Here is a 71,114-nt window from a genome sequence, read left to right on the forward strand (position 1 = left end):
CCCCTTATGAAATGTTTGGAAGTAAGTGAAACTAACTGATGGTGATTCTCGTGATTCCACTGCATTTCAGCTCCAGTTAACACTCTGGTATTTAAAATAAAATATGTACCAGTTGGGAAAAACATTTAAGATATTTTAACTCATCATTTTCACTTTTGGAAATTTATCTTAATGAAATAAATGTTCAATGATGTGCACAAATATTTATTAAAAAACTGTTTTAATGTTTATTTAATTTGGGGGGGGTGGTAAGGGACAGACAGAGAGGGAGACACAGAATCTGAAGCAGGCTGCAGACTGCAGGCTGCAGGCTCTTAGCTGTCAGCACAGAGCCTGACACGGGGCTCAAACTCATGAACCGTGAGATCATGACCTGAGCCTAAGTTGGATGCTTAACAACTGGGCCACCCAGGCGCCCCGATGTGCACAAATATTTAGTTGCAAGAATGTTCACTGAAGGACTGTTGTTATGGACTGAATGTTTGGGTCTCTCCCAAATTCATATGCTGAAACCCTAATCCCCAGGGTGATCGTGTTTGGAGGTGAGGCCTTTAGGAGGTAAATAGTTCAGGAGGGTGGAGCTCTCACAAACAGGATCAGTGCCCTTATAAGGGGCTAGAGAGCTAGCTTGCTCCTTTTCTACCATGTGAGGACAAAATGAGCAGACAGCTATATGCAAACTAGGAAGCAGGCTCTCATCAGACACCAGGTCTGCCAGCACCTTGATCTTGGGCTTTCCAGCCTCCAGAACTGTAAGAAGCAAATGCTTGTTGTTTAAGCCCCCCAGTCTATAATGATTTGTTACAGCAGACAAATGGACTAAGATAATTGCTTATCATACTGAAAAAGAAGGAATAACTTACATGTCTAAAGATAAGGAATTTTTTTTTTAAGTTTATTTTTTTGAGAGAGAGAGAGAGAGCATGTGCATGAAGGTGGGGGTGGGGCAGAGAGAGAATCCCAAGCAGGCTCTGCACTGACAGTGTGAGGCTCGAACCCCCAAACAGTGAGATAATGACCTGAGCCAAAACCAAGAGTCAGACGCTTAACTGACTGAGCCACCCAGGTGCCCCAGGAATTGGTTATATATACATATATATTATATGATAACATATGTATAAATAAACATGTGCCAGTATACATACACCAGTATATCAATATATGTGCCAGATATATATCATATGTATATATAATAGGTAATATAAATAACATGTAAATATATTTATATTCTACAAATATATATTTATTTAACATATGTCAGTGTATCAATGCTATATAGTCATTTAAAATATTGGAGAGGCGCCTGAGTGGTTCAGTCGGTTGAGTGTCCGACTTCGGCTCAGGTCATGATCTCACAGCTCATAAGTTCGAGCCCCAAATCGGGCTCTGTACTGACAGCTTAGAACCTGGAGCTTGCTTCAGATTCTGTGTCTCCCTCTCTCTCTCTCTACCCTTCCCCAACTCGTGCCATGTCTCTCTCTGTCCCTCAAAAATAAATAAACATTAAAATTTTTTTTTTAGGGGCACCGAGGTGGCTCAGTCAGTTGAGTGTCCCGCTTCGGCTCAAGTCATGATCTCACAGCTTGTGAGTTCGAGCCCCATGTCGGGCTCTATGCTGACAGCTCGGAACCTGGAGCCTGCTTCGGATTCTGTGTCTCCCTCTCTCTCTGCCCCTTCCCCACTCGCATTCTGTCTCCGTCTCTCTCTGAAAAATAAATAAACATTAAAAAAATTAATAAAAATAAATTTTTTTTAAATACTGGAGAAGAGTATTTAATCACTTAATAATAGTAACTAACATACGCTGGGCCCTAATTAAGTATTCCACATGTATTATCTTATTCAATCCTCACAATATAACTCCCTGTGATAAAATACTAGTATTTTTTAATTTTATAGCCGAGAGCACTGAAGCATGGGGGTTAAGTAACTTGTTCAAGACCACCTAGTTAGTAAGTGGCAAGCCCAGACACACATCCATTAATTTAAGTGAAAAATAAGGTATGCAACTGTATGTATAGTATTATTTCATTTTTATTGCTGTAGGTTTTGTTTTCATTTTTTCAAAATGTGTCTATACAGATATATAAAACATAGCAACATATACAACACACACATAACCTCAACAAAATGTCATCACTGGTGGGATTATGAGAAATTACAATTTTCTTCATTTTTGTTTATATATGTTGAGTGGGTGTGCCTATGACTCAAAGTCCTAGTTCTGGGCACAGTATCTTATCAATTACCAACACATGCGGCCTGCCCTATCCTAGGGAGGGTAAACACATCATACTGGTATTGACATATTGGGGTTGCCTATTTGCATATTCATAAGACCTACAGGAGAGGCAAATGTGCACCAGTCGTACCTGGAAACAACATGCTAGGGTTTGCTCATTTGCACATAGCCCAGCAGATCACACTATAGGAGGCAATGGGCAATGATTCCCCATCAATCAATTGGGAAATTGGGAAATCAATCTCAGAAATCCACTCCCCACTCCAAAGTTCAAAAACCTGAGCTGGCAGGACTTGTCATGCGTTGCACTGCAGGAGGGTGGCATGCTGTTCTCCCACCTTCCAACTCTTGAAGGTGGAGTGAGTCTCTGGCTGAAAGCTCTGGTCCCCCCTCTGATGAGGAAGCCTTTGTCCTGGATCCCACCCACAGTGAGCAAGTGTCTAGCAGCTGTGAGGAGGGGGTGTCCCTAACATGACATCCACCTATAAGTTAAGAAACTCGCCTGGGTGTGCTGTTGCCTAACAGGGAGCTGGGGTAGATTACATACTCTTATATTGGACAATCTTCTGTTATGTTTAAAAATTTTATAATAAATATAAGTAATTTTAAAAGACTGCCTAAGCTTCCTCTTCATTCTATCAAAGCCAGGCAGACTCGATTCATTAAGCAGCTTTGACAACGTCTGTCTTCTGAAGTTTCTTTAATGAACGGGTGAAATTTTTTGCTATGAGTGTTTTTTAATAAAAGTAATTTACACGAAATTTTGAAAATTAAAAAAAAATATTTTGGAAGCATTTCATTCATTTAAGTATTGGGAGCTGATCCTGTGCCAGACATAAGGGGGAAGAATGAGACAAGATTTTAAGCCATGAGTTTACAGAATGCACACGGAAACCCATTTTCCTCCACTCCACTCCTCCACCATCACCAACAAGGAAGACTCTAGATTCTCTTGTGTCTTGTGCCTTTGGGGTGTGCTTCCTGGCAGATTCACCCCCTAAGCCACTTTCACAAAGTCTTATGGCTGTTCCAGGCCTGTGTGAGTGCTAACCTGTTTCCCTGGGCTAACCTGTTATGTTCTTACAGCCATTAACAGTTCACATTTATTGGGGCGCCTGGGTGGCGCAGTCGGTTAAGCGTCCGACTTCAGCCAGGTCACGATCTCGCGGTCTGTGAGTTCGAGCCCCGCGTCAGGCTCTGGGCTGATGGCTCGGAGCCTGGAGCCTGTTTCCGATTCTGTGTCTCCCTCTCTCTCTGCCCCTCCCCCGTTCATGCTCTGTCTCTCTCTGTCCCAAAAAAAAAAAAAAAAAAAAAAGAAAAAAAAAAAAAAAAAAACAAAAAAAACAGTTCACATTTATTGAATGCTTATTGTGTGCAAAGCATTTTACGTCCCTTAACTCTTACTCTCCCCGACAACACAATGAGATAGGTACTCTCACCTTAAAGCTGAAAACAATGGCTGCCTAGAGAGGGCATAGTGAGGACACTCACTCTTCAGGATTTGAACTCAGGCACACCAGCCCCAGAGCCTGCATACACCCTTAGTCACTTATTTTGCTTTGTCATATCCACCCCGATGCCCACGCCCCACCTGTCTGGCTTGTCAAGTTCTGAAGGGGGAAATCAACCCAGGGTGTTCTTGAATAGCAGCAGACACTACAGCAGCCAAGACTTATTGTTTCAAAGTACAATTTCTCTCTGGAATCCAAATTTTTCCTTGACTTTTGTCCCAGCTGTCTCTGCTGGACCCTGACTCTGTCATCAGCCTGCACACGATATAAGCCCCTCTATCGGCTCCATGCTAACCATAGGATGAAGTCTAGTCTCCTGCGTGGCAAGCAAGTTTCTTGGTGACCCAGCCCCAGCCAACCTTAGCAGCTCCACCCTCCCCTCACACGGATCCCACCACGTGGGCCCCTGACCATGCTCAGCCTGCGAAGGTACTTGCTGCCCTTCTGATAGACCCCAAGTGGGCAGAGGAGCCAGGGTCGCTCAGGGAGACTGACATAAATGACAGACTAAAATACAGTGTAGTGAATGGCAAGACCATCCCGAGAAAGAGAAGGCATTCACTGGGCTGAGAAAAGCAGAAAGGGAGTCCTAGTGTAAAAAGATGTAAAAGGGCTTTTGTAAACCGTGATGGGCTCTGTGCTGTACAAATGTTACTTTATTCACAGATAGAGCGTGAAGACCAGGCTTTGGAGTCAGATTCAGGGTTGCGATCCAATCCTGGCTGTACCCACTTGGCTCTGAGCTTGTTTACTCGGCGGTAAAAAGGAGATGGGGGTGGGAGAGATAGTACAGTCAAACGAGATCTGGGAAAGCCTAGAGCAAGTAGCATTAAGTGTCTCTTTCTTTTCCACCACAAACCAGACAGCAGTGAGCTCCAGGCACTTTTGGGGTTGATGTGTCGTCCCTTGAACCTGTAAGTCTCTTATTAGCCCTGTTTTACACTCAACTATGAAATCATTAATGATTGGGGCACCTGGGTGGCTCAGTCGGTTGAGGGTCCGACTTCAGCTCAGGTCATAATCTCCAGGCTCTTGGGTTAGAGCCCCATGTCCTCCCCCACTGCCCCTCCCCCACTCACACTCTGTCTCTCTCTCCCTCAAAAATAAACATTACAAAAAACTTAATGAAAGCATTAATGATGTTGTGCTGGCTTTTCTTGAGATTACTGATATATTTTTAAAATTACATGATAAGGGGCACCTGGGTGGCTCAGTCAGTTAAGTGTCAGACTCTTGATTTCTGCTCAGGTCACAATATTACAGTTTTAAAATCAAGCCCCAGTAGGGCTCTGTGCTGGGTGTGGAGGCTGCTTAAAATTCTCTCCCTCTCCCTCTGCCTCTACCTGGGTGCCTGGGTGACTCAGTCGATTGAGCCTCCAAATCTTGATTTCAGCTCAGGTCATGATCTCATGGTTCAGTTCATGAGATTGAGCCCCACGTCGGGCTCTGCGCTGACAGCAAGGATCCTGCTTGGGGATTCTATCTCTCTCTGCCCCTCTCCAGCTCATGCTCTCTTTCTCTCTCTCTCTCAAAATAAATAAGCATTAAAAAAAAAAATAAATGTACATGGCATATTCAAAACCTAGGGTTATTCCTGAGAAATTATTGAAACTAATTAATTGAATAAGTAGAAAAGGGCATGAGCACAAAGATGTTTCAATAAAAACTGAAAAACTGGGGTGCCTCACTGACTCAGTCAGAAGAGCATGCAACTCTTGATCTTGGGGTTGTGAGTTTGAGCCCCACGTTAGGTGTAGAGATTACTTAAAAAAATAAATTAAAAAATGAAAAATCAAAACAACTTATGTATCCAAGAGAAGAATAAGTTTAATTAATTTATGGATCATCCCTGGCTGGGATATTATGCAGCCACCAACAATTATAATTGTGAGGGCTGTAACAAATGAGAAATACTTACATCTTGAGTGAAGAAAAAGAACACAAAAGCATATATGCATTATGCTCATCAGGGAATCCCGAAGCTATAAAAACAAAGATATTCATATTTGGCCACTTAAAATATTTTAAGTTTTACGACAAAAAACACTATTGAAAAGTCAGAGGACAATGAACACAGCGGGAAAAAACTGTAATATGTACAACAAAGGTTGACATCCTTAGTAAACATTAAGTTTACTTAGTAAAATTAAAATCCAAAAGGAAAATGGGTAAATGATACATACGGACAATTTATAAGAAGAAATCCCAGAAACACAAGCTCTACAGTTAGGGCAATGCAAATTCAGGCAACAATGAGGTACTAACATTCCTTTGTGAGACTGGCAAAACCCAGAAAGCATGAAGAACATCCAGTCCTTGTAAAAATTAGGGAAAAAGACATTCTTGCTTATTGCTGGTAGAAGCGTGACCTACGATAACCTTTTTTTTGGGAAAATAATGAGGTATTCTCAAAATTCTACTCAGCAATGGGGCGCCTGGGTGGCTCCATCGGTTAAGCATCGACTTCAGCTCAGGTCATGATCTCACGGTTCGTGGGTTCGAGCCCTACATTAGGCTCTGTGCTGTCAGCTTGGAGCCTGCTTCGGATACTGTGCCTCCCTCTCTCTCTGTCCTTTCCCCGCTCGTACTCTCTCTCTCAAAAATAAATAAAACACTAAAAAAAAAATTAAAATTCTACTCAGCAGCAAAAAAGGAGGAACTACTGATATGAACAAGATGGACGAATCTCAAAAGCACTGTGAGTGCCAAGTAAAAAAAGCCAGACGTAAGTGTCCATGCATCGATGATGTCATTTATATGGAATCCCAGGAAACTGAAACCTATATGGGCAGTGGGAGCAGGGCTCTTCAGTGAAGGAGCAGAAGGGGCCCTGTGGGGTGATGGAAAGTTTCGTACCTGGATTGTGTCAGTAGTTACCTTGTTGAATACATTTGTCAAAACTCATTGAATGAGACACTTAAAATGGGAGCATTGTACTGTATGTATGTTATATCTCAATAGAGTTGGTTTCTTGTGATTTTTTTTTTTTAAGTTTCATTTATTTAAGTAATCTTTAACACCCAATGTGTGTCTGGAACTCACAACCCCGAGGTCAAGAGTTGCATGCTCTTCTGAGCTAGCCAGGCACCCCAATGCCTGTTTCAAAGTTAAGAATACAAATATATGTGTTTGTTGATCTTGTAAATCCCATTTCAGAAAATCAGGCCAGCAGAAATAAAAGTACGGAAGAATACATATGGAAGAATATATGTAAATGGTGTTTTATTACAGCACTGTTTTTAGAGGCAAAAAACTGGAAATGATAGGAATATTTATCATTAGGAAAATAGCTGAATACATTAAGGTAGGTCCTTCCTGTAGAATATTATGAACCCATTTAAAAGAATAAGTTAAATTGGAAGGGCACCTGGCTGGCTCAGTTGGTGAAGCATGCAACTCTTGACCTCGGGGTTGTGGACTCGAGCCCCACATTGGGTGTAGAAATTACTTAAAAATTAAATCTTTAAAAATAAACAGGAGCACCTGAGTGGCTCAGTCAGTTAAGCGTCTGACTTCGGCTCAGGTCATGATTTCACGGTTTGTGAGTTTGAGCCCCCCGTCGGGCTCTGGGCTGACAGTGCAGACCCTATTTGGGATTCTCTCCCTCTCTGTCTCTCTCTGTCCTCCCCCCACTTGTGCACATGCTCTCTCTCTCTCTCAAAATAAATAAATAAATAAACTTAAAAAAAGAGAAAAAATAATAAAAGTAAATAAAAGAGTAAGTTAAATTGGTATCTATTGATCGGGAGAAACAGGCATGCCATGATTTAAAAAAAAAAAAACTGATTTGTCAAGAAATGTGCATAATATCATGTTCTGTTAAAAAAAAGAAGTATATATTGTATATATTGTTTATATCTGAAAGATAGAAAAATATGCATTGAGCACTTCAGGCTGTTAGTATTTATTACTTCGGGGGATGAAATTAGAGTAGGGTGTAGAGCAGACATAATTTTTCTTTCACAAAATTCTATATTATTTCCCTTGTGATAAATGAGTATGAATTGTCTTTGTAATTCTTTCAAGTCTTTTTTTTTTTTTAATTATTTATTTATTTTTATTTTTGAGAGAGAGAGAGACAGAGTGTGAGCGGTGGTGGGGAGGGGCAGAGAGAGGGGGAGAAACAGAATCAGAAGCAGACCCAGGTTCTGAGCTGTCAGCACGGAGCCCGATGTGGGGCTCAAACCCATGAACCATGAAAGCATGACCTAAGGTGAAGTCAGACCAACTGGGCCACCCAGGTGCCCCTAATTCTTTTAATTCTTAAAGAAAACTTAAGAATGACAAAGGGGCACCGGGGTGGCTCAGTCCATTGGGCGTCTGACTTTGGCTCAGGTCACGATCTCCCCGTTTGCGTGTTTGAGTCCCACATGAGGCTCTGTGCTGACAGCTCAGAGGCTGGAGCCTGCTTGGGATTCTGTCTCCCTCTCTCTTTGCCCCTCCCCCGCTCACGCTTTGTCTCTCTCTCTCTCTCTCTCTCTCTCTCTCTCTCTCTCTCTCTCAAAAATAAACATTAAAAAAAAATTTAAAAAAAGAATGACAAAGACTATAAGAAAACTGTAAATATCTTGGAATATATGATAACATAATTAAAACATTAAATTAAATTCATGCTTTGGTTACAACTGTAAAAATGAAATATGCATGTGGATAAGGGCTGGTAAGGAGAACTCAAACAGGTTTTTAGAGTTTTTTAGAGTGTAGACATATGCATTCTTTTTTTTAAACCTGTGAATGCTTGTGGGCAATAACCAGAATAGTTTCATTATGTAAAATATGCAAAATATGGATGCAGTGAACCAAGTATAGATAGAAATGCGAAAATTAAAATTGTTTAGTAACGATGGCAGGCTTGTGAATAAATTTTTTTCAATTTCCCCAAACTTTACGTAATATTACACCATCTTAGAATAAAAAGTAACCCCTCCCCTCTAGATAGCTAAGTTCTTCATTTTTGGAATTAATGACGTTAGAACACAAATTTGTACAGTGATACAACTACGGCTTTGTCACAATATGCCCCTATTTGGATAAGGGCTGGACAGGAAAAATGTGGAGATTGTTGAGGGCTTTCCAATTTTTATTGCCTATATTATTACATTGCAAAAAAATACAAATCAAAAATAGAGGAAAAAGACTTAATGTGTGCTTCCCCAAGACCCAGAAGCTCAATCTTATTTTTTGTTCTTAGTGTTTATTTCTGAGAGAGAGTGTGCACAAGAGCAAGTGGGAGAAGGGCAGAGAGAGAGGGCGACAGAGAATCTGAAGTGAGCTCTGCACTGACAGCAGTGAGCCCAATGTGGGGCTCGAACTCATGAACCATGAGATCATGGCTGAGCTGAAGTCAGAGGCTCAACGGACGTAGCCACCCAGGCACCACACAATCTTCTTTTTCAAGTTAGAAAAGGTCTTTCTTAAATACAAGCTGATTGGGTCATCCTTGGGACACATTAACTCAAGCTGCTGACCTTTGGAAAGCAAATCAGAGACTATATCCAGAAAGAATTGTAATCAGGCTTGGCCACAGTGAGAGGTATTTAGGACGCAGGCTCATGCTCAGTTACAGCCACAACCCCAGGCCAGAGGTTGTCACTAGGACATGTGACAGCCTGTGTAAGGGACACAGTGGTGAGGATCTGAAACGGCTGGTGAGAGAGAGAGAGAGAGAGAGAGAGAGAGAGAGAGAGGCAGAGGATTCCCTTGTCAGTCTCTGCCAAGTGAGGGGATGTGATTGGCCAGCAAGTGTTTTTGCCATATCTGAACATGGGATGCAAACTAAACTACTCCAAGCAGGTCACTTTTTCCTGAAACTTAAAACACAAAGTAATCCTACATTTGATATGGTTCAAATTAGCTGGAGCAGAGGGCCCCTTAAGGGGTTGAGAGAGGCTTGGGCCACTTCTCATTTGCTTTTCCAATATGAAGAAATATCAAATCAGGTTTAAAAATTGTGGTATATTTAAATGTTACTTTAACACTTTCAACACAGAAGCATTGCATTTATAATAGTGCTAAAGATAACTACAGAGTTTTGTATGAATGTCTGGAGATACATATATTTCTTTTTTGGAACGTATAGGTATTTTTGAAAGTCAAGACATGGGATAAGTTTGTTTTTAAATAGTATATTAGTTATCTTTTCAAATTATATGTTCAATATTTGTTTCTTCTTTTTAATTTTTTTTCACATGTATTTATTTTTGAGAGATAGAGCGAGACACAGTGTGAGCGGGGTGAGGCAAAGAGAGGGAGGGTGGGGACACAGAATCTGAAGCAGGCTCCAAGCTCGGAGAGGTCAGCACAGAGCCCGACTCAGGGCTCGAACTCACGGACAGTGAGATCATGACCTGAGCCGAAGTTGGACACTTAACCAACTGAGCCACCCAGGCGCCCCACAGTATTTGTTTCTTTAATCTCTAGCCACTTTTTCAGGCACAAAACATCTAAAATTAAAGCAACAGATCCAATTGTTCATTTGAAAAAATACAGTAAATAAACAGGGAAATTTTTACACATATATGAATTATCTATCTATCTATCTATCTATCTATTTATCTATCTACTCATAGTGTACTCCCGGTGTTCTGATTTGATAAAGGAAGACAAATTCAAGGTAATATGGTAAGTGTCTTCTTTAAATCCTGCCAGGGTGTCTCTGACTCATGCACATCCTTATATAGAGATGAGGCTCTTGGAGAATGCGCAACCTGGCCACCTGCCCATGCCAGGCCCTGCTATGAGACAGCAAGAGTTGCAGGGAGTAGACAAACCTATGGCAGGAAATCAAAGGACTCACGTTGGAATTGCAGTTCTGCCATTCCTTGTGTTGACTCTGAACCTAAGTCCTCCACAGCAAGATGGAGACAGTAATAAAACCTTCACAGGGTTGTGGGGAAGAATAACTGAGATAATACATAGGTTGGTGCCTAGCACAGGGCTTTAGCACCAAGGTTGCTCAAATGTTTGCTTCCTTAGACTGCCTCTCCCTGCTGGATGTGAGGATTACATTGGATGATGTATGTGAAAACAAATGTTGGTTATAATTAGAAATGGGTAACAGGGGCCCTGTGTCTTGAATCTATGTCAAGACAGTATATCTGTTTGCATCGTAGATGATAGTGGTGGGGGTCTTTGTGTTGCCTCCCCAACTTCCAGGACAGGGACGTCAGGCCTCAAATGTGATCTATTTTAACTTCCTTCTGAGCCCCTCCCCTTTGGGCAGTTGCCCCATCTAGCAAGCTTCTCAGAAAGGTTCTGGAAATGCTCAAGGCCATGCTTGTAGGCAAGGAATTATGGGTCACAGCTCCTGACATTCAATAAATACTTCAAGGCTGCCTCCAAAGGTCTAGCAGGGCACCTGCGTGCTTCCTTGGACCTTAGCTCCCATTGTCTCCAATCTCTTCTTACACGCTAGCCACTCTGGCACCTCTTTGTGTCCCTAAAATACGTCGAGTTTTAGTCAAGGTGTATTCCTGCCTCCTTCCTTCGCCCTTGTTTCCTCTTCCCAGAACATTCTTCCTCAGATCTCCACATGGCCAGCTTCCTCTCATCATTGAGGTCTCCGAGCAGCTACCCCTCCAAGGAAGGGCTCTCCTGACCTCCTTAGCTAAAGTAGCCGTCCCTCAACCTCTACTCACTTTTTACCCTATTATACTGTTTTACTTTCTTCTTAGCACTTACCATCACCTGAGATGGTCTCATGTGCGTATGTACTTGTTATTTGATACCTCCCAGAGGCAAGAGCACATCTGTCTTGTCCATACTGAATCCCCGGCACTCCCACACGCAAGAAATGCTTGTTGCACGAATGAATGAGTGAAAGGCTCTATGATATCTTCATAGCAGGATAGCCTCCTCCGGGGCGAGCCATGGCAGTATATTTACTCCTGTATGCAGTGCTTATTTCAGTCGTGCTAGATTGGTACATTGGTGGACTCCAATGAAACACAGCATCCAATATCCATGCTCTTTTGTAGTCCCTCACATATCAACTCCAGGCATGGTCATGTGACTTGCTTTCTCCAATAGGATGCTAGCAAGTGTGATGTAAGCAGAGGCTTGATAAGTCCTTCAATGCTTGTTTGTCCTCTTGGGACACTGTCTCGAGGTCCTGAGTTACCTTGTAAAGAGTTACCTTAATGAAGGGACCACATGGAGAGACAGATGAGCCCCGCCAGCCCCCACAATTCCAGCCGTTCCTGTTGAAGTGCTGGAAATGTGAGTGAAGAAGTTCCCTGGGACATTCCTCCCCAGCACATACCAGGTAGGGCCACCTAGCTGGATCCAGCCCAGATGGCAGAACCCTGAGAAATAACAAATCATTATTTTTTATAAGTTTGGCATGGCTTGTGACACAGCAACAGGTAGCTGAAACACCAGTGTCTCTCTCATTACAAGTGGTTGTGTATGCGTCTACACCCTTCCTCTACTAGACTGTGAGCCCGAGGCAAAGGGATGCAATATAATTATCTTTGTTTTTCCCACTTTGCCGGGCATCTTGCACAAGTTAAGTCAATCCAAGAGTCTTCATTCAGAGATTTGTTGAGCCCCTCTACACGCTAGTCTCTGTGCCACCTGTGTGCAGACAGTTGTGTATGTGTGTATGTGTGTGTGCCAATGATGCAGAAGGTGCACAAAGAGGTAGTGAAGATTCACTTCCCAAACACTTCACACGGCTGTTCCCTGAGGTCAACTCCCAGCACAGCAGCCCAAGTGCAGGAGGTTGAACACCAGTGTCCATAGAGGCCAAAGAAAGGCCTGTGGGGGCCCAGAGAGGGCATGGCTAACTCTGCCACCGGAGACTTGGGGGAAGACTCTACCCACCTAGGGAGCAGCTTTCAAGCTGAGCATCAGTGTTCAGGCTGCTGTCTTAAAGCAGGGAAGTTGGCAAGGTGATTGTAGTCCCTTGCTCATATGATCTTCAAGGCCATCAAGTGTAATAGGGTCATTTTACAGCTCACGAAGCACTGACATCAAGCCACTCTCTCCTCTCTCTCTGACTCCTGAGGTTTGGGGGACACATCTTCCCCTCCCTAGGCCCCCGGTAGACACACACCCATCCTATGTTCCCCGTTTCCACAGCACTGGTTATTCTTTGAGAGAGAGAGAGAGAGAGGGAGAGAGAGAATGGGGCGGGTCTACCTAACCCTGAAGCCATTCATGTCTTTAAAACCCAAACCAAATCAAGACAAGACAAGACAAGCCAAGCCAAACCAGGGGGCATCTGGGTGGCTCAGTCAGTTAAGCATCCGACTTTAGCTCAGGTTGTGATCTCATAGTTTGTGAGTTCAAGCCCTGCATCAGGTTCTCTGTTGTCAGCACAGAGCCCACTTCGGATCCTCTGTTCCCCTCTCTCTTTGCCCTTCCCCTGGTCATTCTCTCTCTTTCTCTCTGTCTCAAAATAAATAAATAAACTTAAGAAAAAAGTTTAAAAACAAAACAAAAACCACCAAACCAAATCCTACTCTATACTGCCTCCAAACCTAAGTTTAAATATTTCTTTTTCCTCTTTTTTTGCCCTCTTGGATGCAATTAAATAAATTCAAAGTGGTGACACAATTCAACTCAAGGAGATTAGAAATGATTGGTTGGGGCACCTGGGTGGCTCAGTCGGTTAAGAAATGATGATTGGTTATCTGAGAGTAAAAAAATAATTAACTTTACAGTTACAAATAAATATGTAAAAAAAATTTTGAAGGAGAGGAAGTAGGGATTATTTTGCTGCTAAAATTTGTATTACAAAAAGGTCAAATATACAGAAGAGTTAAAAGATCCAACAATTAATATGTTGCCATATTCAGGGGTGCCTGGGTGGCTCAGTCTTTCGAGCATCTGACTTCAGCTCAGGTTGTGATCTCACGGTTTGTGAGTTCGAGCCCCACGTGGGGGCTCTGTGCTGACAGCTTGGAGCCGGGAGCCTGCTCCAGATTCTGTCTCCCTCTCTCTCTGCCCCTGCCCCCCGCTCATATTCTGTCTCTCTCAAAAATAAAACAAACATTAAAAAAAATAAGTTTCCATATTCACTGTGTGTGTGCACACGTGTACATGTGTTTTCCTCAAAGATTTGGAGGTAAGTCCGATTCTTCTACATAAGCACCAAACCATTGTCGCACCTGAGAAAATTAACTATAATTAGCCAGAATCTTCGAACAAAGGGCTTGGAGGAAGGAGATAAGGTTTTTATCTCCAAGTCTTATCCAGGAGCACAGGAAAGTCGGCCAGCGTGCTGAGCCAAATGTGGGGGATGTGCACGAGAGGGCTTTCTGATCTTGAGACCCGGACAAACGTGTGAAGTTAGCATCATTCAAGGGTTTGTTTCAAACTATTTGTGGGAGCTCCTTGGCCTCTGGATTCTGAGCCTGTGTAATCAGCTGCCTGTGTACTAGCAAGCCCCAGGCTGAGCTCACCTATCAGCAGCGTGAGAGTGACAGGAACCAACAGAAGTGAGTAAGTCTTTGAGGAGAAACAAAACCTGTAGCCACGAGTCATCTTTGCAGCCGTGAGAGAGAACAAGAAAGACTGAAGAGATTCAGTGCAAACGATTTCTGCTGTGCATGAACCCAGGTCTTCACTGGGGAGACCCGGGTCAGGCAATTTGACTGAGGAAGGAAATTCCTTACTGGGTTAAATTAATAAAGAAGGTGCTGGGGCGCCTGGGTGGCTCAGTCGTTTGAGCGTCTGACTTCGGCTCAGGTCACGATCTCGTGGTCTGTGAGTTCCAGCCCGGCGTCGGGCTCTGTGCTGACAGCTCAGAGCCTGGAGCCTGTTTCAGATTCTGTGTCTCCCTCTCTCTCTGACCCTTCCCTATTCATGCTCTGTCTCTCTCTGTCTCAAAAATAAATAAATGTTAAGAAAAAAAATTAAAAAGAACGTGTTGAACTAATACCTCACTCTTCCCACCTCCGTCAGCTCTGGCTACAGCGGATACTTCCTGACTTGGAAGGTTTTTGGAAAAACTTTGTGTGCATTGATGATGGGATAAAGCCTGCAGTCCTGCCTCCTTTCTCCCACTCCAATTGCTCCCTCTCTACCCCCCCACAGACTATTTTTCTTCATCTGAGTCCCTAAATGTCCTCATCCGTATAATGGAGCCGTGATATCTCCTTGCAGGGCAGTTCTCAGGCAGGCTACGTAGGTGGTGTGGGCGAACATGTCTGGCGGTGTCATAATACAACAGGCCCTAAGTAAGCGGTGTCTGAGTCATCTCCTGGAAAGCCCCCACCCTTGTGAAAACTACATTTCCCAAGCTCCCTTATCAGTAAGCTCATGGCTGGGTTCAGCCAATAGGAGATGCAAGTGGGAGATTAACAGATGGGAGGAAGGGAGAAGCCAGGGTATATCTCCCTATCTCCCACTGCTTGGGGGTGGGATAGGAGCTGATTCTTCCTCTATAGTTCTGGCTCCCTACAGGATAGCCCCTCCCTCTGTGGTCCCAGCATCCCCCAGATGTCCCCACCCATCTGTTCCCACAGATGACCCCAGCCTTTGGGCTCTGGTATCACCTCTAGTCCTAGGGGCAGGAGAGGCTTCCTGTTGTTGCTGCCGATTTCCGGGTTCCCTCATTGTCTCCTGCCTAGCTTCTCACCTCCTCCATCACCTATGTAACCAACACCTTTTACTAAATTCTGTTTTATTTATTTTTTTTATTTTTTTAATGTTTATTTTTGAGAGAGAGAGAGACAGAGACAGAGAGAGACAGAGCGCGAGCAGGAGAGGGGCAGAGAGAGAGGGACACACAGAATCTACAGCAGGCTCCGGCTCTGAGCTGTCAGCACAGAGCCCGACATGGGGCTTGAACTAATGAACTGCGAGATCGTGACCTGAGCCAAAGCCGGACGCTTAACTGTGCCATCCAGGCATTTCGATTCTGTTTTAAATAACTACAGTGGTTTCGATTTTCCTGCCTGGAGTCTGGCTGATACACACAATATTTTTTATTATTTTTTTTTTTAATGTTTGTTTATTTTTGAGCAAGAAAGAGAGACAGAGCACGAGCAGGAGAGGGGCAGAAAGAGTGGAAGACACAGAATCCGAAGCAGGCTCCAGGCTCTCAGCTGTCAGCACAGAGCCTGAGGCAGGGCTCAAACCCACAAACTGCGAGATCATGACCTGAGCCAAAATTGGATGCTCAACCGACTGAGCTACCCAGGTGCTCCTTGCACGGTAATTTTTTAAACTAACTATGCAGTAAAGGATTAAATCAGCAGGAATGGAGTCCTCAAACTCTGCACAGTCCAAAGAAAGGACTGGCCTTTGGTTGGCTCTGGGAGATAACCTATAAACCCTTGGAATATCCTGCCTGATAAGACCGTCTTTCTATACTCAGGGCCTTGGGTCACACCAGATAGCTTATGCTAACAATGTGACTTGGGATGAATGCCTGTTTTCATTTGGCTGGGGCCTTGGCCACGCTATTTTAGTCTGACTGATTGGGGTGGGGGAGTGGTAGCGAAGACTACATACCTGTGGCCAGTCATGTGGGTGCTCCACGCCTATACAACTGACCCTCAATAAAGACCCTGGACACCAAGGCTCAGATGGTTAGCAACATTTGTGTGCACTGTCATACATCATCCCTGGGAGAGTCAAGCTCTGTCTGTAGGACTCCCCTGGGTGAGGACAACTAGAACCACACATCTGGTCTCTGCTGGACTCTGCCTGATGCACTTTTTTCCTTTGCTGATTTTAAGCATTATTCTTTTGCTGTAATAAACTGTAACCACAAGTGTAACAGCTTTTCTGAGGTGCCTAAGTCTTTCTAGCAAATCATGAACCTGAGGGCGGTCCTGGGGGCCTAACATACCAATTACAAAGGAGATTCTTTTTTTCACAAAGAAAATGTCTAGAGTCCCCAGAATTTAAGTAACTTACCTGAACTGAATGCAGGTTCTACTTGATTCCAAAGGCCTACCTCTGTCACGATGCCACACTGCCCCTCATAAGGACAGAGCAGTGGAGGAGAAATCTGGAAGCAGAAAGACTACTTGACTGAATATTTGAAGTAGATGGTGTTAAGGCCCCTTTTGGCTCCAATAGCTTATAAACCTATAAGTTAACAGACACCTATTGAACTCTTACATGAAGCAATTATTTGCTTGCCAGGGAGTGACTAGAGAAAGTTTGTGTGGACGAGGCCTCCTGAGCTGCACAGTGAAGGAGGGCTGGACACCAGTGAAACAGGATGGAAGCTACTGCAGAAGTCAGGGAGACAGGCAGGCGGCCAGGACTACGGGGTGATAGGGGAGAGGGAGGGACAGGGTGGATTCAAGTGACCATGCAGGAAACAGTCTATTGGAGCTCTCCGCTGGGAGCCCTGTTTTCCACCCCTCCCCTACACTGGTGGTGTGCTAGACAATCCCCTTTCCAAAAATGATATTGGAAAATGAAAGCCAGACATGGACATCCTCTCTGATTGCTCCCTTTCCCTTGCCTCACCCACCCACAGCAGACCATGTCGATTCTGCTTCTGAAACATTCCTGTGTAGGTCCCATTCTCTCTCTCCACCTCTTCTACCTCAGCCCAGCCCAGAACTTTCTCTAACAACAAGCAGTTGTTGAGCATACTTATTATGTGCCAGTTAAGTCCTATTTTACATTAATTTTCAAGCTGAAGAAATAAGTTTTAAACTATTGTCTCAGCTAGAGTGTGGGCTTTGAGAGAGCAGAGATCTTTCCTGTCCTGTTTGTTGCTGATCCCCAAAGCCAAGCGCACAGCCTGGTCCATAAGAAGGAACTTTGCATGTATTTGCCGAAGAGACAGGGAAGAATGTAGACAGATTGGATGTGACAAATGAGGGGAAAGAAGACGTCAGGATGGTTCCAGGTTTCTGGGTTAGGCAACTGGGGTGGTGTCATTGACCAGGTGAGGAGCCAAGAAGGGGCAGCCAATGGGTTAGGCTGGAGACAGGGGGATGGACTGGATTAGGGAATGTGGCACTGAGAAGACACTTATTATGTTGCCCTGGTTCTGGAGCTGTTTTAGGTGGAAGATGTGGATTTAGGAGTGGTTGCCACATAAGTAGTAAATGGAGTCTGGGGGTAACTGAGATAACCCACGGAAGTATGTTGAGTTCTCGCTTGAGAAGACGTAGGGCAGAGCCTTAAGCAACGTCAATGTCTGATGTTGTGAGAAGAAAGCATCTAGCAAAACAGCAGCTGAAAAATTAAGTGGGAAACCAGGGCAGTGTGACCCCTCCCCCACAGAAGCCAAGGAAAAAGAGAAGGGGGTGCAATGTGGTATCTACAGGCATCATTGGGCTGGAGCATATATGTTTTTTTTGGTCCGTCTTCTTGGCCTGCACAATATTTTAAAACATTTTGAATTAGTTGCTAAAATTTCAACTATGTATTTCTTTTTTTTTTTTCCAATGCTTTTAAAAAAAGGTTTATTTTTATTTATTTTTAGAGACAGAGAGAGAGTGTGAGCAGGGGAGGGGCACAGAGAGAGGGAGAGAAGGAGAATCCCACGCAGGCTCCACGCTGTCTGCATAGAGCCACACGCGGGACTGGAACTAACAAAACAGGAGATCATGACCTGAGCTGAAATGAAGAGTTGGATGCTTAACCAAATGAACCACCCAGGTGCCCCTTAAACTTTTTTTTAAGTTTACTTATTTACTTTTGAGGGGTGGGAGGGGCGGAGAGAGGGGGGGGAGAGAGAGAGAGAGAGAGAGAGAGAGAGAGAATCCCAAGCAGGCTCCACTGTCAGCCCAGAGCTGGGCTCAATCTCCCATGAGATCATGACCTGAGCTAAAATCAAGAGTCAGACACCTAACCCGACTGAGCCACCCAGATGGCCCCAAAATAAGAGTATTTCTTTTGAAATCTCTATTCTAGTTTCCCTGGAAAAAAAATGGAATGTGGGCCGTTCTGGGCCTGAATTCCTGTATGCCAAGAGCCAGGTGCCATAAGTCATAAATGGCTGTCCCTATTAGCTGAGGTGTGAGGCCTGGCAGGTGTCATTCACCCTCTGTCCTGGTCAGCCTGAGCTGCTATAACAAAATATCATAGACTGGGTGGCTTACACTGTAGACATTTATTTCTCACAGTTCTGGAGGCTGTGAACTAGTTCCTAGTGGAAGCCTGCTTCCTGGCCTGCAAATAGCCACACCTTCTTGCTGGGTGCTCACGTGGCGTTTCCTTGGTTCTTATCCTCTTCCTTTCTTCCTTTCTTCCTTTCTTCCTTTCTTCCTTTCTTCCTCTTCCTATAGGGCACTAATCCCATCATGAGGCTCCCAGCCTCATGACCTGATCTAAACCTCTTAATACCATCACATTTGGGATTAAGGTTCCCATATATGAATTTGGGGGAGACACAAACATTCAGCCTATGACACCATCTCAATTGCATTACTGCTTTTCTTCTAGTAGGGTTAAAAGAAAGGAGAGGTTTTCTTTTTTATTTTAAGATTTTATTTTTAAGTAATCTCTACACCCAACATTGGGTTCAAACCTACAACTGCAAGATCGAGAGCTCATGCCCTACTGACTGAGCCAGCCAGGCACCCTGAAAGGAGAGGATACCTTAAATGTATGTTTCTACTGAAAGTAGGAAAACAAAATATAGACTAAGACAGTCAAGCATTTCTTGAAAAATGGGAGGGAACCTACTTCTAATTGGACATGCCTTCTCTGCCTATGAGATTTATTTTTTTGTTTTTAATTCTTAAAAAAAATTTTTAATGTTTGTTTTTGAGAGAGAGAGAGAGACAGAGTGTGAGCAGAGGAGGTGCACAGAGAGAGGGAGACACAGAATGTGAAGCAGGCTCCAGGCTCTAAGCTGTCAGCACAGGGCCCTACGCGGGGCTCAAACTCACAAACTGTGAGATCATGACCTGAGCCGAAGTTGGATGCTTAACCGACTGAGCCACCCAGGCGCCCCAAGATTTCTAAGATAGTCCCCAGGGATCCTTGCCTGCTGGCGCTCATGCCCTTGTCTAATCTCCTCCCTATGAATGTGTGTGTGTGTGTATATATATATGTATATATATATATATATGATATATATCTTTATATATATCTCTTATACATACACCTTTATTAAGGTGTAAAGGTATATGTATAGTATATGTATATATTATACATATTTAAAGTGTGAGATAATATATATAAAATATACATACATATATATGTATATATATATATAAAGTATGAGATAATAAAGATATATATGTATAATTGTGATAAAAGCACATTACATAGACTTTATCATCTTAACCATTTTTATTTTTATTTTTATTTTTTTTCATCTTAACCATTTTTAAGCGTACAGTTCAGTAGCATTGGCTATATTCACATTGTTGTATGACAGATCTCTAGAACTTCTTCGTTTTGTAAACTGAAGCTCTATATCCACGGAACAACGTCATTTCTCCTTCATCTCAGACCCTGGTAACCACCATTCTACCTTCTGTCCTTACGATAATTTTGACTACTTTAGATGACTTATGGAAGAGGAATCATACAGCATTTGTCTTTTTGTGACTGGCTTACTTCACTTAGCATAATGTCCTCAAGGTTCATCCCTGCTGCAGCATGTGTCAGCATTTCCTTCCTCTTTTAGGCTTAATCATATTCCATTGTACGTACAGACCACGTTTTGTCTACCCATTCATCCATCAATGGATACTTGGATTGCTTCCACCTTTTGGCTGTTATGACTAGTGCTGCGATAAACATTGTGTACAAATATCTCTTTTAGATCCTATATTCTGTTCTTTCGAATATATCCCCAGAAGTAGAATTACTGGATCATATGGTAATTCTGTTTAATTTTTTTGAGGAATCACCATACCGTTTTCTACAGCAATGGCACCATTTTATATTCCAGCTAGCAGTACCTAAGCGTTTCAATTCCTCCACATCTGTGCCAACACTGGTTTTACTGGGGGATTGTTTGTTTTGGGTTTTTTGTTTGTTTGTTTTTTCTATAGTGGCCACCCCAAAGCACATGAGGTAGTATCTTACTAAACGTGTGTTGTTTTCGGCAGCTGAGTTTTGGGGTGATTTTTACGTAGCAAGAAATAAGTAATATACCATTTCATTCTGTGAGTTCCAAGAAGGGAGTTTGGTTTCCAAAGCAGCTGAAAGGTTGAGGAAGAGAACTGAAACAAAAGCTCCCGCAGTCATCACATAACAAAGGTGGGGACCTTGGGCAGAGCAGACTCTACTCACTCCAAGGGTGGGGGTGGGGTGGGCAGGGCTGGGCAGCAGCAAGCCTGAAGGCAAAGAAGAATAAGGACAACTTTTTAAGTCATGGTCTGTAAAATTTTTATGGCTTGTCTATGTTCTTTCCAGACAGGGTGAGATAAAGGGAAGATGGTAGTAGTCAGGAGGGTTTTATCCTTTTTTCCTTTTTAAAATAGGAAAGAATTGATCATGTTTAAATGCCTATGGCACTTCTGGTGCGACTAGAACTGGAACCCAGCCTGAGTGGCTCTCGAGCTTGCACATTTACCAAAAGGTTTTGCTTGCTTGCCTAATTCTGAAGCAAAATAAAAAACAAGACAATGTAAACCAGTAATGTTCTAATTTTATTTCCCTTGACTGGCTATTTTGAGTGTTTTTTGGGTGGTAAATATTAAAGATTTGATTATTTCGAGGATTCTCCCTCTCTCTTTCCTCTTGGTGCCCCTGTTTGGCTGGGTTGCAAATACATGTTCAATCTGTCTCTTGGGCAATCCAGCTCCCTACCCTTCCTTCCCCAATGCACCAAGTCTTGGTCAAGTCTCTTCCAAGCAAAGCACAATGCATATGCATAGTAGGTCCCCGATGACATTTTTTGCAAGAGACAACAAAATCACCCCTATGGCTGAACTTCCTGGGGGTTCCTGAGTCAAAGGTCCTTCACAAACTGTACCATAAACATCCTCCAGGGGGGTGCCGGAGCCAAGTCCTTGCACATGAAGTGTGTTCCTGCTTTATTCACACAAGTGTAATTTGTGTGCACTCCACCACATCATGCATGTGTATTTTGGCTGTTTAAGTAAAGACAGACTTGTTCTGGGGGCCTTCTGACTACAGAATCCCCAGACCCAGGCACAATCCAATGTTTACTGGGCCCAGGTGTTATGGTTGACATAAAGCACTCACGGGGGGTGGGGGTGGGGAAGGCCGGGCCTCAGAGCTTATCACAGATACTCCCTTTGGATATACTAGAAGGTCATTATTCTTCCGTCTGATGGGTGAAGATGTTCTAACCCTTTCTATTCACTGTCACCAGCTGCTGATGAATCACTAATAAGTATTCAGCTACTTCACCCCTCCTGTGGATGCTTCTCCTCCTACCTCGCAGTGACAGGAAATCATCTCTCAGTAACCTTGAAGCTCTGCTACAGGTCTACTGGGCTTGCAGTTGGCTCAGGGTCCCACACTCAGAGAAGAGCAGTATGGGTGTTAATTTGTTGCTTGGGAACCAAGGGTCCCCAAGAAGCTGAGTAGTGCCCTCAGACTCCCAATCCGGGGCTCTGTCATCACACACACACACACACACACACACACACACACACACACACACACATCACGTGCTTGCACACAGACATTGATTTGACTTGAGATGTTACATCATGATTTTCTTTTCAGGAAACCATCAGTGATCAACGTGAAGTAATTTACTACAGAAAAAGAATAAATGTGGAATTGCTCAGATCAGGGCTGGAGTCTAGGCTCTGCCATTCATTCATTCGACTGCTGTTGCCGAGTTCCTACTATGGGCCGGATGCCAGGGACAGGGCAGTCAAGGAGCTGCCTTAGCAGCTAAAGGTGGAGAGATGACAGTAAACAAGTGTGATGGTTAATTCTGTGTCAACTTGACTGGGTTATGGAGTGCCCAGATATCTGGTCAAATATTTTTCTGGGTATTTCTGTGAGGGTGTTTTGGAATGAGATTAATATTTAAATCAGTAGACCGAGGTGTGCCTGGGTGGCTCAGTCGGTAGGTGTCCAATTTCAGCTCAGGTCATGATCTTGCAGTCAGTGAGTTCAAGCCCAAGAGTCGGGCTCTGTGCTGATAGCTCAGAGCCTGGAGCCTGCTTCAGATTCTGTGTCTCCTTCGCTCTGTGCCCCTCCCCCTCTCACACTCTGTCTCTGTCTCAAAATTAAATAAACATTAAAAAAATTTTTTTTAAATAAATCAGTAGACCGAGTAAAGCAGATTGTCCTCCTCAATGTGGGTGGGCCTCATCCAATCAGTTGAAGACCTGAATAAAACAAAAATGCTGAATAAGAGGGAACTACACTTGCCTGATTGCCTTCAAACTGAGGGATCAGCTTCTCTTCTGCCTTTGTATTCATATCAAGGCATCAGCACTTGCTGAGTCTTGAGCCTACCAGTCTTTGGTTGGGAACAATGCAATCAGCTCTCCTGGTTCTCAGACCTCTCGACCCGAACTGAAACTAAATCATCGGCTCTCTTGAGTCTTCAGATTGTCAGCTCACCCTGCAGATTGTCAGACCTTCCCACTTCCATAACTGCGTGAGAAAATTCCTTACAGTAAATCAATTTCTCTTTCTCCACATGCATACACCCTGTTGTTTCTGTTTCTCTGGAGAATCCTGACAAATACAGCAAGCAAATCAATGATCGATCTGACAATGACAAACTGCTGTGAGGAAAATAAAACAAGATCGAGAAAAAGAGGAGGGTGGTACTTTAGCTATGGAGGTCAGGGCCACCTCTCTGAGGAGGTGGCCTTTCAGCTAAACCAGACTGAAAGAGCAACAGCCATGTAAAAGATGTGAGGAGATGGTTGGGCAAAGGCCCTGGGGTGGGCAGGATCCTGGAGAGCTGGAGGGACAGAAAGAATACCAGTATGGTTGGAAGGGAGCATGGTGGGAGAGGGAGGAAGTATGCAAGGCATTAGGGATTCACAGGCCGTAGGGGGGAGTTTGGATTTTGTTCCTAGTACAAGGGTAATGTTTTGGAAGATTCTAAGAAGTGTAACACTCTGGCTGCTTGCATGTCTAGCTTGCTATATGATCCTGGGCAAATGAATGTTCCTCTCTGAGCTGTAGTTTCCTGACATCATTGTGAGGATCAAATGAGATAACATAAGAGAGTGAGTTAGTACTCTGTCCCACCCAAAGAAGTGGCAGTAGAGATGTCAGTTTCTTTTCCTGGTTGTTCACTAGGGGCAGTGACTGGTAAATGTTGACACTAAAACAAGACGGGAAAGTAGAACTGACGTGAACTTTCTGGGAGGCAGTATCGCCATATCCTTTAACAAGGGACTACCTCCCATGTGACCCAGGAAAACAATGAGAAACAGAGACAAAATGAATACCAAAGATGTTCATTACAATGTCACTTACATAGAGGAAAACCGGAAACAAGTAAATGTCTGAGCTAAGGGGCGGTTTAAAGACACTTTGGTACATTAAAGCTAGAGTTTTGAAGTCGCAGAGACATGGCTCTTCAAGGGCCTCCCTGGATGACTTCTGGCAAGTCATCAAATCCTGTAAACCTCAGTTAACTTGGGAAACGGAGACAACAATAGCACCCCTGCCACCTAGGGTTGTGATACGATTACATGGAAGTGCACATGTGACCCACCACTCAGCACCTGGCACCCATCAGGCTCCAGTAGGATGTGGGATCCCTTGGGGAAAATGCAAGGACCCCAGGTCAACTTTTAAAAAGCCAAAAGCTACATACATATATAAAATCGATAGCTGTGCCTCAGATTACTCAAATTGGCCTACAGATTAATGCAATTTTAATTAAAATCCCACAGGTTTGTTTGGTTTGTTTATGGCATAAGCTTTATTTGGAGGATTTCTATGGAGGAGGAGAGGCCAAGAAGAGGCAAGGCATTCTCCAAAAAGGATAACAGGGAAAGCCTTGCTCTACCAGATATTGATATCAAGATTTATTCTAAGACTATGATAACTAAGACATTGTGGAATTGACACAGGGATAGACGGATTGACGGATAGAGAACAGGGAGCCTAGAAACACACCCATAGAAATGGGGCTTTGATATATGACCGTATAAATAGAATATAAGTGAAAGACTGATACAGGACAAAAGTGGCAGTCCAGATCAGTGTGGAAAGAAAGAATTATTCAATCAATTGTGCTGGGGCAGCTGATTATCCATACTGGAAAAAAATGAAATTGGCTTCTTGTCTCACACCATACCCAAATTTTTCAGATGAAGTCAGAAATTAAATGTGAAAAGCAAAATTTCTTCTAAAGAAGAAAACATAAAACTATACTGTTTAATACATCAGGCACTAACCACACGTGGCTATTTTAAATTATTTTTATTTTGAAGGGCACCTGGGTGGCTCAGTCGTTTAGTGTTGGACTCTTGATTTCGGCTCAGGTCATGATCTCACAGTTCGTGAGTTCAAGCCCTGCATCTGGCTTTGTGCTGACAGCATGGAGCCTGCTTGGGATTTCTCTTTCTGTCTCTCTGCTCCTCCCTGCTCGCATTTTCTCTCTCTCTCAAAAATAATAAAATAAAATAAAGAACACCTTTAAAAACATTAAATTATTTTTATTTTTTTTTGTTCATTTATTTATTTTGAGAGCCAGATGCTTAACTGACTAAGCCACCCAGGCATCCCTCAAATTATTTTTAAATTAACATTAAGTAAAATGTAAAATTTAGTCTCTGGGTCACACTAGCCACATTTCAAGTGTTCAGTAGCCACATGTGGTTAGTGGCTACTGTCCTGGATATCACAGATAAAGGACATATCCATCACTGGAGAAAGTCCTATGGAACAATATTTGATATAGAAGAATATCTTTCCATCCTTGGGAAAGGGAAATATTTCTCTAAAAAGACAAAAAATGCTATCCACAAAGGGAAATATTGATAATTCAATTCATTAAATATTCACACTTCTATTTATCAAAACATACCATAAAGCAAATGAAAAGATAAGTCATGGGGCACCTGGGTGGCTCAGTCGGTTAAGCATCTGACTCTTGGTTTTGGCTCAGGTCATGATCTCACAGTTCGTGAGATTGAGCCCTGTGAAGGTTCTACATTGAGAGCACAGAACCTTTTTGGAATTCTCTCTCTCCCATTCTGTCTCCACCCCCCCCACTCCACTGCGCACATTCTCTCTCTCTCAAAAAATAAAGAAACTTAAAAAAAAAGAAAAGACATGTCAAGAACCGAGAGAAGATTATCTGTAATAAATGTAATTGACAAAGATTAGCGCTCACAAGATAAAGAGAACTCCTACATACTGGCGACCAAAAAACAACAACAAAAGACATGAATGGGTATTTCAGAGATGTTTCATAATTGTCCAATAAACAGATAAAAGGGAAAAGTAAATTAGACTTCAGTCATATTCCATTTATAGCCACTAGATAGGCAAAAACTAATTTTAACAATACTTGGAGAGGATGTGGATTCATGGTGTGACTATAAATTGGTACAACAACTTTGGGAAACAATTGGAAATTATCTTGCAAGGTTTAATATCCTAGGCAATTCCTCTCCTTACATATATGCAAGAGGCATTCCTACATATATGCATAGGAAACAGGCACAAGAATGTTCATAGCAGCAATTTTGGGTAATAAAAAAAACCCGGAGGGGTGCCTGGGTGGCTCAGTCAGTTAAGCGTCTGGTCTGACCCTTGATTTTGGCTCAGGTCATGATCTCAGGTGTTGTGGGATCAAGCCCCACATCAGGCTCTGCACTGACATCTGCTTGGGATTCTCTCTCTCTCTCTCTCTCTCTCTCTCTCTCTCTCTTTCTCTCTGGCCCTCCCCTGCTCCTGTTTACTCACTCTCACTCTCTTTCTCTCTCTCTCAAAATAAATAAATAAACACTTAAAAAAAAAACCTGGAGGGGCGCCTGGGTGGCTCAGTCGGTTAAGCATCTGACTTCAGCTCAGGTCATGATCTCACAGTTCCTGAGTTCGAGCCCTTCATTGTGCTGACAGCTCAGAGCCTGGAGCCTCCTTCAGATTGTGTGTCTCCTTCTCTCTCTGCCCCTCCACTGCTTGCACTCTGTCTCTCTCTCAAACATAAATAAACATTAAAATTTTTTTTAATTAAAAAAAAAACACCTGGAAACAAATTAAATGCCCAGCATTGGGAAAACAGATAAGTATGTTGTGGTATATTCACAATGGAATATTATACAGCCATGAAAAGGATAAACTACAGCTACATGACTTTAAGATAAATCTTCGATAATGCTGAGTACATTAAGTCCTGGAATACTACTTATGGTGTGATACTATTTTTATAAAGCTCAAAAATAAACAAAATGTACAAAGTTCATTCTTTAAGCATGCATACATAGATGATTTTTTTTTTTTCAAAAGGCAGGGAAACAATACACTAAAAATTCAGGGTGTTAGTGACTTCTGGGGGGTGGGTATGGCATGATAATGTAGAGGGATTCTGGTTATTGGTGATGTTCTAGATCTGCATTTGGGAGGTGAATTCAGGAGGGTCATTGCATTATCATGCCCCCAAACTTACACAAGCATTACATAAACTCCTTTGTATGCACCAAATGTAAATAAAGATGTAATAAAAAGGGAATAGTTTTCTCCTTTTCATTTTACTTTTCTGTATTATGATTTCTTCCCCCCAAATATATATGCTTTTTTTTCCTAATCAGAAAAAAAAGAAATATATTACATTATCTGGGAAATGTCTCTTGCTAAATTCAGGAATCATTTATAAATAGAACTGTGTTAGGATACTTGGAAGAAATGGTGTAAGAAAAGCATATCTAAGAGGCTGACCAATTTCCCTGGTCATTTAATAACTATGTGTGGAGCACAAACCTTCCTGATGGTGGCTTCACCCTGAGATTTCCTTTCAGTTGATGGCTGGGAGTTCAGGAGAAGAAGCATCAGTCTTTGGCAACCTGAGAACCTAGCTGTGAATGCCAGCTCTGTCATTCAGTAGCTGTGTGTCCTTTGGCAATGTACATAACTTCTCTGAGATTTGGATTCTTTGTGACTATAAGAGCACAGTGATGTTTACTTTGAGCTTTGCTTGGGTGGGTTAAGGATAAAATATATGAAGTGTCTGTCTTCTGGTCTGCCCGCACTTATATTGTGATCCTCCTGCCCCAATAATGATCGCCCCTTATTATAGTGTAGCCCTTCACAGGTTGCAAAAGTGTGTGGGGAATTATAGTCATTATCTGATCCTGAAAAAAGGCCTAACTTTATTAAAATAATACTTTACATGTATAGAATACTTGCTATGTTTATAAGAGTAATATAATAGTGGGTGCTCCATAGGTGCTGATGGAATAAATGAATGAATGCTTTCAAAGGTGGGTGTAACAAGAGAAAAAATAGTGGACTGCTTCTTTTGGGAATTCATTTTACAAACTTTTTTTAAAGTTTTATTTATTTATATTGCGAGAGAGAGAAAGCATACATGAGTGGGGAAGGGGCAGAGAGAGAGAGAGAGAGAGGGAGAGAAAGAATCACAAGCAGGCTCTGAACTGTCAGCACAGAGCCCAACACAGGGCTCCATCTCATGGACTCAAGTCATGAGTTGAGATCAAGAGTCAGAGGCTTAGCTGACTGAGCCACCCAGGCACCCCAGAATTAATTTTATGAGGCTAGAAGCTGCCTCTAAGGCAAAGGTAGGCAGCAGGTCTGAATCTCCCTGTTAAATTGAGGGGAACTTCAGGGCAGGCCAGAGCCCTGAAACAGCCCCTGAGTCATTCTGGTGAACAGACAGAGTCTGGCAAGGGGCCTTGCACTTGTCAAAAGACGCTGGCAGGGCCTTTTCCGGCTCTTGCTTGTGAAAAACTAGAAGTAAAAAAAGAGAGTTGGTGCCACCTGGAGGGTGAGAGTAGGCAACTCAGACAAAGGCTAGAAAAATTCTTAGAATAAGACAGGTCTTTTAGTTCAGGGGTACAGGTGGTGGTAAGAATGTAGCTTAAAAATAACCTGTGCTTTTAAAAAATTAAATTGTTATTGAGATAACTGTAGATTCATGAGCAGTTGTAAGAAATAATATAGAGAAATGCCAGGTGTCCTTTACCCAGTTTCCCCCAATAATAACATTTTGTGAAACCATAGTGTATAGATAAATGGAACAGAATTTAGAGTCCAGAAATAAAGCCGTACATTATTGTCAATTGATTTTTTTTAATGTTTTAAATGTTTATTTATTTATTTTGAGAGAGAGAAAGAGAGATAGAGAGTGAGCAGGAGAGGGGCAGAGAGAGAGAGGGAGACAGAATCCCAAACAGGATCCACACTGTCAGCACGGAGCCCGATGCAGGGCTCAAACCCACAAACTGTGAGATCATGACCTGAATTGAAATCAAGAGTCAGGCACTTAACTGACTGAGCCACCCAGGCACCCTAAGTGTCAACTGATTTTTGACAAAGGTCAAAACCACAATTGTCAAAGGTCAAATTGACCAAACACAATTCAATGGGTGAAAGAACAGTCTTTTTTGACAAATGGTGCTGGAACAACTGGATATCCAAAAAACAAAAAAAAAAAAACAAAACAAAAATGAAGTTGGACCCCTACCTCACACCATATACAAAAACTAAAATGAGCCAAAGATCTGAAACTTAAGAGGTAAAACTATAAAATTCTTAGGTAAAAAAACATAAGGATATATCTTCATGACCTTGGCTTAAGCAATGATTTCTTATATATGACACCAAAAGAACAAGCAACAAAAGAAAAAATAAACTGGACCTCATTAAAAAAAAAACAAAAACTTTTCATCTTCAAATGACATTGTAAAACAAGTAACAAAAAGACAAGTCGCAGAATGTAAGAAAATATTTGCAAATCATATACACGATAAGGATCTAGTATCCAGAATATATAAAAATATCTTACAACTCTAGAATTAAAAAAAAACAATTTTAAAATGAGCAAAGCATTAAAATAGACAATTCTTCAAAGTGGAATGCATACAAATGGCATGTAAGAACCCAAAATATCATGAACCATTGAGGAAATGCACATCAAAACCACAATGAGATACCATTTCACACCCACTAGGATGGCTATAATCAAAAGACAATCAAAAGATCAAAAAGACAATAAGTGTTGGTGAGGATGTGGAGAAACTGAAATTGATATTGAAATTGCTGGTGGGACTATAAAGTGGTGCTGATGCTTTGGAAAATTAACTGTTTATAACATTAAACTGTTATCATATAACCTAGCATTTCTACTCCTAGGTATACACCCAAGAAAAATGAGAATACATGTCAGATAAAAACTGGTATACAAATGTTCATAGCAGCATCATTCATGAAAGCCAAAAAGTAGAAACAACCCAAATGCCTATCAACCAATAATGCATGATAAATGAAATGTGGCATATCCATAAAATGGAATATTATTCAGCAATAAAAAAGAATGAAGTGCTCACTCATGCTATGACACAGCTGAACTTCGAAAACATTATGCTAAGTGAAAAAAGCCAGATACACAAAAGGCCACATATTGTATGATTCCATTTATATGAAATATCCAGAGGAGGAAAAGCCACTGAGACAGAAAGTAGATTAATGGTTGGGGAAGGAAGGGGAGTGAGGAATGCAGATTGACTTCTAATAGATACCAGGTTCTTTTAGGAGTGAGGTCTGCAATTAGCGGCGGTGGGTACACAATTCCAAAGACACTGAGAACCATGAGTTGTATATTTAAAAAGGTGAATTTTAGGTAGTGTTCCAGCTCAATTTTTTAAACTAGTAAAATTAATAAAACATAATATCACAACCAGTGTATTGAATATTGGTACAATCTACCAATGTTATTCATTGTTTCTCTTGTACTTTCAGTATTCTGTGTTTTTATAAAGGACTTAGCAATTATCAAGAAGAATGTATATTAATATTTAAAAACAATAAAAACCGTACAATTATGTATATAAGCCCTTCCTTAGAGCCCATACAATTATCTATATAAGCCCACCACCTACAATTCTCATTCTCGGAAAGGTATTTGTAAAAATTGTACATTTTGGCCTCGGTATAGTTTTATAGAATATTAAAACATAAAATTATATTTTAGCATATCGCCTCCCAAGTCATCAGAAATATCCCTTTAGAGAGGGTGTGGAATATTTCACCGGATAGATACACCATAATTCCCTCAACCATCTCATTTTTGCTGGTCATTTAGGATGTTTCCAGGTACTTTGCTGCACACTGCCGCAGTGAGCAACTTTATTTTCTTGAGGATGATTTCCACCAGATAAGGGGTGGGTTACTGGTTAAGGATTTTGAACATCTTTCTGGCTCTTAACAATTTCATCTTGGCTCAAGATCCCCCTCCCCTGCTTCCTCCAAGTCCCCAGCCTCCGTCTCTGCAAAGCCAGACCCTAGAGGCTGGCCCCTCCCCCTTAGTCCCCTCCTCTCGCTAAGCTGTTACCTCCTCTTTCACTTGTGGGCCTCAGCCCCAGACCCCTGCCGCTCGTGTCCTCTCCTGGCTCACCAGGTCTCCTTCTCCCCCGCCTGGTTTCGGGCAGCCCCCTCCTCAGGCAAGCCGATTGCCTGCCATGCGTCAGCTCTCGGCCACCCTGACTCGGGTTTGCCGTAGCCAAATGCAGTTTGGCACGCTGGCACGCACCATCCTTACCTTAGCTTCAGGGTGTCCCGCGCAGATGCCCAGGAAGACCTAAACTGTGGGTGACGTTTCGTTTTCCCCTTTCAGCCCATTCCAGCCTTCTGCGCTAGGGCGGCGCATCTAGTAGGCGCTCGATAGGTATCCAAAGTATTTTAAAAGCACATTGAAGTTCCTATGCTGGCTTTTTACTTTCGATCCCTGAAAGTTAATAAAGTACAAAACAATTTGCACCAGGATTAGATGTGATGGGGGATGGGGGTGGGCAGATAGGAATTATAAGAGAAAGTTCATGCATTCGTTCAGTTAACAGGAATTGACTTGAGCACCTACTGTATGCCAACACTAACCACGACAGTGAATAAAAGACAATAAAATCGATAGTGTAAAAATACAGTGTGTTATATGGTGGTTCGAGCCAGGGAGAAAAAAAATCAGGCGAGGTAAGGAAACAAAGTGAAGCCACCCAGAAAAGGTGAAAATAGTAACAGGTAACAATTGGGTGTCTACTGAGGGCCTCACCTTCGAAAGCCCCTTTAAAATAACGCCACAACGCAGTGAGGCAGGAACGACCGCTCCCATTGCACAGATAAGGAGGACGTAAGGTGCAGAGTTGGGGTGGTCAGCCCCGAGTCTAAGGCCTCCGCCCTTTCCCCCCGAGCCCCCAGCCCTTGGCCCGCCCCTCCCCGGCAGGGAAAAGGTTAACGCAGGGCGCAGCGACGGAGAGTGTGCGCATGCGCAGAGCGCGGATTGCGCTTGCGCGGAGATCCGGGCGACGTGGCCGGCCGGAAGTGGTCTGTGCGGAACCGCCGCCGGACAACCCCTGCTCGCTGAACCCGGCTAGCGCAGGGCTGCTGCTTTGGGCCCCGCCGGCACCACCATGCTGAAGAAATTTGATAAGAAAGACGAGGAATCGGGTGAGAGGGCGTAGGCTTGGGGGAGGCTGGACCCTCTTACAAGCTCTCTGCACCCTCCTTGGGTGCCTCCTTCGGGGCCTCTGCGTAGACCTGAAGCCGAGACCCAGTGAGGGGCAGGGGCTTATGCCAAGGTCGGCAACTGGTCAACGGCGGGCCTCGGAGAGCCCGAGCATGCTCCGCTGCCCCCACTCGTAAGCTCGGACCACGATTCGCTCGGTGACCTTGGGAGGGTCACTCTCCTGTGGGCCTCGGTTTCCCCAGTTGTCAGGGGAAGGGGCAGAGCCTGGTGAACCACTGTGACTTTTCGCCGGGTGACCTCTTGATATTCGCCGGGCTGCGTTGCTACTGGCCAAATGGGGCGTAATCTGTGGAGCCAATGTTCTGCGCTGAGAACCCTCTTTAATGTAACTACTCAGCAAATATGTATTGGTCGCTTACAGTGTTCCAGGCACTGTACTGTGTCCTGATACTGCAGTGGAACAAATGAGACACTCAGTGCCTGAGCTGGGAATATTAAAATGGTCACAGGCGAAGTAGGGAAGATAGATATCAACCAGATAATGACACATATAATTAATTACAAATGTGACATTTGCTGTGAAGAAATCCCAGTCACCAGATGATGGTTCCCGCATATTGTAGGGATTCAGTTAAGTACAAGTTGCATACATGAATGCAAGACACGATGCTATGAGAGGCACAGAAGGACTATGTCAGGGTTGCTAGGTGACTTAAGGAAGTGGTTTGAGGTAGAGTGGTAGGACCTATATGCAGGTTGTAGAGCTTTGATTGCCATTCTGGAGTAGTTTGAACTTGACTAAGCAGACGGTAATGACATCTTTCCCTTCTCTATGTCTCTGTATATGCAATTCAGGCTTACAACCTGTACTCACTCTTCTCCGTTCTCTGACTTTAGGTGGAGGCTCCAACCCATTCCAGCATCTTGAGAAGAGTGCAGTACTCCAGGAGGCAAGTGTCATTTGTCACCTGCCATCCCAAGTGTTCACAGTCAACGTGCTCAAAATACTAACACATTCAAAGGGGTGGTTTAAAGAACAGTAGGGGAGAAAACCTGTTCCTGGAAAGACAGGAACGCTTTGCTCCTGGAGAGAGTTCAATACGCTTGCAGTTGTTGTCGTTCTGTGTTTCTCTTTCAAGGTAACACGTGTTTACTGAGTATCTGTTAGTAAGTCAGCATGTCCCTAACTGATATTTAGGGCAGATTTCAGGAGTTCTTAATAGATGGATTAGGGAGAAAGCAAAACAAAACTTTCCTTATGAAAATAAGCTTATCCAGGCAAATGTATGTATTTACCCTGGGACTTCTCAGAGCTTGAATGTACCTGAGAGGCAGTCAATGGAAGGGAAATAAACTAAGTCAGAAGGTAATGTTCTTGGTTGCTTCTTTTTAGGCCCGTGTATTTAATGAGACACCCATCAACCCTCGAAAATGTGCCCACATCCTCACCAAGATCCTTTACCTCATAAACCAGGTAAGAGAGTGAAGTTTGGGGGCAGGGATCATGGTGCTGGGAGTTGTTGGGGGCGTTAGCATAAGTCACATAGCCCTTAGGGTATTTGATAGCTCCTGTGTGGATATAGCCCAGCTCTGGGTTCCCTCAGGGTCTAACTCTGATGTGTTTGCCCTTGATGGAGCCTCTGTAGGGTCTGTGGATGTGACCTGGGCTGATCTGGCAGGAAGAGCCTTCTGGCCTCTCTGTCCCAAGCTGAGACTTCGTTTTTGATTAAAACAGGGGGAGCACCTAGGGACCACCGAAGCAACCGAGGCCTTCTTTGCCATGACCAAGCTCTTTCAGTCCAACGATGTAAGTGCCCACAGTCAGTATGGTCTACCTTTGTGTGGATTGGAGTTTTCCTAACCTTGGCTTTCGTGTTGAGTCAGTGGTCATAGGCTTTTCCTCTCTCTTTCCCAGCCCACACTCCGTCGGATGTGCTATTTGACCATCAAGGAGATGTCTTGCATTGCCGAGGATGTCATTATTGTTACCAGCAGGTGAGTCTTCGGGTCTGTGTATGGCTCCTTTGACGGGTGCCATTGACACAGAAGCCATTTTTACTCATGTGTATCAGGTGATGAGACTTTTGTTTGACATAATGTCAGGTGCCCCTTCCTCTTCTGTCTCCCTCACCTTTCAGTTACTGCTGCCCCTCCATGGCACTCTAGAGTGTGCAGTTTCCCTAGCCTTACCTGAGGCACAAACCCTTCCTTGCCTTGATTCCTCTCAGTCAGCTGAGCCAGGCTGGAGCTTACGAAAGACTTTAGTGAGTGCCAAGAGAGAACACAAGAAAAATAGACATAGAGAATGCAGGGGGTATACAAACAGGTTCACTTCCCAAGTACTGGTTTCTGTGTTAGACTGACTTATTCAGGGGAAAGGTGTGACTAAAATATAATCCCTGTCCTTAAGAACTGGAGCTCAGTTCTCTTGCCACAGTTTATGGGGGGCGGGGAGATGCTATACATTCCATTGTAGGGTGGTTTAGAAAGCATTTTTTTGAACATCTACCAGTCCCTGTGCATAACTTTGGGAAGCTAGCAGTAAGTAAGGTAGACATGGCCTCTGCAGTCCCAGAGAAACAACCGAGGAGACAGGCATTAGAATATATAACAGAGTTTATCCGGGGAAGTATGATAGGGTGTGAGAACAGACCAGAAGGATATACAACTTGAATTTGGATCAGGAAAGGCCCCCTAGACCTGTCTGAGCAAAGTGCTGAAGGATGAGCAAGAAATAGCAGGACAGTGCTCACTTCAGCAGCACATATACTAAAATTGGAACAACTCAGGGAAGATTAGCATGGCCCTTGCACAAGGATGACAGGCAAATTCGGGAAGTGTTCCATATCCCCCCCCCAAAAGAATGAAAGAAGCCACTGAAAATTAATCTCTTCCAAAAATGCTTATTAATAGCAGGACAGAGATGGAGAGGGCCAGGAGTACTCTAGGCTGAGGGAATAGCAGATGTCAAGGCCCGGAGAGGAGAGTCTCTGTTAAGGAGTTTATGCTTGATGGTAATGGGCAGTAGGAAGCCTTGGGAATGTTTTAATCCAAGCAGGGGAGTGACCTTGATTTTTGAGGAGGGCGGGGTGCAAGTGAGCGAGGGACTCACCCAAAGTGGGGGTCGAGCTCACCGGATGCGTGGCTCAAGCTCACCCGATGTGGGACTCGAACTCATGCACCGTGAGATCATGACCTGAGCCGAAGTCAGATGCTTACTGACTAAACCACCCAGGCGCCCCAGAGTCTGGAGTTTTGTAAAAAATCTCTCTTGTTGCTGCTTGGAGTTTGACCGGGAAAGAGTAAGAATACAGCAAGAACACTAGTTAGACTTGTGTAGTAGTCCAGACAAGGGGGTGTGACTAGAGCTAGGGAGGAGCGGGTGCAGACAAGGGCTTGGGGAGGACAGGCCATGCTCCTGCGCGGACAATGCCTTCCCCTCCCACAGCCTGACAAAGGACATGACTGGGAAAGAAGACAACTACCGTGGCCCGGCTGTGCGTGCCCTCTGCCAGATCACTGATGTGAGTCTGCTGCCCCTGCTGAGCTGTTCCTCTTTTTCCCTGCTTCTTGGGCAAGGCTCAGTCATGATCCTCTGTGCATGCATTAGGTTGTCCCACGTCTCCTGAGCAAAGCACTGAGCCAGGTGGTGTGGGGATGAGGGTAGGGTGCAGTAACACAAGAAACAGGTTTGCTTCCTTCCTTCTTGTCCCCACTCTTCCCCACCCATCACATGCACTCCTGACGGTTGCCAAGGATTGATTGGGTCCCCTTCTGCCCCACCCATTGTTCCCACAGAGCACCATGCTGCAGGCTATTGAGCGCTACATGAAACAGGCCATCGTGGACAAGGTGCCCAGTGTCTCCAGCTCTGCCCTGGTGTCTTCCCTGGTATGTAGCTGGGGACCCTGTGGCGGGGGCCTGGACAGCAGATTGGGAAACTGAAGAAAATATCAGAGTTGCTTTTCAGTAGGAAAAAGAAAGTTTCTATATCCCTTCCCAGATCTGAGAGTCCCACCCACCTTCTCAGTGAAGAGTGCCTGGGGAACTCTTGACCCATCCCTTGGGGTGACAGATTGTGGGGAGTTTGGGCCTCGTGGGAGATCTACCACCAGGGCAGAGAGTGAGGGTGGGAGCCATCCTTGTGTGCTGTGTCAAGAGAACCAGGACAACGGAGAGGCTCTGGGCCGTGTCTGAGGGAAGACCCAGAGCTGGACTGAACTGTGAGCCAGGGCCAGGAGGCATGATGGCAGGGCACCCTGTCTGCCCGCCTCTTAATGTACTCTGTTGCCCTTAGCACCTACTGAAGTGCAGCTTTGACGTGGTCAAGCGCTGGGTGAATGAGGCCCAGGAGGCGGCGTCCAGTGATAACATCATGGTCCAGGTGAGGTGTGAGCAGAGCAATGATATTGACGATTCTTAGGCAAATGAGCTGGGACTGGTGATTCAGAAATGGACGCTCACCCCGGAGATCCTGGTGTCCCCTAGCAGGAGCAGGCTTTCATCTTTTGTCACTGGATTGTGGGGAGACTTGGGGGTTTGGGGAAACGATCCAGGGTACCACTTGGCATGGTTTAAGTTAGGAGCTCCTTACCGGCTGGAACTAAAATGTTCAAGTGTCTGATAACCAGCTGAGTCATGTTTTGGGATATGGGATATAGCAAACTTGGTCCAGGCAGCCAGAGAGCCTTTGCCGAGCTGGCTTTTTTAGTGATGCATGTAAATGTCTTGGTGGGGCTTTCAGCTACTTAACACTTTTTCAGTGACCTAGTCCAGAAATTCCTTTTATCTCTGTAAGACAAGTTTCCTTGTCTATAAAATGGGAATGAAAGTTTCTGCCTCACAAAGCCGTGAGGATAATATGAAAGAGCATCTAGAACATCTGACTTGTCGGGTACATACCTGTGGGCGCCCCCTGTGTGTTTTTCTCTTCTCTTTCTCCTCACCCCTTGTGCTGATTCTCCTCTCCAGGGCCAGCCATGGCCCCTCAAGATCTTTCCCAGTGTCAGAGAAGGCTCTCCCATACAAGGCACCCACAGTCGCATGACTTAGCCCTTGAATGCCACCCTGGTAAAGAAACAAAAAAGAGCAGAGGGAACAGGAAATAACTCTGTGTACCTTATATCTCCAGAAGGGTAATCCCTTGACTTTGAGCCCTCCAGACCTAGCTTGGCCAGTACCAGCCATGTGTCCTTGGGCAACTCAGTGAGACTAAGAGTATCTACCTTCAGGGGTGGCGTAAGGTTTAATTCTACAAGGTCTTGTATGAGGTGTGCTGCATGGCACCTTATAACACCTGTCCATGCTCAGGGCCTGGCACCCACTTTCTCTTGTTGAAGGACACCTGGTCTTCCATTCTTTCATCACTGTGGTCTCTGTTGTCCCCTCCACATCTGTACTCATGATGCCTGTTGGGGCCCTTGCTGAACTTGAGGGCGGGAGCTAGACTACACACAACACTCACGTGGTGTGGTGAGCATCGTCCCGGGGCCATCCGTACAGAGCATCTGGGGAAATTGTCACAGCCACTCTGCGAGGTAGCTACTGTGATGCCCATCTTAGACACGAGAAGGCTGAAGCCCAGAGAGATGCGGAGGCCTCTCTCGGGCCACACAGCTGGTAGACCTGGGCTTCACGCACCTGTACTCTGCCACGACCTCCCGCTCTCTAGTACCATGCTCTGGGGCTCCTGTACCACGTGCGGAAGAACGACCGCCTGGCTGTCAATAAGATGATCAGCAAGTTCACCCGGCATGGCCTCAAGTCTCCCTTTGCCTACTGCATGATGATCCGGGTGGCCAGCAAACAGCTGGAGGAAGAGGATGGCAGGTAACGAATGGCTCTTGTCCCCCTTGGCCAGATGGCGCCCTATTCCGCGCTGGGCCATCCCCAACTTCTTGCCGCCCGTGTCCTTTTGTAGCCGTGACAGCCCTCTGTTCGACTTTATTGAGAGCTGCTTGCGCAACAAGCACGAGATGGTGGTGTACGAAGCCGCCTCGGCCATCGTCAACCTGCCAGGCTGCAGCGCCAAAGAGCTGGCCCCCGCTGTGTCAGGTTACACACCTCCTTTCGCCCCGGCCCCACACATCTGTGCCTGCTGGGAACTGGGCCCTGGGCTGGGGGGTTGGAGGAAACAAAGAAAGAAAGAAAGAAAATGCCCTCAGATAGGCCACGGCGGGGTGTTAAGAAGAGGAATTGGGACCTAGTAAGTACCCATTTGGTGCTGTGTGAGTCTCTCACACTCATCATGTTTGGGTACTTTGAGTTCCATCTTACCATTAAAGAGGCTGGGGCGCCGCTAAGAGGCAGAGATGGGGTTCAGATCCATGCTGCAGCCTGTCGGGCTGGCTAGTGATGGCAAGAGGCCCTGGTGGAAGAACCCAAAATTTATAAAACCAGGTTTTATAATTCCTTGCTAGGGGCCAGGCTATCTCAGGCAAAGGAGAAGGCAATTCAGAGGGGTCATTCAAAGCCTGCATACTGGAGCCCAATAGCCTGGGTTGGAGTCCTCGCTTTCCTAGAGCCAAAGCACACGGAGGGCTTTGCTGCCTGACATGCAACCATGTACAATAGGAACCAGGGCAGTTGTTTAAGGCAGGACTGAGGTAATTCTGCTGGTCTGCATACATGCCCCAGGAGAGAGGAGTGGAGTTTTACTTTGGATAAAAGACTCAGGCATCAGGTATGGGTAGTCCTGGATCTCAATCCTTGTTCTGCCATTTACTGGTAGCTAACCTAGAGTTACGTGAGTTTTACCCGTGTGCCTCAGTCTCTGTATCTGTTAAATGGGGATAATAATAATAGCTGCTTTGTGGGGTTGTGAGAAACCAATCAGACAAGGCACAGCAGCTCCTTAGCACAACATCTGGCACATAGCAGGTGCTCAGTAAGTAGCGGCCGTCATTCACGAGACCCACTGGGCTCTCATAAACGTATTAAAGCCTCTGTGCTCGTGAGCTCTTTTCCTTGGTTGGGGTGAGGGTGCCAGCAGGGATATGAGCTGAACAGAGGGTTTGAGTCAGAACAGCTTCATAGCCCTCATGTATCCCCCATGCCCTGCCTGACCATTCCCCGGAGGCCTGAGCTTTTCTAGCTGCCGAGCGGCGAGGGAGGCCTGACATGTGGCATGTATCTCTCCACAGTGCTCCAGCTTTTCTGCAGCTCCCCCAAGGCCGCTCTCCGCTATGCTGCTGTCCGTACCCTCAATAAGGTGAGAGTTTAGGGGTGGGCAGAATGAGCACTTTGCCTTTTGAGAGGGTCGGGAGGTGCTTGATCCAGCTGGAGGCGTGTCGTGGCCCCTGACCGGAGCTGCAGAAGGTGTAACACTGATCACAGTTGCTTCCTACAAGATGGCGAGATGAGCCCATCCACAGGACCTCTGACCAGGCCAGAGTCATCCAGTGGAATGACGGAAGTCCCTTTGTATGTCTGTTCTGTCCTCCCAAAACAGGTGGCCATGAAGCATCCGTCAGCAGTGACAGCCTGCAATCTGGACCTAGAGAACCTGGTTACAGATTCAAATCGCAGCATCGCCACGTTGGCCATCACCACACTCCTCAAGACTGGCAGCGAGAGCAGCATCGATCGCCTCATGAAGCAGATCTCGTCCTTCATGTCGGAGATCTCAGATGAGTTCAAGGTGCCCAGGCATGCCTGCAACACCCACCGTTCCCGGAATGAGGAAGATGCTCTGTGCCTGCTCCCTTACATTCCCCAGCCCCCAGGCCAGGATTGACCTGGGCCTGGTAGGGCTTGAGGACTCAGTGGAAGAGGTGGCACATCGCTCTTCACGGGGCTCGCCCTTGGGAGACGCGCACATCCAGCCTTGGGGTCTTTGTCCGTACGGTTCCTTCGTAAGGCCAGTGGCAGGGCATGGGGTGAGGGCTGAGAGCAAATGTTGTCAGAGATTTCTAGTTTTCTGGTATGGGCTGATGGTGGTGCTGTTGGTCAATTTGGGGAAGGAGGGAGAGTCAGGTCCTAGGTGAGGGAGGTAGGAAGGTAATGATGGTGATCGCGGACGTGTTGAGTTTGAGGTGCCGTGGGTACCAGGTGGAGTTGTCTGGTAGACATTCGCTAACATTGGGCTTGAGCTCGGACACAGACAAAGGTTTGGGAGTGAGTGGCATGGAAGAGGTGGGTTAAAACCACGGGAGGAGGTAGGACTGCCAAAGACACTGTGTGCAAAGGGGAGAGGGCCCAGGCCAAAGTACCCAGGGAGGAGCCTGAACAGCCTATAGGTGGGATCGTGGGGGTGGAGGTAGGAAGAGAAGCAGAACAGGCAGGCTGTAGAGGGACCAGTGGACCTACCCTGAGGTCTGAGTAGAAAATCAGAGTTTGGGGGACCCAGAGGCTGGACCTGGGGCTGTTGGAACTGATGTGCCTGCTACCCTACTTGGATGGGCTCAGGGATCGCGTGCTCCCTGAGGGTAGAGATGGAGTTCCTCTCAGCTCCTTGCCCTCTGGGTCCAGGGCCTGGCTGGGCCTAAGGAAGGACTTGGTTGGCACTTAGTGAACTAAGTAACTCAAGCCTGGAGGCAGGGGCCGCTGCTCATACACGTCTGTTTGACTCAGGTGGTGGTGGTCCAGGCCATCAGTGCCCTATGTCAGAAGTATCCTCGCAAACACGCCGTGCTCATGAATTTCCTGTTCACCATGCTGCGGGAAGAGGTAAGAGCAGGCATTTGGGGCATGCCTGGTCTCCTGGTGCAGGGAGTGACCTGGCTGTAAGCTCCATTCTCAGTTTGGAGCCAAGAGTCTCTTCTTGGAAGGTATGCATATCAACCCGTTGGCCAAGTGAATTTCTTGGTGCCTACAGACCTGACAATATAAACATGCACCAATTCCTAGTGATTACAGTAATAAGTAATGACTCACCACCCTGGCTTTAAAGTCACAGCAGATGCCCTGAGGCGATGCTTTGTGCTGGAGTCAGGAAAACCTGTGTTCTCTACTGGTGCCTAGTGTAGAAATTTTCTGGGCCATTCTGGGACCTCCAGCATGGTTTCTTCTGCAATTGATGCTAATAATTTGACATTGGGTTCTATTTTTGTTTCTCACGTGTCTTAGTGATTCACTTACACTACCTTCCTTGAATGTCTCAACGAAACCAGGTAATTCAGAGGAGCAGAAGCAAAGGGTTTTTGGAGTAGATTTGGTCCCTACATATCTGGTTGCCCCTTCGCCCCAGCACAGAGTGGCCCTTGGACCAAGAAGCCCTTGCCTTGGGTGTCATTGGGTCTCCTGAGATTGGAGGAGGGCACTAATACTTAAGAAGCCTTCAGCTAATAGGTCCAGTACTTTGGAGACACTACACAGCATACACAGTCTTACCCTCATAACAGGTCTTGTCAACAGACATCAATTTCTCCCTGTAAAAATCAGGGATCTGAGGGGCATCTGGGTGGCTCAGTTAAGCGTCCAACTATTGATTTCGGCCCTGGTCATGATCCCAAGGTCTTGGGATCAAGCCCCGTGTCTGGCTTTCTCCCTGGCTCGCACTCTTTTCTCTCTCTAAAATAAAATAAAATAAAATTCTTAACGAGACACAAAATGTTTCTATTTAACAGTTGACTGTTAGATCTGGAAGGGCCCCAGCGAACATTCAGTCCAGGCCTTTTATTTTACACAGAAAATAAGGTAGAGCCCAGATAGCCAGGTCCCTTACCTCCATGTTCTGTTTGGACTGCTGTCCTCCCTGGTCCTGGTTAGGTGTTGGGCCTCCCAGCTCATTTCTGGAGAGAGCAGCCTCCTCGCTCAGCTTGACCCCTCCCACTGCAGGGCGGCTTTGAGTACAAGCGGGCCATCGTGGACTGCATCATTAGCATCATTGAGGAAAACACAGAGAGCAAGGAGACCGGGCTGTCACACCTGTGCGAGTTCATCGAGGACTGCGAGTTCACCGTCCTAGCCACCCGCATCCTGCATCTCCTGGGCCAGGAGGGACCCAAGACCAACAACCCCTCCAAGTATATCCGCTTCATCTATAACCGCGTGGTCTTGGAGCATGAGGAGGTCCGGGCAGGTGGGTCTGAGCCAGGGCTGAACTGGGGCTCTTTGCTGCTTCTTGAGCAGATGACCTGTCAGAGGGACCTGAGCCTCAGTCCCCAGGCACTCTGTGTTCTAGCCTCACCAGCTCCGTGGTTTATAACATTGTGGGCAGGATCTTGGATGCTTGCGTGTCACCCAGTTCAGTGGTTCCTTAGCTCTGACTTGTATTGTTGGTTTTTGATTTTTGGTTTTTAACTTTCACTATATGTTGGTGTTTAACTTTTTCTCTCTTGCTTGCTTTTTTTTTTTTTTTAAGTGTTTAGGTATTTTTTCAATGGTTAGCTTTATTGAGGTGTAATTCACATACTGTAAAATTTACTCTTTTGCGTGAGTATGCAATTCAGTGTGCATCCATCATATTCTTAACTTTAAATTTACTGTTCTTCTCATGCCCCCACTGGACAGATTTTTCCTCTTTCAGCAATTAATATTCATTAAGTAATGGGTCGTTTTCTCATTTATATAATACAAAGGCTAACTGAATTGAACCCATTTGGATACAGAAGGTGAGAAGCCTGTGTGTGGCTAGCTTCTGTGGCCACGTCGTAGTCAGTGCTGAAATGGCTCCTGGAACCCAGGAATGGGACTGTCTTCTCCTTGAAACAGCTGAGGGAGTTGAGGCCCAAAGGAGGTCCACCCAGGGCCACTCATTGCACTGCAGGCAGTTGTGGGCCTCCAGGCTGAGAACTGCTTCACTCAGGACCTCTTCTGCCCAAAGATTCGTTACAAGTACTGGAACTGTCGTGAGCTGTCAGGTGGGTTAAGTAAATTATATTTGCTTCATAAACACAGGCGCTGTGAGTGCTCTGGCCAAGTTTGGAGCCCAGAATGAAGAGATGTTACCCAGTATCTTGGTGTTGCTGAAGAGGTGAGTATAGGCCAGAGGTCCCTGATGGGTGACGGTGTTCCCCGGGGGAGAGGTTATACAACAATGGATTGTAGGGGGAAAAAAATAGAAAGCATTGTAAAGCATGGAAAAATATCATGCAAAAATCCCTCCACCTAGGTGTGACTATTGTTGAGTTTTTTCTTCCTTTTTTTTTTAATGCCTTTCTTTTTTAAAAAATGGCTTTATTGATACACAGTTTGCGAGCCATACAGTTTACCCATTTGAAACGTATAAAGGGAACCTGGGTAGCTCAATCAGTTGAACATCCGACTCTTAATTTTGGCTCAGGTCATGATCATGGGACTGAGCTCCATGTCAGGCTGCGTGCTGAGCGTGGAGCCTGCTTAAAATTCTGCCTCTCCTTCTGCTCCTCTTCCCCACTCACACTCTCTCACTCTCTAAAATAAAAAAATAAAATTCTGGGGCAGTAGGTGGCTCTGTGGGTTAAGTGTCTGACTCTTGACTTTGGCTCAGATCATGATTTCACAGATCATGAGATTAATTAAGCCTGCGTCAGGCTCTGCACTAACCTTGCTTGGGATTCGATTCTCTCTTTCCGGCTCTCTCTGTCCCTCCCCCTACTTGTACTCTCTCTCTCAAAATAAATCAGTAAACATCAAAAAATAAATAAAACGTATAACAAGATGTTTCCTTTTTTTTTTTTTTTAACGTTTATTTATTATTGAGAGACAGACACAGAGCGTGAGCAGGGGAGGGGCAGAGAGATGGGGAGACATAGAATCTGAAGCAGGCTCCAGGCTCTGAGCCGTCAGCACAGAGCCCGACGCGGGGCTTGAACTCACAAATCGCGAGATCATGTCCTGAGTCCAAGTTGGTCGCCCAACCGAGCTACCCAGGCGCCCCTAACATGATGTTTCTTAATATATTCACAGAGTTGTGACCATCACCATAATCTAAGTTTAAAACATTTCTATCATTGCCAATAGAAACCTGATATCCATGGTGTTTACCGGGCAGAGTAAATGTCTATTAGGCTAGGACAGTATTTTCAGTGTGGGTGTTAGTTTCCAGCATTAAGAATCCTTGGTCCCTGTGGTTTTTTGCAGTGTATGGAGTTTGGTGAGGCTGTTTTCAGCTGTGCCTGCTTGCCTGTTTTGCTGGTTAGCGGGGGGTTTAAAAAAAAAAAAAAAAAAAGAAAGAGGGGCGCCTGGGTGGCTCAGTCGGTTAAGTGTCCGACTTCCTCTCGGGTCATGATCTCGCAGCTGGTGAGTTCAAGCCCCACATCGGGCTCTGTGCTGACAGCTCGGAGCCTGGAGCCTGCTTCGGATTCTGTGTCCTCTCTCTCTGCCCCTTCCCCTGTTCGTGCTCTGTCTTTGTCTCTAGCTCTGTATTAAAAATAACGTTAAAAACTTTTTTAAGTACTAAAGAAAAACCCTATATGGATTAGTAGTCACTGCCCTCTCCCCAACACCTACTCCCCCCCAGCCCTAGACAACCACTAATCTACTTTATGTCCCTATGCATTTGCCCATTATGGTCGTTTCTTAGAAATGCTGTCGTACAATCTGCGACCTTTCCTATGTTTGGCTTCTCTGTGATGTTTTTTTTAAGATTCATCAATGCTGCAACATATATCAGTACTTCATTCCTTCTTATGGCCAAATAATTCATTGCACGAGCACACCACATTTTATCTATTCACCAATTGACAGACTTGGTTTGGTTTCCACTTTTCGGCTCTCATGAATAATGCTGTTATGAACATTCACGTACAAGTTTTTGTGTGATGTATGTTGTCAGTTCTCAAGAGGAGATGCCTGGGAGTTGAATTATTGGGTCATATTAAATTCTTCTTTGACATATGCTGCTGGATGTAGGAGATTGCCTCCTTCACTGGGTGGGCTTTAGGGAGTGGGCCCGGGGAATATGAATGTGGCCACCTCTTAGGTAATGAGCTAGAATTTTATAGGCCCCTCCGTGTGTTTGATGCCTGGATCCCACAGGCATGTTCATCTGGGGACTGAACTTTAAGAGACTTGCTTCCCCTTACTACCGTCTGATGAAACCCTGCAGTGTTCCCCTGCCACCCCTGTGGGGCCGCAGTCAAGATTACCATGGGTTCCCAGGGCGCCTGGGTGGCTCAGCCAGTTAAGCATCCGGATTTGGCTCAGGTCATGATCTTGCAGTTTGTGGGTTCAAGCCCCACATCAGGCTCTGTGTCAGGCTCTGTGATGAAAGCACAGAGCCTGCTTGAAATCCTCTGTCCCCTGTCTCTCTCTGCTCCTCCCCCATTTGTGGGCGCTCGCTCTCTCCCTCTCTCTCTCTTTCTCCCAAAAATGAACGAACATTAAAAAAAACAAAAAACAGATTACTATGTTTTCTGGCTGCAGGTGCGTGATGGACGATGACAATGAAGTAAGGGACCGAGCCACTTTCTATCTCAATGTCTTGGAGCAGAAGCAGAAGGCCCTCAATGCAGGCTATATCCTAAATGGTGAGTTTCCCTGGCTGTCTTCGACTAGGCCCCCTCCCAGAGCTGTGGCCCTCCTCCCCACTCCAGAGCAGGCACACCCTCTCTGGGTAGGGAAGTCTGAGGCAAGACGCTTTGGGCTGGACTTTCATGGCAACTTCATGGCATCACTGTGACCTCAGGAGACCGCGAATCTTGCAGTTCACACCAGTGTGGGTGGCAGCAGCTCAGTGAACTGAAACACTAGTCATTGATAAAAACCTCTCTTCCCATAGTCCTTTATATAAGTCACTCTTGTATACATTTATCACCATACCAGCCCTGTGAAGGAGGATCCAGATGAGAAAGTGGAAGCCCAGAGAGTGTTAAGTGGTTTTCTCAGTGGTCTAGAGTCATACAACTTAGACCCCAGGGCCACAGGCTTCCGTGGGGGATTCCGGCTGCTCATTCTGTCATGCCTTCAGGCAGTGCCTCGCTCCCACTGGCTTCTAGGTCTGACTGTTTCCATCCCTGGTCTGGAGAGAGCTCTGCAGCAGTACACTCTAGAACCATCGGAAAAACCTTTTGACCTCAAGTCTGTGCCCCTGGCCACCACGCCCATGGCAGAGCAGAGAACAGGTAAGTAATGTCTGTGCTCCTTGTAGAGACTTTCAGGTCCAGGCCTCTGTTGGAGGGTCTGCATGGGCCGTGAAACCACTAAACCTAGCCAGGATGGGGGGGATTGTACCAAGAGGATGGAACAGTCCTTTCTAATCCTTTCTACGGCTGACTCCAGGATTGGAGACACATGCACACAAACACTCGCTCTCTCGCGTGCTCACACTCTCTCAGGGGGTTGGACCAGCTCTGTGGTCAGCCCCACACTGCCCCATTACTGGAGTTGTTGGTCACCATGTGTGTTTGCTCCTGCAGAAAGCACCCCCATCACAGCCGCCAAGCAGGCGGAGAAAGTGGCAGCCACTCGAGAAGACATCTTCCAGGGTGAGTAGCGGTGCTTGGTGGGGCGCTCAGGACTGGGCTTGGTCTCCTCAGCTTTGGGGGTGGGGGGTGTCGTTGCTTTCCTCAGGGGAATTAGGAGAGACCTAATCAACGACAGTTCTTACCCTTGAGTTCTGGGTCCTGAGAGTACTTTAGTCAACACATTTGACCCTCAGGTGGCAGTTATCGGGTCCATTTGGTATTGGAGGAATTGGAAGTTCAGAGAGAGAAAGTGATATGCCTAAGGCTGCACCGCAAGAAACTGCAGGGGCTGGAATTAAGATCCACATCAAACTGGCTCACAGCTGCCCCTCGGCCTTGGTTCTGAGGGCTCAGGTCCCTGGAGCCCAGGCCGGTACCTGATGTCAGATTCAGCACAGTTGGGGTCCAAAGACGCTAATACTTTTTCTTGGGTTCCAGAGGGCCTCAGTCCACATTGTTTGGTAAGGTTTTGTTTGGGTGGTTATCTATCCCTCTGGTCTAGCATCTTTTTTTGTGTTTCTTTTTTTTTTTTTTAATTTTTTTTTAATGTTTATTTTTGAGACAGAGAGAGATAGAACATGAACGGGGGAGGGGCAGAGAGAGAGGGAGACACAGAATCGGAAGCAGGCTCCAGGCTCTGAGCCATCAGCCCAGAGCCCGATGCGGGGCTCGAACTCACAGACTGCGAGATCGTGACCTGAGCTGAAGTCAGACGCTTAACCGACTGAGCCACCCAGGCGCCCCTGGTCTAGCATCTTTTTAAGGGTAGAGGCTGTGTATCTAAGCGACAGACCATATTATCTACTGAATCCCACCATGAAGGACTGACATGTGTCCCTCTTCCTTCATGAAGAATCTCCTGTGCTCATCACTTCTACTCCCAGTCTTCCGCCTTCCCTCAAGTAGTTCTGTGTGGTTCTTTGTAGGTTCTGTCCTTTATATTCTCTATCATAGTACTTAGCACAGTGCCTTCCTTCCTCACAGTGAGCTCCCAATGATTGTTGAATTAAATTACATCCTCCACCACCACCCCCGCTGGGGCACCTGGATGACTCAGTTGGTTAAGCATCAGATTCTTGATTTCGGCTCAGGTCATGATCTCACGGTTCATGAGAATAAACTATAAAAATTAATTAGTTAATTAATCAAATCCTCCCCCGCCCCCATTCCATTTGAGAAGCCTGTCTTCTGTCAACACATCTTTCAGATTGAGCAAAATCTGAATCCTGAGGTAACTGGGATCACTCTCACCCAAAACTTTCCCTTCTGTATTACTTCCCCTTTGCTGTTCTCGCAAATTACCACAAAGTCATTGCCTTAACGCAGCACAGTTATCTTACAATTCTGAGGGCAGAAGTCCAAAATGGGTTTCATTGTATTGGCAGTGCTGAGCTTCCTCTGGAGGCTCCAGGGGAGAATTAGGTCTCTGCTTTTTCAAGTTTCTGGAGGACTCCATTCCTCTCCTGGTGACCCCTTCCTCCGCCTTCACAGCTAGCAGCATGGCCTCTTCAAATCTGACTCTGAGCCTTCTGCCTCCTTCTTATAAGGACACTGGGCCCATCCAGATAATCCAGGATAATCTCCCAGTCTCAAGATCCAATTTAATCATATCTGCGAACTCCCTTTTACCATGTGGGTAAAAGTTCTGGGAATTAGCTTGTGCGTATCTTGAGGCTACCATTCTGCCCCAGCTTCAAAGGAAGACTCTTTTTAAGCCTCTTTGAGGGTATCAATTTCATCTTTAAGCACTCTTCTGAAACCTAACGTTTATTGATCACCTGTTCGGTTCTAGAAGGTTTCCTAGATCCTGACATTTATTGCCTCATTTATCTTCACAACAATCCTGTGAGCAAGATTATTGTATCGATTTTATCGGTGAAGAGTTGGAAACTCAGAGGCATTAACTGATAGCTTCTAGCAGAATCCCCCAGGGTAGTTAAGTGTCAGGTCTAGAAACTTGATATCCCAGTGAAATCAATTCTCACAGAAAAGCACTCTGGTGGCTGATGATCACAATGGCCCAAAAGTGCCTCCTCATTTCTAAGCTGGCTCTTTCTGGGCTTTTCACTGCCTGCACATTCATCAAATATAATCCTTCAGGCCGCAGAGGGCTGAAGCAGTCACAAAGCCTGACTCTGTGGGGGGAGAAAGCCAAATAATAATAATAATAATGCCTACTTTCTGTCTCTATCCATGAAACATGAATGAAGTACGTTCTAAGTTCAGGGCAAAATACCAGATCCCTGGCCTCAGGGCACATTTTCTGTCCTTATAGAGTTCAATTGATTTGGGAAGACAAGTTAAAAATGTTAGAGCAGTGGTCTTCAGATATCAGCTTACATCAGAATCAGCTGGCAAAATTTCTTAAGAATGTAGATTCCTAAAAAAAAAAAAAGAAATGCAGATTCCTGAGTCCCAAACCCAAAGATTCTGATAGACTGTATTTAGGATGGGCCCGGAATCTCAGTTTTTAATAAGCCCCGACCCCCAGGTAATTCTGACACTAGTGATCCATTGAGGAACACTGCCCCTGCCATAGAATAGGAAAGAGAGCAGTAGCCGCAGGCCGTCATAGGTGGACATCGTGTGCAGGCGGCTATCAGATGTCTCCTTCACCTGGACGGGCCACGTTGGCGGCCTGTGGGCTACTGGACCCAGCCCACTGCTGGAACCTGGCTTTGAGGTGTACAGATGGGCCTTCCCAGGTACTCACATACCACCTGAAGTGGGGTTTTCGGCGAGTCTGAATCTGAAACATCTCCTAGTACTGGCCTTTTCTCTTAACTGACAAATGTGTAGGATCAGTTCGTTCTTTTGCCTGATTCTGGGGCGATAACAGCATTCATCTCATCCTTAGAGTCTTCCTAATCTCTACCTTCTAAGAATCCTTGCCGAGCTTCTAAAGTTGTGGGAGTCTCCAGATGGATTAGGCCTAGGCCATTGGGGATCTCCCAGTCAGTGTTCTGTGGCTGAGGTCTTTTGTGAGACAGAGGGGAAGAGAGTATTCATGGGACGTGGTACAGCTTGAGGAAAGTTAGCGAGAGGAGAAAATGATCAGTATATTTGGGATATAACGAGTAACCTGTCATTGTATATACATATCTATCCATCTCAGTAGGGTAAAAGCCCTGGAGAATTGGCCATGAGCATTTATTAGAAACCATCACAGGTTGGTCTGAGAATTGAAAGGCTGAGTAAACGTGTGGCCTGTGGCTTTCAGAACAGTTGGCGGCAGTGCCAGAGTTCCATGGGCTGGGGCTCCTCTTCAAGTCCTCGCCTGAGCCTGTGGCCCTCACTGAGTCAGAGACAGAGTATGTCATCCGCTGTACCAAACACACCTTCACTGACCACATGGTGTTCCAGGTGAGTGGGGAGGGCTGAGGCCCTGCTGAGGCTTGGGCCCAGGGAGTGGTCCCGAGTGTGACGGGTCTCATAGGTCAGGAGCCCAACTTGATGCTGGGTTTTGTCACCGGCCGGTATGTGTCTTGCAGCCTTGACCCAGGACCTCTCTGGCTCCTGTGTGTCAACGTGGGGTCAGGGACCCTGTGCGGGGGCACCTGGGATAGGAGTCAGTTTGGCCCATGGGGTGAGTTAGGACCTCCGGGCTCTTCCTTTGCAGCAGGGCTTTGACCTAGAGCAGTGTCTAAGCAATCCCTCTCCTCCCTGGTCCAGTTTGACTGCACAAACACACTCAATGACCAGACTCTGGAGAATGTCACAGTCCAGATGGAGCCCACTGAAGCTTATGAAGTGCTCTGTTATGTGCCTGCCCGAAGCCTACCCTACAACCAGCCTGGGACCTGTTACACGCTGGTGGCACTGCCCAAGGAAGACCCCACAGCTGGTGAGCCCTTCTCCTGACCCCACCCTGGTCTTCTGGGAGGCCTTGGGATCCAGATGGGGTGGGCCAGTTGTGCACCAACCATTTGTCTCCTATGAGAGCCTCAACTCCTTGATTTTAACCTTGAGAAAATCAAGGTTAAATTCTTACCTTGGCTTTCTGTGACCAGGATCAACATGTGGGGGATGGGGCTGAGGGGCAGGGGGTTGCTAGGTGGTAGGTCTTTCCCCTTTTGGGAGTTGGTAGGGGATGAAAGTAGCAAGCCCTCCATGCCCATGAAACAAGTACTGACACAGCTAGGGAACAGGGGAAGAGGTGGGGGCTCTCAGGAAAGAGGAGGTGTTCACTTTCTTGCCAGGGACTTGGTTTTTAACTTTGCTTTTTGTAGGATTCTGAAAGAAAACCAATAAAATGCATCTAAGCCATTAAAAAAAAAAAAAAAAAAAAAAGGTTGAGAAAGGTTAAAGAAGAAAGGCTGAGTCCTGGGAACTTGTCCTATGTCATCCCATTTCACCTTCATAGAAGACCTATGGGGATGAGTACTGCTCTTACTCCTAGGACTAGGAAATTCTAAGGAAACTGAGACTCAAGTTAAATGACTCCCCTAAGTTCACGGGGCTGGTAAGAGGCAGAACCTGGGTCTATCTGGTCCTCAACCTGTACTCTTTCATTTTACCATGAACAAGCACGGAAACATCCCAGCTCCACCCCTTCCAAGGAACCCACCAGCTTCTTTTTCCAGGCCATGCACAATGGACACGTGACTGTGGCATGGGCTTAGCCATCCTGCAGCACCCCTGCTTTCCTCTTTCTTCCTTTCCTGTGAGGGGACTCCCAGACCCATGACTTGACTCTTTTGCCCTTTCCCAAGGTATCTTCTGTCCAGATTTGTGGAGTCAGATGGCTATTTGTGGGGTTGCCGCTACTGATAATGTAATAGAGGCCTGGGGAGCAGGGTGAGGCCACCTGCCCTATGGAGGAACTCCTCCCCCGCTGTGGTTGGAGTCATCCTGACCATCCAGCCTTTCTTCCTTGCAGTGGCCTGCACATTCAGCTGCATGATGAAGTTCACTGTCAAGGATTGTGACCCCACCACTGGGGAGACCGACGATGAAGGCTATGAAGATGAATATGTGGTAAGAAGCTAATGTCGGGAGGCTCAATTTTGTGCCTGAGGCTGCAGAGCAACCCTGTCCAGGAGCTAACAGCTAGACTTAACGTTTTTCTTGCTGTTTTGGCTCTTTGAAAGAAACCGTTTTTAAACTCAAAAGAATTCATGCTTTAAGAAAAGAAAACTTGGGAAGTGTAAAAACCAAGCATGAACAAACAGGAAAACATTACTCATGGTCCTTGGGAGTTATTTGGAGGAGTAGGCAGGAGTTACGTAATAAAGGTCATTGATTGTGTACATCACACACCTTCCAGTTTCCACTTAAAACCATAGTGTAGGGGCACCTGGCTGGCTCAGTCTGAGGAGCATGTGACTCTTGATCGTGGTGTCATGAGTTCATTGGTTGAACTCAATTGGTTGAGCGTCCGCCTTCAGCTCGGGTCATGATCTTGCAGTTAATGGGTTCGAGCCCTGTTGGCACAGAGCCCACTTCAGATCCTCTCTCTCTCTAACCCTCTCCTGCTTCCCTGCTTACGTTCTCTCTCTCTCTCTCAAAAATAAACAAACATTTATTATTTATTTTATTTTTTAAAGCTGTTGTATTTTTTCACGTACTATATTTTAGAGCTCTTTCTGAATTAGTACATAGCTTTCCCCTACCACCCTTATTTAAAATTTTTTTTAATGTTTATTTATTTTTGAGAGACAGAGCACGAGTTGGGGAGAAGCAGAGAGAGGGAGAGACACAGAATCCAAAGCAGGCTCCAGGCTCTGAGCGGTTAGCACAGAGCCCGACGCGGGGCTCAAACTCATGAACCGTGAGATCATGACCTGAGCCGAAGTCAGATGCTTCACCAATTGAGCCACCCAGGCACCCCAAAAATAAACAAACATTAAAAAGTGGGGGGGAATGAGTTCAGAGCAGGGGCCCAGAGGTATACAGAGCAGGAACTCACTCCCCTGGAGGTATGTGCCTAACTTCCACCTCCATCTCCCCAGCTGGAAGATCTGGAAGTCACTGTCGCTGATCACATCCAAAAGGTCATGGTGCTGAACTTTGAAGCAGCCTGGGATCAGTTAGGGGATGAGTTTGAGAAGGAGGAGACATTCACCTTGTCTACCATCAAGACACTTGAAGGTAAAATCCTTGGCTACTGTTGAAATGTGTCCTCCCCTTTCACTCCTCCCAACTTTTGTTCCCCAGGGATCCAAGGCCATGTCTAGAGCATATACTTCAGATGCCACTTCATTAAAAGCCCTTTAGAGGGGCACCTGGCTGGCTCAGTCAGAAGAGTATGCATCTCTTAATCCTGGGGTTGTGAGTTTGAGCCCCATGTTGGGTGTAGAGATTACTAACTAAACATACTCAAAAAAGACGGTGGGGGTTGGGGGGGTGGGGGGAGCGGGGAGGAGCACCCGTGGGTGGTTCAGTTGGTTAAGCATCTGACTTCGGCTCAAGTCATAATCTCATGGTTCGTGAATTCAAGTCCCACATCAGGGTCTCTGCTGTCAGCTCAGAGCCTGCTTCAGATCCTCTGTCCCCCTCTCTCTCTGCCCCTCCGCATTCTCTCTCTCTTTCAAAATAAAAAAATAAACTTAAAAAAAAAAAAAAGCCCTTAAGAGCAGACTTTGGGGATGGGGTAGTAGTGGTGACACAAAAGGGAAATGAGGTGTGGCTTAATGATGCTGCGATTTCTCCCTACAGAGGCTGTGGGCAATATTGTGAAATTCCTGGGAATGCACCCTTGTGAGAGGTCAGACAAAGTGCCAGATAACAAGAATACCCACACATTGCTCCTGGCTGGTAAGCAACATTTCTAGATGGGAAGTGCCTGGGTAGCTCACAGCCTGGATGCCACTGCATCCTGGGCTGAGGGCTCCCACTGGGAACATGAGGATTCAAATTCGTAGCATTGAAAATTTACAGAGTTAAAAAGACCAGCAGTGGGGCGCCTGGGTAGGTTCAAGTCGGTTGAGCGTGTGACTTCAGCTCAGGTCACGATCTCAGACTTTGTGGGTTCAAGCCCTGTGTTGGGCTCTGTGCTGACAGCTCAGAGCCTGAAGCCTGCTTCAGATTCTGTCTCCCTGTCTCTTTGCCCCTCCCTTGCTCGTGCTGTCTCTCCCTCTCCCTCTCAAAAATAAACATAAAAAAATTAAAAGATATTTAAAAAAATTTTTTTTAAATAATAAAAAAAGACCAGTAGTGAAATGCCCTCTGACCCTCTCATCTGCCTCTCATCCAGTTCCTTGCAACAGGCACCGAAGCACTGTTATTACAAACAATGCTACTATATCCTTCCAGTCATTTTATGGATATGAAAGCTAGGATGTATACATTTCCCTATTTTAACTCAGATATTTATGTGTAAATGGTATATACATTGTTCTGCACTTTGCTTTTCACTTGACAGATCTATCTTGTCAATACATAGAGTTTTCTTGGGTGCCTAGCTGGCTCGGTTGGTAGAGCATGCGACTCTTTATCTCAGGGTCATGAGTTGGAGCCCCACATTGGGGGTGGAGATTAGATTAAAAATAGAGTTTCCTCTTTTTCTTTTTTTAATTGTGGTAAAATCTACATAAAGTAAAATTTACCATTTTAACCTTAGGTGTGCAGTTCAGTGGCATTAAGTATATCCATATTATTGTGTGGTTATCAACACCATCTGTCTCCAGGACTTTTTTATCATCCCAAAGTGAATACTCACACTTTTTTGTAGCTTCCTCATATTCCATTTTATGGTTGTGCCATATTTTATAGAATTAGTCTGTATTGATGAACATTTAGAGTGTTCCAGGCTTTTGCTATTATAAACAATGCTGTAGTGAATAACCACATACATACATACATTCACACATACTTTATTTTGTATGTGTGCCCTAAGGATGTCTATAGGAAAAATTTCCCAAGGCATTATCAGGTTAAAGTGCATTTCTCATTTTGGTAAAAATTTCTAGTTGCCTTCCATAGGAACTGTTTGCCTTTCCTCCCACACTGGACAACACAGTATGTATTATCAGTAATATACACAGCATATTATCAAATCATTAGCAAATGATTTTTCACAGTCTGGGTGAAAAATGGTATCTTAGTGTCGTTTTTATTTCACATTTCTTACATATTGGATGAAGTTAAGCATCTGAAACGTGTGTGCCATTTGTATTTCTTTTTCTGTGAATTATTTTCATATCCTTTCTCTACTTTTCTACTGGGTTGGTTGGTCTTCTCTAATAGGAATGGAATTTTAAGTCAACATGGAAATTTTCAGATACACACAAAAACTGAATGGTATAATGAACCCTCATGTGCTCATCTTCCAGCTTCAACAACTAACAGCATCTATACCGCCACTCATTCTACTCCCCGCCCTGGGTTATTTTAAAGAAAATTCCAGATACAGCATTTTGTATGTAAATATCTCTAGATCTGGATGTCTCTAAAGTCTTTGTTTAAAGGGGTGGGGAAGGGAGTGCCTGCTTGACTTAGTTAAACATCCGACTTCAGGTCAGGTCATGATCTCAAGGTTTGTGAACTTGAGCCCCCACATGGGGCTCCCCTGCTGTCAGTGCAGAGCCACTTTGGATCCTCTGTCTCCCTCTCTCTTTCTGCCCCTCCTCTGCCCTAGAGGGTGCGTGTATATGCACTCTCTTGCTCACTCTCGAAAATGATAAACATTTTAATTAATTAATTAATTAATTAATTAAAGGAGTGGGGGCAATACAGTCGTCACACCGAGAACTGTGAACAAAAGGAAGTCAGAGATTTTTTTGTTTTCTTTCTGAGTATTTATAATCAGGGTTGGGAGGCAGCTCCGCTTCAGTGCCCTGCTCACAGCTGATGGACCCCAAGCAAATCATTTCTGGCCACACTGAAGCAACTCAGTCCCCTGGGTCTGGCAGACACCTGCTGTGCGGTTTTGTCATAGAGGGGCTGTCCCTCCGTCAGTGCTCTTAGATTTAGCCAACATGCATTAGAGCCTCTCCCGTGCCAGGTAGAAGCCTTGTATGTCCGTTAATTCATTTGTACCTGGCAGAAGCTTAAACAATGGTTAGTATCTCCTCTACTTTGTAATTGGCAATACTGTGGCTCAGAGGGATTTCAGCCCAGCTCCCCAGTTCCCAGACCCCTTCCATTTCACTGTACCACAGCTGCCTTGATCAGTTGCTGCAGCTGCCACCCTCAGCCTAGCCTCTGCAGCTCACTTCTGCCTTACACACTTGTACTCCTCTCTTCCCTCTAGGTGTGTTCCGGGGAAATCATGACATCCTGGTGCGCTCCCGACTTCTGCTTTTGGACACAGTAACAATGCAGGTGACAGCCAGAAGTTCGGAGGAGCTGCCAGTAGACATGATCTTGGCGTCTGTGGGCTAAGAGGCCAGCCTGCATGGGCCCTACTCCTACCCTCTTCTGCCCACCCCTCACCCCCCGCCAACACTACGCAGAAGTCACACCGTCATCGTGAACGCAGTGGAAACTCCATCCTAAGTCTCTGTATTCAAAAACAATTAGGAATCACTGAAAAAAAAAAAATTTTTTTTAATTTAACCCCTGCCCCAGGACGACTAGGGGGTAACTTTTTTTTCTTTTTTAAAATAGGGGATGATTTTAGCTTGTCCTAGAACCTGCTGCCCTGTCACGGTAGGGACATGCCAGATGAATAAAACACACCTCCTCCTGAAATTATCCCCAAGGAAACCATCTTATCCCTATAAATAAATCCGCATGTATTTATTGAATGACTACTACTTCTGTAGACTCATGCTTAAGCGTTCCCCTTTCCCCCTTCTGAGCCTCCCCACTGAGAACACCTCTATCCCCTTCACTTCCACAGCCTTTTGGCTGCTGCACTTACCTTGAGGCCAGATTGCTCTCACTCATCCCCATCCAAGCCCCAGGAACAAGAGCTGAGGGTATGACAGCAGGCACTGAGGTCATGAACCTGCCCTTGGCATCCTCACCACCACCCTCCTGCTCTAGGTGGTGAATGGAGGCTGCAGAGGGTTTGGGTGGATCACTTGGGTATTACCTAGCATGAGGTTTGAGGTGGAGTGTGCACTGGGGTTTGCCTGCTCCCAGTTCAGTGAATGCACAGAGGAGAACAGACAGGCCTTAGAGAGCACTCTATTGGCTGAAGATGCAGAAATCCTTGGTTCACGACCCAAGGCAGCAGGCTCAGAGGCCTGCCCTTTTAAACTCAAGCCAGGCGGCTTTGCTAATTTCATGGCTGAAACAGGTCTGCAAAGCCTGTTTTCTAAAATCCAGGCCTGACTCTTAGGAATTCAGATTTGGGTTGGGAAGGTAGCCAAAGGCCTGGAAAGTCACATTTTGGTGCCCACTGAAGTTTAAGAGTGACTTGCATGATTCACGTAAGTTTTCCTGATGGTTTCTCAACGTTTGTCCCAAACTCTGAGGCAGTCAGCCTCACTGCGAAGTAAATCAAATGTTCCGTTATCATCCCTACAACGACCCAGTGCTCTAATTCCGGCTCCCACTATACAGACCAGGACACCTCACGCTCCCTGGGCTCCACCCCATTCCTACGGCAGGGAGTGGGCCTTCACGGAGGAGAGCTGAGCTTCAAGAAGCGGGGAGTCCCCAAAGGCAGGGAGGCAGTGGGCCTTTACGGAGGAGAGCTGAGCTTCGAGAACCGGGGAGTCCCCAAAGCCAGTCGTAGTCTTCCCCCGCCCCGGCTACTTTCAGATAGCTGGACGCCACGGGAACCTCCAGGCGCGCGGGGGCGGGGCTAGGCGCCGTCGCTGGGGGCGGGGCTGACCTGGCTGGGGGTGGTGCCTGGCGCCGTGAGCGCTGGCCCGCCGAGCCGGAGCGCCCGCGGGGGAAGAGCGTCGCCGGCGGCCTAGAGGAGGTGAACGTGAGGTGAGGCTAGGCGGGCGGAGGTGGACGTGAGGCGAAGTGAGACGAGGTGAGGCGAGGCGGGACTGCGGGGCCGAATGGAGGAGAGGCGGGGCGGCCGGCCGAGGCGGTCCGCGGCCCGGGCGCGGAGCCGCGAGGTGGGGCGGGCGGGGACGCGGGGGCCCCGGACCTCTCCTCCGGGAGGGCCCGCCCCCTGGCGGCGCCGGCTGCGGTCCTGGAGCTTTAGCGGGCGGGAGGCCCCAGTCGGTGCCCTGAGGGGAGAAGAGCGGGGCCGGGGAGGGTCACGCAGAGGAAGTGGCTCCAGCTGTGACCGTACCCGTCCCCCCCCCCCCCCCCCCCCCCCCCCCGCCTCGTGTGTTTCTTGGCCGCACCGCTGAGCTGCAAGAATAGCACCTCGGAGCTGGCCGCCTCCCCGCGCACCGGTGCCCGCGCGGCGTGGAGAGAGGGCCGTGAATACGCGAGTGCGACCCGCTCCCGGTGTGCTCTCGTCTTCAGGGTGTGCGGGGCCCCGCCGGAGGATGTGCGGCCGAACCTCCTGTCACCTGCCCAGAGATGTGCTCGCGAGAGCGTGTGCCTATCGGGACCGGCAGGGCCGGGAGCGGCTCCCCGAGTGGAAGGACCCCGACAAGTACTGCCCCTCTTACAACACGAGCCCTCAGTCGAACAGCCCCGTGCTCTTGTCACGTCTGCACTTTGAGAAGGTAACCGCGGGTCTCTGCGCCACACCAGCTTCCGGCCCATCCGCTTCAGTAGGGTTTGGCGTCTGCTCAGCCCCTGACATTGAACTTGAAAACCAGCCGTTGCTCATATAGTCTGATCCCCAGTTGAGAACCACTCTGGACCTCACTGCAAGAAGTTTTATCGCTTTCTTCTTACCTTAGAAGAGGATGCCGTATTTATTCTTCAGGCTCACTTGAAGGCTAGTCATAATACATGCCAAATTTATTTGAACACGCCCCCCCATTTGAGTACTTTTTTTTTAACGTTTTTATTTATTTTGAGAGAGAGAGAGAGAGAGAGACAGAATCCCAAGCAGACTCCGAACGTCAGCGCAGAGCGCAATATGGGGCTGGAACTCACTAACCTTGAGATCGTGACCTGAGCCAGAGCCCCGCGCTTAATGACTGAGCCACCCAGGCGCCCCTCGAAGGTTTTTTAAGATCACATCTTTCAAACCTCACTGATCATCAAGGTCATTTGAGTACCTTTGGGGGAAAAAAAAGATTTCCATGCCCCTTACCAGTCCAGTTGAACCAGAATCTCTAGGCCTAGGGCAGGATTAAGGCTAGCTAATGTGAAACACTTGTGGTGCTTCTTGAATGTTGAAGTTTCTATTTTTTTCTGCTTGTGTTTTCAGTCGGTTTATGTTTTGTCTTTTATTGAAACTAGGAACAGATGCATTTGGTTTGGTTATCTGAAGTTTAATTCCACCTTATTGTTTCTACAGTATTTACCCATGTAGTGTTGGAGTGACCAATAATGCATAATCATGTTTTGGTTCTTTGGTTTAACTCCTGAATGTGTGTGTTCACATGTGTGCGTGCAACTGTGTGCCAGTGCTAGCATGTAGTAAATAAAATGCCTAATTCTAGAAATGAATGGTTGGTCTCTCCATGTCTTAAGCATTTTAAATGCCCTTGAGAGGTTATGAAAAATTATGCTTGTTTTCCATCATGGGTATTTATTCTATTGGATCCATAATGCTTAAATCAATTTATAAAGTCAATTATACCCTTGCTACTTACTCTTCAGAACTCTTGTGATAATATTGTAGTCAAGATTCGTTTCTATATTACTTGAAATAAATGGGCACCCGGGTGGCTCAGTCGGTTAAGGCATCCGACTTTGGCTCAGGTCATGATCTCGCAGTTCTTGAGTTCGAGCCCTGCATCGGGCTCTGTGCTGACAGCTTAGAGCCTGGAATCTGCTTCAGATTCTGTGTCTCCTTCTCTTTCTGCTCCACCCCTGCTCGCACTCTGTTGCACTCTTTCTCTCTCTCTCAAAAATATAATATTTAGAAGAAATAAGCATACTAAATAACATTGATCTTTTTTGTTGAATGAAATAGTAAATGGCTTATTCTTGAGCCATTTTTACTGGGTGCATACCTCCCTGTTGAAACTAAAAAAAAATTTTTTTTTTTTATGAGAGGGAAATCAAAATAAATATCATGGGGGATCTTAACTTGGAAAGGAAAGAATTAAACATGTCTCAGAGGAAGACCAAATTGGAAGTGAAAAGAGAGACGGATTAAATGTGTGGTCCTTATTCTTTTTTAGCCTTGGTTCTCTTTATATCACCTCTTTAAAATTATAGAATGAATGTCAGCTGGAAGAAAATATTTGTTTTAGCAGATGTAAAGAAGTGTAGACATATTGTGACTTGTCCTAGGTTACCCAGCAAATGAGGGACAGAGCTGGGACTGAGGTCCAGACCACTTTCCCCACTCCAGTGGATGCTTCCCGGAACTAGGAATGGGGAAGGTGGAGCCTCTAGCAAAAGTAGCCCTCTCTTTCCGTCAGTGGTATGAATTTGCTGATGTAGTGTTTTGATTCCACATCTCTAATAAATTTTGTTAAGATTGCTGGGGTTTCCTAATTTTGATAAAATTTGAGGTTCCATTTGTCTCAAACCTGTAAATTGCAAAACAAAATTAGAATCATTTCAGCTGTTCATTAAACCTTATCATCAACGGCCAACATGTGTACAGATTGCAATATTTGCATTTGAAACCACTGATTTGCAGATTACTTCCTCTTTCATTTATCTACCCCAGCTCTACCAGCTGTTCTGGTCACAAGTCCAAAAGGGTAGAGGAAAAAGATGACTAATATTGAGCAATATTTTCAGTATTTTGGCTTCTCAGCCACCTTTTATTTCTTGTTCCCAGTAGGGGGCAGCCTCATGTTTAGGTTCAGTTTTCTTTTTTTTTTTTTTTTTTTTTTTTTTTTTTTAATTTTTTTTAACGTTTATTTATTTTTGAGACAGAGAGAGACAGAGCATGAATGGGGGAGGGTCAGAGAGAGAGAGACACAGAATTTGAAACAGGCTCCGGGCTCTGAGCTGTCAGCACAGGGGCCCGATGCGGGGCTCGAACCCACGGACCGCGAGATCGTGACCTGAGCCGAAGTCGGCGCTCAACCGACTGAGCCACCCAGGCGCCCCTAGGTTCAGTTTTCAATCGTCCAGTGAACACACTAGCATTAAAGGTGATCGGTGGGATTTGTAAAAGTAGGATTTCTCAGCCTAAGCAGTATCAACATTTTGGGTGGGAAAAGTCTTTGCTGTGAAAAGCTGTCCTGTGCATTGCAGCATGTTTATCAGCATTGCTGGCTTCTACCTACCAGATGCCGGTAGCATTACTGGCCTCTAACCACCAGATTCTTTGTGGTGGGAAGCTGTTCTGTGCACTGCAGAATGTTTAGCAGCCTTGCTGGCCTCTACCCGCCAGATTTCTACCCCCTAGATCTTGGTGGTGGGGAAGGATTGTCACACTTGCCACATGTTGCGAATCTCAAATTTAGAGTATTGTTGTCTTGCAGATTCCTGATGAGAATCCATTTAGTTGACCATTGTATAATGTTCTCTCATTTATGCTTTGGGTAGGGGGCTTGGAAGGCACGTTTGATTCTGGAAAAGAGGACTTACAAAAGCTCTGTTTTCATTCTTTCTCTTCCTATCTCAGATGAGATTAACACTTGGATTTTCATTGTCTACCCTACTGTAAACAGAAGGAATGAGGGGCCCCCAGAAAAAGAAAGATGAGACATAGCTTTGGTGACACGAGAAGTCATTTTAGGCCCCTACCTATTTTCTGTGATCTACGCCCTACTGGCTCCACTTGCCTAAGCACACTTCTTGCAGAATTTCAAAAGGAGGTGTCAGAATTACAAAGAAATACAAAAACCTCCTGTAGTTAAGGATTTTAAGGGAAAAAAGGGAATGCAAAAACTAACACTCTCTACCAGTCCAGGAAGTAGCCTAACCATACCAGTGGTAAAACTCCCAGTGCTGTTTCAAAAGTAAACAAGGTCCAGCATTCCTTACCTGAAATAATGAGCCCAAGCCCCATGCAGTTCACACACTGCTGTCCCTGAGCCTGCCCTTAACCCCTTTCCCCTTGTCCTACAGTTACCTCTGCTTCCTTATAAGGAGCACAGGCTTCATTAATGTAATATAGGTTGCATGTATAGTCATGTTCTCTAAGTACACCTGTGCAGCCTTATGTCCACTTTCACATGCAGTGACAAAGCTCCCCTTTCTGAATGTTCATCCTAACCCTAAAATAAACCCAGTCACCACCACCCCCATCTCCACTTCCCCCATCTTACTCCCTCCTCCCGTCTTATTTGCTGCAAATAGTTTCCTTTGTGTGACTCCACCTGGTATAGTCTCTATGTGGAACTCACCAAGGAGCGAAGTCAACTGTTAGTTCAGTTATACTACCATTTCTTCTAGGGTAGTCTTTTCCTTAGTTACGTTGCACGCTCATCAGTTGCTTTTGTTTTTCCTGCCTCTTGGCATACAAGATACCCAGACTGCCTCTGTCTTTAAGCAGGAAAATATACACACGTGTGCATATGTATACACACATGCACAGTTGAAACTCATTATTTGTAGATTTCATGTTTGCAAATGTGTCTGCTTGCTAAAATTGTGTATATTCCCCAAAATAATACTCATGTCGCTTTTGAAGTCTTTCACAGACATATAGACAGGAAGAAATTTTGAATTACCCAAAGTACACATTCCCAGCTGAGGTTGAGTAAGGCAAAACTTTACCTTCTTGTTTCAGCTCTTACATTGTAAACAAGTACTCTTCTTGGAGTTGATTTAGTGCTATTTCTTGCATTTCTCTGCATTTTGTTGGTGATTTCACTGTTTGGAATTGCCCCCAAGCTGGGCACCTGGGTGGCTCAGATGTTTAAGTGTCTGACTTTGGCTCAGGTTATGATCTCATGATCTCATGGTTTCTGAGTTTGAGTCCCCCATGGGGCTCTGAGCTGACAGTGCAGAGCCTGCTTGGGATTCTCTCTTTCTCTCCCTCTCTCTCCACCCACTTGGACTTTTTCTCTCTCTCTCTCAAAATAAATAAATTAAAAAAAAATTGCTCCCAAGCATAGTGCTAGAGTGCTGGCTAGTATTTTATTTACTTACTTATTTAAATGTTTATTTATTTTTGAGAGAGAGAGAGAGCATGAGCAGGAGGAGCAGAGAGAGAGGGAGACACAAGATCTGAAGCAGGCTCCAGACTCTGAGTTGTCAGAGATATCTGGCTTATTTTACTCAGTGTAATGTTTTCAAGGTTGATCCATTTGATAGAATGTGTCACTACTTCATTGCTTGTTTATAGCTGAGTGATAGAATTCACTCTCTGCTCATGGTCTCTTCCAACCTGTATTGTACCACACCACATAGAATAGTGTGTGTGTGTGTGTGTGTGTGTGTGTGTGTGTGCGCGCGCGCGTGCATTTTAATCTGTAGATTTCATCAAAGTCTCAAGGGGCCAATTACCCCAATAAAGTGTAACGACTATGTGTCAGAGGCCCCTAAGATTACCCCCACATTTGGAGATTCGGTTAGAAGGACTTAGCGTATAAGGCTCAGGTTTATTACAGTGAAAAGATATGCAATAGCATTAGCAAGGGAAAGAGACATAAGTAGGAGTCTGGAAAAAAAAATCCATGCATAGGCTTCCTTAGGTTCTCTCCTTCCTGTGAGGAGATATGGCAGGAAATATCCTTCTCCAGCAATGAAAAATACAGTAATGTGTGGTGTTTCTGCCTGGGGCAATCCATTAGAAACTAAAAGCCCAGGGTTTTTATTAGGTACTCTGCCTAGCAAGTACCTAAATTCCAGAGTCTCAAAAGGAAAGCAGATGTTCAGCATAAACCTCATTTTTGTACAGACTAGGTACAGTGAACCATCCTGTATCTGTTAGGAAAAGGGGAACACTCAAAATCCAAGGTCCCAGATGCTAAGGGCCAACCTTGTAAGCAGGCCTTCCTGAAAATAGCATCCTTGGACTTGCTATAACTTTTCTGCACAAAACCACTTCCTACACATTCTTGACATTGCCTCTTTGTTCATTTAATTTTTTTTTAAGTTTAGTTACTTTTTTTAGTAATCTCTACAACCAGTGTAGGGCTGGAATTCATGACCCCAAGATCAAGAGTTGCACACTCCTCCAACTGAACCAGCCAGGCACCCATGTTCGTTTGATTTCATATCTGGTCTTCCCTCCCATTCTCTTCTTTGTCTGCATTTTGTACCTCTTGTGGGATCCAGTTTAAGAACTACCTCACCCGTGTCCTTTCTGCCTCTTCTAAGGAGCTGATACTTTTCCATTCCATCTCTCACGGATCACTCTCTGCTGAACTCCTTTGTGACTCCTTGTATGTACCACTTCTTTTTTAATTTTTAAAAAATGTTTATTTATTTTTGAGAGACACAGAGACAGAATGAGAGTGGGTTAGGGGCAGAGAGAGAGGGAGACAGAATCGGAAGCAGGCTCCAGGCTCTGAGGTGTCAGCACAGAGCCTGACACAGGGCTCGAACCCACGAGCTGTGAGATCATGACCTGAGCTGAAGTCGGACGCTCAACCGACTGAGCCACCCAGGCGCCCCTTGTATGTACCACTTCTATGGCCCTTAGCCTATCGTATCTTATATTATTAATGTTTTGTTGTATATTATATTATTAATGTTTTTATGTCTTTGTGGCCTCATATGTCATCGTGCAAGTCCTTTGAAGTTAAGCACTCTTCTATGTGCCCCCACAGCACCCTGAGCATCCCTCATCCTAGCATGTCCCTCATTGTATTATCGTTGTCTGTAACATGTGCTGACTTATTTATTTTTATTTTAGAGAGAGAGTGTGAGTGGTGTAGAGAAGGAGAGAGAGAGAGGGGGGGGCTTTAAGTGGCTCCATGCTCAGTGCCAAACCCAACGTGGGGCTCAATCCCACAATCCTGGGATCATGATCTGAGCCAAAATCAAGAGTTGGACACTCAGCCAACCAAGCCACCCCAGCTCCTCTGTAGTATGTGCTTTTTAAGAGCTGGAACCACATAAACTGCTAGGCCTAGCACTCTCTCTCTCTCATAGCAGGCACTAATTCAAAGTCTACAGGGACTAAACTTCTTTGTATCCCCCACCCTACCCAAGCAGTATGTCTTACATTCTAATAAATGCTAAAGAACGTGAATTGCTGAAGAGTTCAAGTTACTCACATCATGATAGATAAATCATTAAAATTGTTTTTCAAATAGATCTTTCCCTTTTAGTGTTCTTCTCTGTACTTTTTGTATTTTGATATTAATAGTAACATAATGCATGTGCCAAATTTGGTTTTGTAAATTTCATTATGCTCTACTCACTGGATCTTAACCTTTTCCCGTGGCAGGGTGCAGACCCATCTGAGCGTATCATTGCTCCCATGCGATGGGGCTTGGTCCCATCTTGGTTCAAAGAGGATGATCCTTCCAAACTTCAGTTCAACACTACCAACTGTCGTAGTGATACCATAATGGAGAAACGGTCCTTCAAGGTAGGTAGCTGGTCTAGAGAAAAGGCACATATTCTGTTCTGTTTTCCGACAGAGTTGTTAGTATCTTATACACCTGAGAAATAAAATAAGGATCTCCTGGAAAGTGTGTTCCCAGTCGCGAATAATGTTGAGGGTGGTTATGCATATTACTGCATGATAAATCATGCCAACACATAGTGGTTTAAAACAAAACTATTACTTCTCATATTTTGTAGGTTGACTAGGTTGAGAGAGAGAGAGAGAGAGAGAGAGAGAGAATGACAACTAGACAGTTTTCACTTGGAGGTTTTCATGCACTTATAATCAAATGACAGCTGGGGCTGGAGTACATTATTTAATCTTTTCAACATCTGCATAAGGAAGTTATGCATAAGGAAAGTGAGGCACACAGACATTAAATAATTAAGGTCACACATTGGTGGATGTGAGATTTTTCGCTCAAGTACATGAAACATTCTGTCACCAAGACTGTATCTTGCTCACGTTTTTCCTCAGGTCCCTCTTGGAAAGGGAAGACGCTGTGTCGTCTTAGCAGATGGATTCTACGAGTGGCGGAGACGTCAGGGAACAAGCCAAAAGCAGCCGTACTTCATCTATTTTCCCCAAGCCAAAACAGAAGAGGTATTGTCAACAGCATTCACAGTTTGGAAAGGGACAGAGAAACCGATGCAAAAAAGGACATTTTGTATCTTTCCTCATAGAGTTGTGGGTTATTTTTTTTGACATAACTGCTTTATTGAGCTATAATTCACCATAAAATTCACCTTTTTAAAGGATGCAAGTCAGCGGTTTTTGTAGTATAGTCAAAGTTGTGCAACCATCACTGCTGTCTAATATTACATTTTCATTGCCCCCAAAAGAAATCCCATATCTGTTACCTGTCACTGTCCATTCCCTATTCTTCCCAGTCCTGGCAACCACGAATCTTTCAGTTGCTATAGATTTGCCTAATTGGACATTTAATATATTTGGAGTCGTATAATATGTGGTCTTTTGTATCTGGCTTGTTTTACTCAGTATAAGGTTTTCAAGGTTGATCCATGTGATAGAATGTGTCACTATTTAATTGCTTGTTTATGGCTGAGTAATAGTCCATTGTATGGAAAGGCCACATTTTGTTTATTCATTCACCAGTTGATGGACACTTGGGTTGTTTCTACTTTTGATGGTTATGAATAAGGCTGCTATGGACATTCGTGTACAAGTTGTTACATGGGTATGTTTTAATTTCTCAAGTTTATACCTAGGGGTGAATTGGCCAGGTCACATGGTAACTCTATACTTCACATTTTCCTCGTAGAACTTTCATTTTTTTTTTTTAAATTTTTTTTTTTAATGTTTATTCATTTTTTGAGAGGCAGAGAGAGATGGAGCATGAGCAGGGGAAGGGTGGAGAGAGAAGGAGACACAGAATCCGAAGCAGGCTCCAGGCTCCGAACCAACGGCACAGAGCCCAATGTGGGGCTCGAACTCACAAACTGGGAGATCATGACCTGACCGAAGTGGGACGTTTAACCAACTGAGCCACCCAGGCACCCCTAGAACTTTCATTTTATTTTATTTTTTTTATTTATTTTTTTTAATGTTTATTTATTTTTGAGACAGAGAGAGACAGAGCATGAGCAGGGGAGGGGCAGAGAGAAAGGGAGACACAGAATCTGAAACAGGCTCCAGGCTCTGAGCCGTCAGCACAGAACCTGACGCGGGGCTCAAACTCACGAACTGTGAGATCATGACCTGAGCCGAAGTCGGACGCCCAACTGACTGAGCCACCAGGCGCCCCTAGAACTTTCATTTTAAGACAAATGGTAAATTTAGCCTGTTCACATAACATTATGAGGAGATTGAAAACAAATCAGATGTGCCAACATCATGTTCTCATTTTAATCAGATTTACTGCTCTAATACTGCTAAAGCCTTTGCGTTCTCACTGCAGTTTGCTTTGTTAAAATTGCAAATTATGGGGGGCGCCTGGCTGGCTCAGTCAGTGGAGCACGTGACTCAATCTCAGGGTTGCGAGTTCAAGCCCCACATTGGGTATAGAGATTCCTTAAAAATAAAACCTTTAAAAATAAATAAATAAATTAATTAAATTAAATTGAATTACTAGTAAGTCAGAATTCTGGGGCTCTCTAGAGGAATCCACTCCAAAAGATTCCTAGTGCTTAGCTTTTCCATCTTTAGGAATTTCCTATCTTAAAATTGCAATTTCCTTGGACACTCTTCTTGAGAGACTACGAGGCATTTGTGTGGATTAGGATGGGACTTCCTTCAGTCCTATACAGTTTTTCTTACCTATAAAAGTGTATCTGTTCACTGGACTTTCATTAACCACATACGATTGTATATGGTCCTGCTACTAGTCTCCTGGAAGTTCAGTGAGACAGGATTTCTGCCCTCGATACTCGATTACCAAGACACACACAAGTCAACAGTTGCAGGTCAGGGGTGAATGCTCACTGAAGGCATGCTTGTGAGTTATGGCAGCACAGAAGACAGCACGTAACTGAGCCTGGGGCATCTCAGAAGGCTTCCCAGAGGAGGGAACTTTGTAACGTTTAGAAGATTTGCCCTTGATGTAATTAGCAATCTGGTGGGGTTAAAAATTCAGCATTCTGCTAGTTTGCTAGTTGTTTTCATTAGCTCGTTTTTCCTTTTCTCATGTTTTTCCCGGCTGCTTTTGGATTCAGTACTTTTTATGATTCCATTTCGTCTCCACTGTTGGCTGCTTACTTTTACTTCTTTTAAAAATGTTAAGTCGGGGGGCGCCTGGGTGGCTCAGTTGGTTGAGCGTCCGACTTCAGCTCAGGTCACGATCTCGCGGTCCATGAGTTCGAGCCCCGCGTCGGCTCTGGGCTGATGGCTCAGAGCCTGGAGCCTGCTTCCGATTCTGTGTCTCCCTCTCTCTCTGCCCCTCCCCCATTCATGCTCTGTCTCTCTCTGTCTCAAAAATAAATAAACATTAAAAAAAAAATTAAAAAAAAAAAAAAAATGTTAAGTCGGTTAGGTATCCAACTTCGGCTCAGGTCGTGATCTCACAGTTTGTGGGTTTGAGCCCTGAAGCCTGCTTTGGATTCTGTCTCCCTCTCTCTCTGCCCTTCCCCTGCTTGTGCACACGCTCGCTCTCTCTCTCAAATTTAAATAAACATTTAAAAAAATTTAAAAAAATTGTTTTTTGAGGGCATCCGGGTGGCTCAGTTGGTCAAGCATACAACTCTTAAAATTCAGCTCAGGTCATGATCCCAGGGTCGTGGAATCAAGCCCTGTGACAAGCTCTGTGCTAACAATGCAGACCCTACTTGATATTCTCTCTTTCTCCCTCTACCCCGTCCCCTGCTCTCTCTCAAAAAAATTTTAAATAAATAAGTAAAGTTTTTGTGGGTCACCTGGGTGGGTGTCCAGTCGGTTAAACATCCAACTTCAGCTCAGGTCGTGACCTCATGGTTCATGGGTTCGAGCCCCACATTGGGTTCCTCACTGACAATGCAGAGTCTGCCTGGGATTCTCTCTCTCTCCCCCTCCCTCTGCTCCTCCCCCACTTGAGCTCTCTCTCACTCTCAAAATAAATAAACATTAAAAAAAAGATTCTTTCTTCCCCTCTCTCCCTGCCCCTCCCCTGCTTGCTTACACACATGTGCTCTCAAAAATAAAATAATAAAATTTAAAAATAAATAAATAAGATAAAATATAAAAAGAAGCTTCGTTTAGTTAAAAACAAAAATAGAATAAAAATGCTTTTGGTAGCTATTCTGTAATACACATTTTTTTTACATTTTTTTTGAGAGAAAGAGAGAGAGACAGAGCACAAGTGGGGGATGCGCAGAGAGAGAGAGACACACACACAGAATCTGAAGCAGGCTCCAGGCTCTAAGCTATGAGCACAGAGCCCGACCCGGAACTTGAACCCACCAACCGTAAGATCATGACCTGAGCCAAAATCAAGAGTCAAATGCTTAACCGACTGAGCTACCCAGGTACCCCCACTATTTCCATTTTTGAACGGTGTTTTCACTGTGTATAGAATTCTGGGTTGGCAGTCTTTCGGTTTTTTTCCAGCACTTAAAAAAAGTACTCCATAGGCTCTGGCTCTTCTAGGGTTTTTTTGAGAAGTCTACTCTAATTTTTGTCTTTTTTCTTCCATTTGTAATGTGTTTCTATCACCCCTCTTTCCCTAATGCCTTCAACATTTCCCATTGGTTTTTAGCAGTTTTAATATGATATGTGTAGTTTTGTGCGTTTGTATGTTTGGCATGTTCACTGAGCTTCCTCCTATCTGTGGTTTGATGTCTCTCATAATTTTTGGTAAATTTTCAGCCATTGTATATTCAGATATTTCTTCTTACTCATTTCTCTTCACATTCTGTGATTCTAATTGCACGTTAGACCATTTGATATTGTCCCATAGTTCTTCAGTGTTCTGTGTATTTTATTTTATCTCTGTTTTAGTTTGGGTAGTTTTTACTGTCAAATTTTTAAGTTCACTGATATTTTCTTATTTTGCCAACATTTCTTAACTGTTGAATGTATGCTGTTCACCTTTTCTACAAGAGCCTTTAACATTTTTTTTAAGTAGACTTCACACCCAACACGGAATGTGAACTCATGATGCCAAGATCATGACCTGAGCTGAGATTAAGAGTCAGATGCCTAAGCCACCCAGGTGCCCCAAGAACCTTTAACATATTAACTAAACATGTTTTAATGTTTATTTTTGAGAGAGAGACACAGACAGACAGACAGACAAAGCGTGAACGGGGAAGAGGCAGATGAGGGAGACACAAAATCTGAAGCAAGCAGGCTCCAGGCTCTGAGCGGTCAGTACAGAGCCTGACACAGGGCTCAAACTCAAAAACCATGAAATCATGACCTGAGCTGAAGTCAGATGCCTACTGTCTGGGCCCACCCAGGGGCCTCTAATTAAACTTATTTTAAATTCCCTCTGATAGTTGAGCATTTGGGGAAAGTGGTGTCTTGAGTCTGGTTCTGTTGATTTCTATATCCCTTGACAGTTCATTTTGTTTTCTGGCTTTTTTTTTTTTTTTTAAATTTGAGAGAGAATTCAAGCAGGGGAGAGGGGCAGAGGGAGAGAGAGAAAATCTTAAGCAGGTTCTACACTTAGCATGGACCCCAGTGTAGGGCTCGATCTCACAACCCCAGGGATCGTGATCTGATTCCAAATCAAGAGTTGGATACTCAACTGACTGAGCCACCCAGGCACCCCATCTTGTAATTTAAAAAAAAAAATTTTTTTTTTTTTAATTTAAAAAAAAAAAATTTTTTTTCAACGTTTATTTATTTTTGGGACAGAGAGAGACAGAGCATGAACGGGGGAGGGCCAGAGAGAGAGGGAGACACAGAATCGGAAACAGGCTCCAGGCTCTGAGCCATCAGCCCAGAGCCTGACGCGGGGCTCGAACTCACGGACCGCGAGATCGTGACCTGAGCCGAAGTCGGATGCTTAACCGACTGCGCCACCCAGGCGCCCCTAAAAAAAATTTTTTTTAATGTTTGTTTATTTTTGAGAGGCAGAGAGACAGAGTGTGAGCAGGGGAAGGGCAGAGAGAGAGGGAGACAGATTCTGAAGCAGGCTCCAGGCTGTGCACTGTCAGCACAGAGCCTGACGTGGGGCTCGAACTCACAAAGGTGAGATCATGACCTGAGCCGAAGTCAGATGCTCAACTGACTGAGCCACCCAGGCACCCCCGATCTTGTAATTTTTGATTGATTGCCAGACATACAGGCTGAGATAAATTTTTGCCTGGAAATGGATACACTTATCCTTCTAATAGGGTAATGTGTGAGGTTGAGTTGATCTTATCAGGAGCTGAACTGGTTTTGTTGATACGATTACCTTTGTTCATTACAGGTTTTAAATTTCTCTGTGCCATTTTGTGTTCATGGTAAGGGTGATTTTCCAGAGAGTTTTTCTCAGTAGCCCTGCTTCCTTCCGCTGTAGTACTTCCCTTTGAGCCTGTGCTGTGGATAGGCTCTGTCTGTGCTCTTGCTGCTTCCCCAGAATTAGGCTGCTGTTGCTGTCCATGTGGTGCTTGCTGATCTAAAGGGTGGGAGAGCATTCTTTATTGTCTTCATACAGCCTCAAATCTGAGAACTGTCAAGCTCAGGCTTTCTCAGGGATCCTGCTCTTTCCCCAGGAGAGTAGAGGGATTTTTCTTTCACC

At 45.1% G+C, this 71,114-nt stretch overlaps 2 protein-coding genes and 1 non-coding gene across 4 annotated transcripts in view; all 3 read left to right on the forward strand.

The window, feature by feature from the left end:
* Positions 1-32,067: 32,067 nt before the first annotated feature.
* COPG1 (COPI coat complex subunit gamma 1) lies at positions 32,068-56,256 on the forward strand. The gene is made up of 24 exons (XM_042912175.1): positions 32,068-32,217; positions 33,134-33,186; positions 33,630-33,710; positions 33,972-34,043; positions 34,152-34,231; positions 35,685-35,760; positions 36,035-36,127; positions 36,534-36,620; positions 37,908-38,065; positions 38,157-38,290; positions 39,379-39,446; positions 39,687-39,875; positions 40,808-40,903; positions 42,014-42,257; positions 43,076-43,151; positions 45,524-45,627; positions 46,096-46,221; positions 46,516-46,584; positions 49,784-49,926; positions 50,236-50,407; positions 51,443-51,540; positions 52,515-52,653; positions 53,221-53,319; positions 55,757-56,256. The coding sequence occupies exons 1-24, from the start codon at positions 32,181-32,183 to the stop codon at positions 55,885-55,887; spliced, it is 2,625 nt and encodes an 874-aa protein (XP_042768109.1). The 5' UTR covers positions 32,068-32,180; the 3' UTR covers positions 55,888-56,256.
* Positions 34,982-35,088, forward strand: LOC122214627. Its single transcript, XR_006200007.1, has one exon. It is a non-coding gene; the product is annotated as a U6 spliceosomal RNA (small nuclear RNA).
* Positions 56,257-57,305: 1,049 nt separating the features above from the next.
* The window catches only part of HMCES (5-hydroxymethylcytosine binding, ES cell specific), a 19,240-nt gene continuing 5,431 nt past the window's right edge, over positions 57,306-71,114 (forward strand). The window contains exons 1-4 of one of the 2 annotated variants that reach the window (XM_042912190.1): positions 57,306-57,390; positions 57,883-58,088; positions 64,793-64,936; positions 65,432-65,557. In XM_042912190.1, the coding sequence (XP_042768124.1) occupies positions 57,906-58,088; positions 64,793-64,936; positions 65,432-65,557 (453 nt within the window). In that variant the 5' untranslated portion in view covers positions 57,306-57,390; positions 57,883-57,905. Of the gene's footprint in view, positions 57,437-57,882; positions 58,089-64,792; positions 64,937-65,431; positions 65,558-71,114 lie in introns of both variants that reach the window. The other variant, XM_042912186.1, reaches the window with a different exon arrangement.

Source organism: Panthera leo, chromosome A2, assembly GCF_018350215.1.
Source record: "Panthera leo isolate Ple1 chromosome A2, P.leo_Ple1_pat1.1, whole genome shotgun sequence".
Lineage (NCBI taxonomy): Eukaryota > Metazoa > Chordata > Mammalia > Carnivora > Felidae > Panthera > Panthera leo.

Bases quoted from the DNA above. Each gene is read 5' to 3' on its own strand.
- COPG1 (XM_042912175.1), top strand. From the start codon at position 32,181: ATGCTGAAGAAATTTGATAAGAAAGACGAGGAATCGG. The intron at 36,128-36,533 runs GTATGTAGCTGG...TGTTGCCCTTAG, and splicing joins CTGCCCTGGTGTCTTCCCTG to CACCTACTGAAGTGCAGCTT. The intron at 39,447-39,686 runs GTGAGAGTTTAG...CTCCCAAAACAG, and splicing joins CTGTCCGTACCCTCAATAAG to GTGGCCATGAAGCATCCGTC.